This window comes from Pinus tabuliformis, chromosome X, assembly GCF_031772625.1.
Source record: "Pinus tabuliformis cultivar Carrire ecotype Pingquan chromosome X, CPIR1, whole genome shotgun sequence".
Taxonomy (NCBI): Eukaryota; Viridiplantae; Streptophyta; class Pinopsida; order Pinales; family Pinaceae; genus Pinus; species Pinus tabuliformis.
Genome location: NC_142308.1, coordinates 598,443,445 through 598,515,533, shown reverse-complemented (window position 1 = coordinate 598,515,533; position 72,089 = coordinate 598,443,445). Strand labels below are relative to the sequence as shown.

The 72,089-nt window shown below is 38.1% G+C and overlaps 1 protein-coding gene across 1 annotated transcript; it reads right to left on the bottom strand.

The window, feature by feature from the left end:
- Window positions 1–27,688: 27,688 nt before the first annotated feature.
- LOC149141438 (phytolongin Phyl1.2-like) lies at window positions 27,689–29,726 on the bottom strand. The gene has a single exon (XM_089448134.1). It carries the CDS (start codon window positions 29,187–29,189, stop codon window positions 28,296–28,298), a length of 894 nt encoding a protein of 297 aa, XP_089304260.1. The 5' UTR covers window positions 29,190–29,726; the 3' UTR covers window positions 27,689–28,295.
- Window positions 29,727–72,089: the final 42,363 nt, after the last annotated feature.

The following is a 72,089-nucleotide window of genomic DNA, read 5'->3' as shown; positions in this document are numbered from 1 at the left end:
GGGTAGGTGGTTCACGGTTCACCTTCCCCTATGGTGGTTATGTATGTAGGGTGAGTGGTTCACCTTCCCTGTGATTGATGAGATATGCATACGATGAGTGGTTCACCTTCTCCTATGGCATATGAGCAAGATGAGTGGTTCACCTTCTCCTATGGATACCCCAGTGAGAGATGCATACAAGCATCTCCTTGTTGTCACACGTGGACATGTCGGAGGGACATGGTTCATCCTTTCCCCACACATGTAGGATGCTCATTCCCTACGATCAATGGTTGACATGTCGGTGGGACATGGTTCATCCTTTCCCCACGTGTAGGATCTTTCCTACGATTGTTGATTGGCATGCATGTAGGATGCGGTTCAACCTTTCCCTACTCTCGGTGGTTTGCATGCATGTAGGATGTGGTTTATCCTTTCCCTACGATGGTTGTGACATGTGACTTAGGATGTGGTTCACCCTTTCCCTACGTGTGGTTGTGAACAGGATGTGATTCATTCTTTCCCTGCATCATCCTACCCATGTTGTCTAGGACACATGGGAAGTACCTCTCATCTAGCCAATGAGCTGGGAAAAGTGAATAGGGACCATAGCACTACTGATGGACACACCGTGTACTGTCGTACTCCCTATGTCTAGGATGCATGATGTTTAACCAATTTGATTGCTTGGGATCAAGTCTGATTGTGGTTCGACCCCTAGTTATGTAGACTGACTTTTGTCAGTGGAGAGTGGCAAGGCCTTGTGACTCTCTCGATCAATTCTTCTTCATTATCTATATCAATATTCAGCAGAGCTTAGACGAGATGCAGAGATGGCTCGCGATGACAGGATGGCATGATAATGAATGGATTGGCAGGTGGAATTCTCCCTAGTTGAGGAGTCTTAAAATTGGCAACGAGGCCCAAATTCCACTTAGGGCGGGTCTTTTGAAGAAAATAATTATGGCATTGATTTCCTCTCTTCAAGAGGACCAAAATCGACCTAAAGATCGCTATATTTGGATAAGGAGAAATAGGTTTTTGAATTTATGCCCACTCATATGTAAATTATCAAGGTTGGCCTCACCTCTATGTAGGCTCATAAAGCCCAATGGTCACATCACTTGAATCCCCCAACAATTTGTATATATAGAGGAGCCTACAACCTCATTACACACATAAAATGGCTCAAAAGTATGTCTGAGGTAGCCGACTTCAGAAGGAGGGCAAAGGAGTGTTTTTTTTTGGGCTCTCTTCTCTCACAGGGCCAAGATTCTTATGAGAGACAGTCGCAGGACTTAAAGGGTAATTATGGGCATCGTTGAAGTCTGTTCTGTCTCTTTCAGGGGGCCAAGTAGGAGCAGAAGGCAACTGTTGTGATTTAGGGCTGCTACAGGCCTGTATCAAGGGTTATATGAAGGTTGAGCTTCATACCCTAGCAAAAGGAGATTCGCAAGTCTACTTTAGGGCGGGTATTAGCTCAGACTAACAGTATTATATTGCAAACCTTGTTTGAAGTCTGGCTGCAACTGATATAGGTGTTTTGTGCAAGTGGAAGAGGGCTAAAGTGTTGGTGTTTTACCCTAACCAAGTCACCTGACCCTACATCAAAAAAGCAATCCCAAATCGAAGGAGATTGTCTAGGAAGGAAAGCCGCAGTTGTTGGGAGATCACAGGAATTGTTTGGAAGAATTTGACAGTGACTATTAGGAGCCCTAACCAGGTAGCAAGATATATCAGTTAAAGTTGCAAACTTTACAAGGTAGCTTTGGACAGTGATTCATCAATTCAATCTTGACTTATATTATTATACTTGCTCTTTCTCTCTCTTTGAACATTTGATATTAATAATAAGAAGAATTGATCAAAGGTTTTCCCCATCTTGGGGTTTTTCCCTGGCTTTAGCCATATTCTTGTGTCCTCTTGTCTGGCTTGTCTTCTATATTTATTGTCGATGGTCTTTCTTCAGTTACTTAATGGTTCATGTTATTACTAATGGATTGATAAATGGACTAATATGGAATATTGAAGTAACTGTCCTAAGAAAAGAACATGTTTAACTAAAATTAACATCCATCCAATCATCTAGCTTTTTGTCCTAGAGTGACCCTTGCAACCTGACCCATTGCATTCCTTCATCCCTTTACCAGTATTATTTCCACATTACATGGAATGCGTACTATCCTTGTCATAGTGCTTTCTCCTAAGAACCTTCCAAGATGATGGTTCTTCTAGGATCATGACGATCCATTTAAGCAAGATGACAACCTCTAACATAGTGTTAGATAATACTTGGATGAACATTATGCACAAAAAAATGGTCTATCTATCTATCTAGATGATCTCTGCAAAGCAATTTAATCATGTAAATTCTAAACATACGACTATCATATGCTTCTCTTTATGGTGATCTACATAATGCATACTATCCTAAAGGAAGCCAAAGTGCCTTCTTCAATAGTAAGGATCCTTCACTTCTTCTTTTTCTCCGATTCTCCTATTTCTAAAGTTATGTGAGCCTCACTTCTTTCCTTCCACTTATTGTTTTGTTGGCTTGGACAATCCCTCTTAAAGTGTCCAAACTCATTGCATTTGAAGCATTGAACCTTGGACATGTCTTTCTTCTTGGACTTTCCAAACTTCCCTTTCTTCGGTTTCTTGACTCGGGCTAGAAAGGCTTGAGATTGCTCATCTGATAGTTGATTCCTCCAATATGCATTGAGCCCACAACTGGTCAAAGGGAGTTGAATCTTTCTTGGAGTAGATGCTTGTTGCAAAGCTACTCCATTCTAGTGGCAATGCATTTAGTACATATATGGTCACTTCCGAATCAGAAATTGTTTCCCCAAGTCCTTGCAGATGGTCTCTAAGCTAAGAGACTTTCATGCGAAAGGATGCCATGTCCTCATCCTTTGATTTCTTCATTCTATATAACTTATTCCGCAAAGACATATTTTGTCCAGGTGTACTTAAAGATTACAAATTTACTAGCTTGTCATACATAGCCTTGGAAGTCTTCAAATTTGCAACAAATGGAACAAGAGAGTCTTTGATGGATTCAACTATGATCCTTTGAGCGCTTACTTCCCCTTTCTTATATTAGTTCTTGTGTCTTGTATTTGCTAGGTTCAATAAATTCCCCAGCAACATACTCCATTACTTCTTGTTTTGTGAGAATCAGATCAACGCTTTTCTTCCATGCCAGATAATTTAATGCTCCTACAAGCTTGTTGCTCTCCTTGCAGAAAGAACCCATATGACCAGTAGAATCAAACATGATGTAATAATATGTTACTTACTTGAGATCAAGATTCTTTTGGACGATATCTCCAATCCTTTTGATGCCTTCAAGATCCCTGAAAGATGTCTCCCAAACAGATCTTCTTTTAGAGAGAGAGATCAATGCTCTTCTTGGAGTCTTCCGCTTAGATCTTCCTTTGATGCAAGCTTGATGTAGACTTGATCTCCTTGTAGAAACCCCCCTTCCTTGAGTCTTTTCTCAAATGATTCTTCTTGACAAGCAACTTCTTCTTGAAGAGCTTCTTTTTTTTCCTTTCCTTTAACAAGTAACTTCTTCTAGCGTCCTTCCAGTTGCCTTCTATAACGTACCTGGCCCCTTCATTTCACATCTGAGGAATGGAGTAATAATAATAATTTTTTATTTTATTTTTATTTTATTTTTTTTGTTGACTAATTTGGTGTGGCTCTGGGACCCCAATGCACCTTGAGATTGCCACTCAGGGTCTCGATCATCAGGCTGGCATGTCACAACTCCAGGACCCTCACAATGTCTCAACTCTCAACTTCAGACGCCCCCCTTGGAATCTGATCTTCTAGCTGACGTGTCACCACTCTGGGACCCTCAGGATGTCTCAACTCTCAACTTGAGACACCCAACAGGAATCCAACGTTTCGGCGCACTATCTGTCGGTGTTCTTGTGGGTCCCACAACCCCGGCACCTGTATTCGACTACTTCCGAGTTAATGATCCCAAGTGATAGAGAAGTTTTCCTTCAACCAGTGCGTCGTCAACTGACAATCCCTGGTACCTATGGTTCCCCGAGACATTCAGCCATCTGCGTTTACAAGGTTTCCGACCTCCGAGGTCTAACCATTGTCTGGGTAACGTCATCCACACCGCATGTCGACCTGTGAGAGGTCCACATGTCACCCGTATGTGGCTCACTTAGGTACCCAAAACTCCCAAACTGCTTACCACATGCCCTTCAAGACGTCATGCTGACGTCCTCTTCACTCTGACGAGGAGTCGTCATCTATTCAATTTAAGGGGAGAGAGATCCCTCGACAACTAGATTCGCACTTGGTTTTACTTAGTAGACGGGAACCATCGAACCCATAACCCTTTAAGAAATCATTCGCACAACACTCCAGGTTTCCGACCTTCCCAAGTGGCCACCATTGGTTGCTTCCTCGCCTGACGAGTCCAAGTGACAGAAGAAGTTTCCATCATCATCTCTCGACAGAACTCCGGCACCCTTTTACTGTCGAGTCCCTGACTCCAAATTAAATTATCTTTCGGGCATCAGGCTCTACAGCTTTCCTCCTTCGTCATTCCGACCGACCACGTGAGGGGAATCTGGTTCCACCAATCGAAAGTCTCCCTCGACTAGGGTTTTGACCGTCTAAGGGATAAGGTTAGCCCAAACTTTTTCCTATAAGTTCATGGCCTCACTCTTTTGCACCGCAACAAGGCCTTCCTCCCCATTCCCGCCATGACTCGGTCAAAGGATCTCTACTCTGCATCGCGCAGTATCTTAGACAAAAAGCTCTGCAGCCTCCCTGGCTACAAGCTTTGTCGTCGCACAAGCTTCTTCGAGCTAATCTTGCTGACTATGGCTCTTTCTCAGGAATATGGTAGACTCCTAGATGTGCTTCATAGTTTCATGTCCATGCCCTTGATTGCTTAGGGTGATATACGACATTATCCCTCCTGAGCCTGAGCAATAGATTCTCCAATGGGTACCTGGCCTGCTAGTCTTCCCTTCCCACTAGGAGGGAATGCCACCCAAGGTAGCATAGGCGCCCCTGCGTGGCTTACCTACCATGGGCTTGGTGCGGATTTCTGAGAGGTTCCCACCTCTCCTACCACACGCTGACAGTACCAGACCATGTGTCGAGCCTACAAGCAGCTCCATGGTAATATACGGAGCTTTCAGGTGCCTTAGCAACCACCCTAACACACCAACAACTAGTATCCTGCTTGCTAAAAATGCTACGCTGAAGGACATTCAAGCAAAGTTGGCAGCGTGATTGGTCCCAGGGAAAAACTCCCTTTGACATTAATGCAGTGCTTGCCATGCAACACAATAACTTATAACTTGGTAACAAATGACACACAAGCAAAGACAAACCCGGCTATGTAGAGGGTCTTCCCTGTAATCTTCCTAATAATAAAAAGAGTCTCATAACCCACTATTTCTCAAGTTTAATCCAAGCTCTCATGGCTCAACCACGATATGTAACGAGTTTCATCTCTTCCTTATTAAGTTATTTATGTGTTGCTTCTCACACTATCAAACATGTATATAGGTCCAGATGCAACACAACATTGTGGCTTAGCCTTTGTGATCATGCAGTTTATTATGCCTCTTATGCATCAGATGTTCTGTGTCTATCATTAGCAATCATTACACACAGTTTTTCTTTCAACTTTCACACACATGCATCTATATATTCAGCACACACACACATATATATATCCCCACAGGAATGTACCACATATGCAAGCATAATCAACACACTGCAGTCCCTGAATCAAGAACTGTTATCTACAACACAGCGACATGATTCATTAGAAGATAAGCGACATAAACAGATACTTATCTTTGAACTTGCAAGGCAACTAAGTATAGGACAAGGACTCTCCACCCAACCATAGATAGTTGTAGCCACATTTACTTGCAGTTGCCACCCCCAAGCTAGACTCCAGAGTCTGAGGGGATTGCTTGCTTCTGGGACTAGCACACCAATTGTCACTGAATCAGGGACTCCAAAGGACTTCCTTCCTCAATCCCACTAACTGGCAGCTACTAGCTTGGTCGACACTAAGAGTCCAGGGGCACCCAACTCACCCGCAAGTGCACACACAGTGAATCACCCCCTTCTAGGGATTCCATAATCCATTGTGCCATCAGGGTGGTAACCACAAGTCTTCCTTCTAGTCTTCCTCTGCTTCTGCTTTATGATGGTCTCTTCCCAAGCTATTACAGGGATCTAGAGTCTGCTATCTCAACCCACAGCCTCCAGGGGAGCCAAGCTGTTACAAGGCTCCAGAGACCTTTGTCTCAACCCACAACCTCCAGGAACCCAAGTTGTTACAGGGCTCCAGGGATCCTATCTCAACTCACAGCCTCTAGGGACCCCAAGTTGTTAGAGGGCTCCAAAGACTAGCAACTCAACCCACGGCCTCCAGGGATCGAGAGCCAATCCCCTTCTCTTCTCTTCTCTTCAGCTCTGCCTGTTGGAAGCTCTTGCTAGATCTTCCCCTCGATACCACTCTTCCTCCATCTCCCTGTCTCCTCCTCCCGTTTGAATGTGTCTTCCCCCTTTTTTGCCTCTCCATCTGTACTCCTCCTTTTCTCCTTTTTCTTAACCTCTTCCTCAGACACCATTACTGTTGCGTCCTTGCTGGCCTGCAATGCGCAACCCCTCCATACAAATTCTTGTCCTTTTCCTTGTGGTTGCTTCTCAAGCAACATGGGCCTGCATACTTCCTCTTGCAACTCATTTAATTTCAAGAGCTCCAAGTTATGCAGTAGCCAGCGCTTATTGGTTGTCATGCATTTTAGGTTTCTTCTTTGCACAAGAAACCATAACGTTCCAAGCAAGCAACCTCCTCCACAGCTCTAGAATCTGTGTCCTTAACTCGGCCCCCCTTTTCTTGATTTCAAATGTTGCAAAATATTTACAATGCAGCTTGTATGAGGACTTTAGGTGGGGCTATCACACCTTCCTTGTTCACCTTAGCTCTGATACCATGTTGGAAAATGGAAAGTGGCAGTTATCAATCTTATTTTCCTTTGACCTTGATATTTGCTTGTGAATCTTAATTATCTTCTTTATGTTCTTCAGTTAGATCTTTTCATGTAACAACAACAATAGAGGACACAGATATTAGGCTCTCAACCAGGGCAAAACCCCTCCAAGGGGAAAACCCAGAAACTCTTCTCTTCTTAGAATCTGCTTCAAATGAGATACAAAGACCCAAACCCTAGACCAAGTCCTTCTCCTAGTACCAAGTCAGCCCTTCCTCAAGTCCTTCCTTGATTCTGCATCAACCAGCTTCAATATTGCAACTTCAATTTGTCAACATCAATACTGCAACTCGTCCTACAACTCCGTCCCTGCAATTTTGGCCTTGCAGCTTCCTCATAGACCCTAATCCAACCTCCTCCTAAGACCTTCCTAGAGCAAGACAACTCTTCCCAAAGTCAACGAGGTCTAGATAGAGTATTCTCTCTTGCAGCTACAAGTCACTACACTTCATCCTAGTGCAACTCGGACCTACAACTTCGGCCTCTTCCTGTATCCCATAAACCCTAGAATTTCACACGTGTGAGAAACATAGAACCCAAAAAAAGATATTTTCATTTCTTCTCTTAGACCTTCACTCTCCTTCTAGCTTCCTAGCTACGAATCGAACTCTTTCTTGATAGATCGAACTTGTGGAGTGAGTGAGTGCCAAATGAGGTCAAACTACTCCTTTATATAGCCTTCTCAAGGGGTCAAATTCCCTCCTTTAGGCCGACTTGTACTTTTGGAGTTTCCAGGACTTTCTAGACTCAAAAATAATTCATTTTACAATTACATTTTTCCTAAAAGGATCTTATAAACATGATGTTGACTCCTTTGACTCATGACAATAAATCCTAAGACCTAACAAACCCTAGAAGCACAAAGAACATACTTTTACCTAGACGACCATCAATAATGAGCATGAAACACATGCTTTAATAATACTAACTTTTTATTTTATTTTCTTGTTTCTTACATAGGATACATATTGAAATGAGTACAACAATTATGAAGATCGAAACTAGTTACATTTCTCAACACCTCCCAAGCTACAAAACTCAACATCCTCTGCCTTTCCCAATGCCATTCTAAGCCTTTTCAAAAAGATTCGAGTATTTGCTCCTCCCCATAGCCATTCTCTTTCAAAATTGTTGAGAGGTGTTTTAATTCGAGTTCCACATGCTCATATCCAAGATTCTAAGGACTAAGGACTTGGGCAAGGGGAGTGGTTAGAACTGTTAGAAAATCAGAAAGGCAGAAAGATTTTCTTATACTTGATAATTACTTGTGATTTCCTTAACTTCTTATTAGGTTCCTTTACATCTCTTCTTTCTTTTAGTTCATCAAGCAATAACACATAAAACAATGGACACCAGATATAGGCTCACAGCCAAGGCAAAAACCCTCTCTAGGGGAAAACCCAGTCAGTAATTCTTCCTTCAATAGTTTTCCGAAGATATTCCAAGACTCTAGACCTTCACACAAACTTTCCTCCACACCAAGTCATCTTTCCTTTTCCCTTGCAGATGATCCTACTTGACCTAGCAATAGCAGCTCTTTGACCTAGCAATAGCAGCTCTTCAACCTAGCAACTTTGACCTTGCTTTGGAGAATTCAATCTTCACTAAAAGACTTCGATCTTCACATAGGAACTTCGATTTTGGCCCAATACAACTTCTTGAGGCAACAACACCAACAACTTCGACCTATACTTTGATTTGACAGCGGCAACATACGACAACTGACTACGGCATCAACAAGAGAACTTCGATCTTCCAAACCAAGGCATGAGAGAGATGCACCAAAATTTAGATCTTACTCTTTTCCACCTCCTATACCAAACTCGCACTTCCTTTTCTTCCTTCTTCTTATTTCGCACTTTTTCCAGCTTCAAGAGATATAGAACTAGCTTGTTGAGTGAGTGCTTCAAATGGAGTTCAAACTACTTCATTTATAGTCCTTTGGTGAGGTCAAATGGCCATCTTTGAGGCCGACTTGGTGTGGAGGCAACAGAATTCATACTGGACTCAATACTTAACCTTTTTACATGATTCAAAAGCCCACGAACTCTTTAAAAGTACAATGACTCTATTAACTCAGAATAAATCCTAGAAGTTTTCAATGGGGACTTTGACCTAAGCATGAAACCATGCTTTAATAAGACAAAATAATAATAATTATTTTCTTTATTCTTTTGACAAGTACATTACAAGATGACTCAAATACATTTAATGAAGACCGAACCTAGTTACATTTTCCAACAAGAACCCCTAGTTGATGGGATGGGTGATAATGCAATTCTACATGCAAGTATTATCAATGTGGATCTTCCTTTAACAAGCCTAGTGAGATAGAGACCCATCAACTTTCTTGGAAATTAGAACATCCAAGAAAGGTATACAGTTAACTTTCTTCCACTTCCATGGTGAATTTGATGAGCTTCAATTGAGAGTGCAGTAGCTCATAGTACCTTTCCATATCCACTGTCCCATGTGGCCAATTTATATTTATGTCATCCAAATACCATACCCACCACTTCAACATGAGAGGGAACAAGTTGAATGTATCTTTCTCGAAATTTTCCATGTATACATTGGCTACAACCTAAGATAAATGGGATCATGTTGTGGTCCCATCCCTTTGTTCATAAATGACACCACAAATGACGAAATAAGTATAGTTTAGATAAGCCTTTACAAAGCTTGCAACTTCTTGATTTGTCACTTGTTTAATAAAAAGCAACAACACATCAAAGTTGACGACTATATCCTTCTCTTCGACTCTTAAATTGCTCATATTGTTTCAAAAATGTGTTGTCTTTCCCAACTCAATATTAAGAAGAGATGTTGGAGATACGTTGGCTAACCTTGATTGTGGCTCCAATGACCCTTAAAATTCATTTATTATGCACCCTTAGTCATTCGTCGTGGACCACATTAGCGTTCATGAGTGCACCTTTGGTGTACCACACCTCACATTAGGGTCCACATCATAAGTGACCCTAAGACCTGTTTATAATGAGGCCTAACCCTTGTTTGTAATTGTCTCACTTGAATGAATCACTATCAATACTAACTTAAGAGCTACTTATTGTAACTATACAACTCTTGTTTTATGTATTATCTTTCGTTATGATGTGTGATTATTAGTGAATTGGCTTTGAGTAATGCTAATCATGCATTAATTATCCCTACCATCTCTAACACAACTTCTATTGTATTCTTACAAGCAGTGGCTCCTATTATTCCTTTATTTAGAAAAAGTTATATAATATAAAATAAAATATGCAAGCAGATTTTGACATCTTAATATGGGTACTTACCTCATCCAAACATAACTTCTAAAAAACAAAGGTGACGCTTACAATTCCTTCAAAAATACCCTTATGACACACTTTCCAAAAAAAATAGTAGTAATCCATACACAATGCCATAAATCAACATAAATATTGGGAATGAACAATTTACAATATCTAATCAAAGTTGATGGATGATACATGGAAATAGGTATGAAACTTTTTATTGAGATAATCTCCAACATCAAGGAGCAAGTTGGAACTGAAAGAAAATGTGTTTTGAGAGACTTAAATTTGTCACGAGCATTTTTCATCGTCAAATCCACTTTTAGTAAGCCTAGACCCTATCAAAAGACTACAACACTAGCTATGCAAAAACTCAATGTTTGTGGGATACCTTACAAGACAACACATTGCTTATGCAAGCAATTCATCAAAACTCAACATCCAAAGAAGACCATCTTGCATTCAATAATTGAGTTGATGGTATCTTTTAGTTTTATGCATAAGAGGATATTGCTTCTCAAAGATGGTTTTATCATAAGACCATCACCAATCAACTCAAATGGGGCCCTAAAAGGTGTTATTCATTTTTGGGAAATGCTCATTTCCTATAAGTTTTTGTAGCCCCTGAATAGTCACTCTGTCAAAAAACAATTATGCACTCGCATAAGCAAAAGTCTCGAATGCATCATGTAAAAACTTATATTTTATGAAGTTTCAGCTTGCAATTTTCATCACATTGATGGATACTTGCTATTGGTACGCTTGGAGCCTTGGACCGACTTGCTATTGGTACTCTTGGAGCCTTGGACCAACTTGGAGGATACATCTTCATGGGGTCTCTTTCTCTTCATTGCATTTGATCACACAATAGAGATCTTTGGTTGGGGGAGTCTCACTTCTCCTTGGTTGGATGATGTTGTTTGTTGCTTGGTGATATTTTCACATGTCCTTGCCTTGTCGATCACCCCTTGATTGCATAGTCGATAGATATGGAGCATACTATCTTAATATGGTGGTTTTAGCATATATACTTTTCTTGGATAGGGAGGATGGTTCAAGCCACCCTAGGGGTTAGCTGAGAGTGGTTAGGAGGTGTGTGTTCCGTGATCATTGAAGTTTCCAAGTGACTTTTGCATAACAATGTGGTATTATGTGAAGGCACTAGGAAGGGTGTTCCACATGGTCCTTATATGTTGGATGTGTAATGAGGAACACAATTGATGGTTATATCGGTTAGCCTTTTTGTTATCTCCCTTTCTCTTATGATCTTGCTATGTTGGGAAGATTCAAGTTGCCTTTGTGGGATTTTATGATTTGATGGTGATCTAACCTTTTCCTAAGGTTAGATGGTGATTTGATTTAGTAATCCCATGGTGGTGGTGCACTTTAAGTTGGACTTTATGTTTTGTTGTTATCATGGAGGCATTTTGTTTAGAAGAAAATTTTTTATTTACAAGCTAAAACATTTTATTAAAGTGCACCCCTTACTGGCACACATGTTCATGGTGATTTGATTTGTCGGCGACTAATTGAGAGGACTATAGTTGAAGTTGATTTTAAGTGTTCAATGGTTAAACTAATCTAATTTATCCAAATAAAGGTTAATAGCTTAGACACCCTATTATATATGCTTCCTTTTCACACATACAGAGGTTATTAGAACTCAATTGAAGTTTTCTAGTGACAAGCCCCCCTTCTTGGGCACATTTTTCAAGGCATGCTATATATCATTTGTTTCTACAGAGGTCGGCACACTTTTCTAGGGCACACTCTTGGGTTGGTTGGACACTTTTACAACATGGTATATGGAGGAGTATTTTATTTATGAAGTCTAACCACCTTGGCACATTCTCATAGGGTGCACTTCATATGGAGAATATTTTATGATTCGTTATGTGGTTAAGGTAGTTACATTGCATAGTTTTCTAGTGAGCACTTCTCTTAGGTGCTCTCTCATCTTTATTGCATGGATATCAACTACACTTGGTATCTTTTGACCTTCATTGGAGAGCACCCTTGCCTCTTTGAGTTGCCATATATTTTATTTTATTTGGGGTGGTTATGGAGGTTGTTATTGGAACGTGTGTGGCAGATGAAGAGGATCAAACATATGACTTAGCATTATCATATACTTGGTCTCCTTTCCATTTTGGAGATTATTCTTGGAGGGTGAACTTGTGGAAACATTTCTCGTTATTCTTGAAGATATAAATTTTATTATTTCATGGAGTTTTGGCTTGGTCAAAACCCTAATTCATCCTCGTCCTCTTGGATTTTCTTTGTGGAGATGGACCACTTGCCATTTTGGAGTTTTGACTACATCTTTTCTTGTAGAGCACTCCATCCACTTGGCATTTTGGATATTCATCCATGGAGTTGATTACCTTGGAATTCACACAATCAAAGTGGTTGCATGCATGCACACCCTTAAAGGGCACATTACATGTGGACACTTGGCATTTGACTATGTTTGATGCTTATTTTTGGTGCATACTACTACTATATTTGGATGGGGGCAAATTGCCTTAAAGAGGCTAATTTCCACATGTTGTAACATGATCAACCATGGATTTTGAAGATATTTAATGACTCCATCATTATAATATTTGTTTCACTTGACATGAAGTTAGTTAAAAGTTAAAAATATTTTTGTATGAGAGAAGAGACTCACTATATAAAGAGGAGCTCTCATCCATTGTAATGGTTGGGAATTTGGGGATTGATGTTGAAATTTGGGTAGCTCAAAAGGTATTTCTGAGTGGAGTTAACCAACAAAAAGAGAGTCTGTGGGAAAAATACCCCAAGTTTGGGGTTTTGACCCAAAGGAGTGGGCTTCGAACCCAAGTAAGTGAATTTTATATTCTAATTTAATGTTAAGTGGTTGAGTGGGCAACACCTTAATGGACCAAGAAGTTCCCTGAGTGACCTATCCACAACTATATATACTAGCCAAAGGAGAGGCGAGATGTCACATCAAATGAGAGGGATTTCATTTGTGTGGAGGAGGCTAGAAGGACTTAGCCTAGACAGTTCAAGAAGCAACCAACCAAGAAGGAGCCAAGTTTGGTTAGTGGTTTTTTCCAACAAGAGGCCAAAGTTCTGTGAGGACCAAATTGATATGTGTGGAGGAAGGGTTGATTTTCCCCAACCACAACTAGAAAACAGGGCAGAAGTCTAACCAAGAGGGGTCGAGGCCTAGGACAAGCAAGGTCGAGGATTTATTATGCTAAATAGGACAAGACCACAAGTTGTTGAAAGTTGAGACTGGTTGGAGAGCTCAAGTAGGGCAAATGTATGAGATCTTATGATTGTCCAACAAGGACAAAGTGTAGTTTGTCCAAGACCTACCGTAGACAAAGGATAGGGAATGGTTAAGTTTGAACCAAGGTTCTATTGAAGCAGTCAGAGTTGTTAGGGCCTAGACAAAGTCTACAGGTGTCAAGGAAGGAATATCAAGACATACAACAAGGCAGTTGTGGCCTAGAAGAGGTCAGAACATCTGGTTGAGGGTAAAAACCAGTGAGTCGAGGGTTGGACCAAGGGTTGGTCAAAGTTGCAAGAGGAGTCTAAGGAACAAACAAAGGTCTATTAGGGTTGGATAGGGTTAAAAGGAAGTTTGGCAAAGGCAAGTATAGTTGGTCGACGACAAATCAAAAGGCCGAGGGTAACAGCTGGGCTAAAGGATCAGCCTGTTGGTGAAACCAGTGAGGCCAAGGGGTAAAAGAAAATTGTAGCAACAAAGGATTAAACGCTACAATAAGGCTTGTATGAGGATCGTGGGCTAAAGGAACAAGCCCAAGTGAGTAAGTATATTGTTGGTTGTATTTTGTAGGCGAAGGATAACTGGGAGTACTCGTAGTTGGGTAGATGAGAGCCTGATGGACTAGGCCTCAACCCTTGTTGTATTTGCTCAAAGGGTTAACCTATATATTAGCATTGTATCAGGGTTCGTAAAGGGTCATGATACCTAGTACAGGAGCCCTAAGGTTTTCTTATTGATGGACTAATAAGGGACGTGATTTGGGCCAAAATATTGTGTATTGTTGTTGGTCTGTTTGTTGTTATATTCCATTGTGCAAAGTTGTTTTTGGTTGGGCATCTCTAGTGTGTCTATGTTCCTAGCTAGGGCATAGACGAGACCTAGGGTGTGTGGAATTCCAACATGGGATCAGAGCTACTTTGAAGGGCAGCTAGATCAGAGTGTGTATAGGTGTCATCTCTAGGAGGGGGTCGTGAGACTATTGCAGGAAGCAACGGTGTTGCCAACTCACATTTGGCTAGACATGGAATAGAAGGTTCAGTTGAGAACTTGGAGATGTGGACTTGACTAGTTTGGTGATGAGCAAGATGGGAGTTCTGGTGGATAGGTGGAGAACTCGATGCGCAACAATATGTTTTGTGGCAAGTTGTTGATGATGGACTTATGTTGACTTGTCAAAGTATGTTGAGACAGTTCAGATGCCTTGGCAAGGAGTGCTTTGGCATGGACAAGGTAGCTCTTTGTAGATGGTAGGTTGATTGTGAGATGTATCTTCATTGGGTTGCAAGATTGCACATCCGGCAATGGAGCCATGTGCATATGAGTTGTTTGACCCAAGAGGATGAGGACACTTGCAAAGTGAGTTGCAGTGGTCTAGAGTGGACTAGGCCCAACATTCAACTGCAACTTGGGACTGAGCTTGAAAGAACACAAGTTCAATTGCAGCACTTTCCGAAAAGGAAAGCAAAGTGAGCCAAGAGGAGGTTGTGTAGGCTTAAAGGGAGTCTGGCTTCAGAGGGAAACTGCAAAGGAAAGTCAACCGCCTAGTGGAAGCCTAACGTTCAGGGTTCAAGCGAGAGAGTGGAGCCTTTCGACCATGCAGGGACAGTCACTGAGCATGAGAGGACAATTGCGGTGGTGCAAGGAAAGTCATAGCCCGTGTGAGGACAATCGTGGTGCACGCAAAGAAAGTCATGGTACATGTGAGGACAGTCATGCACCATGCAAGGAAAGTCATGATCATGCAAAAAGAAGACATGGCACATGCAAGGACAATCATGGCCATGGAAGGAAAAGTCTTGGAGATGGAGATTTCTACAAGGATGGTATCTTCAAAGATCCAACTCTTCTAGAAGGACGTAGTTGTGGATCAAATTCGGAGCGAGGGTCACTACAAGGTAGTGGTGGAAATACCTCCCTCACTAAGAGGAAGTGTTGAAATTTGGTAGCTCCAAAGGTATTTCCGAGTGGAGAAAACGCATAAAAAGAGAGCTTGTGGGCAAAATACCAAAGTTTGGGGTTTTGACCCAAAGGATTAGGCTTACAACCCAAGTGAATTTTATATTCTAATTTACTATTAAGTGGTTAAGAGGGAAGCACCTTAATGGACCAAGGCATTCCCTAAGTGACCTTATAGCCAAAGGAGAGGCTAGATGTCACATCAAATGAGAAGGATTTCATTTCTGTGGAGGAGGCTATAAGGACTTAGCCTAGACAACTCAAGAAGCAACCAACCAGGAAAGAGTGGAGTTTGGTTAGTGGTTGTCCATAAAGAGGTTGAAGTTCTATGAGGCTGAGTTTGATCTGTGGAGAGGGCAGGTCGGTTTTCCCTAGCCGCAGTTGGAAGAAGGAGAAAAAGTCTAACCAAGAGGGTTGAGGCCTGGGACAAGCAAGGTCGAGGGTCTATTATGCTAAACAGAACAAGACCGCAAGTTGTGAAGCTGAGGTTGGTTAGAGAGCTTAAGTAGGGTAGATGTATGAGCTCTTATGACTATCCAGCAAGGGCAAAGTGTAGCCACAGACAGGGAAAGAAGGTTGAGATCTTATCAAGGGTTGGTTAACGTATGTCCAAGACCTATAGCGGACAAACGATAAGCCTTGGACGAAGTCTGAACCAAGGTTTTGTTGAAGCAGTTGGAGTTGTTAGGGCCTCGTCGAAGTCTGTAAGTGCCAAAGGAAGGTAGGTTGAGACCTAAAGCAAGGCATATGTGGCCTAGAAGATGCCAAAACAATTGGTTGAGAGTAAAACCAGTGAGCCGAAGGGGTTGGACTTGTTACCACTCAAACTAGCAAGGGACCTGAAGGGGATCCCTAAAGGGCAAATGTTAGGCCAAGGGCAACAAATGGAGGCTTAGCCCACTGTCCCCCTTCTATTTACGGACTTTCACTGACAGTAGGAGACCCAATATGAATAGCGTCACCAATGAAGGATAAATCAGTGGATCTAAGTGATCCAAATGAATCCCTTTCCCAGAAGAGGTGGAAGGATTGAACTTGCTTCCTTTCTAAGCAAGGTATTGTGTTTTAGGGAAAGGAAGAGAGGATTTGAGGGTTAGGTTTATGGGATAAAACTTGTGAAGGAGTTTCCCAATCCCTAAAATCCTTGTTAGAATTGGTATCCCGGATGGTTCTTGAAGAATGGTCTTTCAACAGAGTGGGGACCACATGAGGCCAAGTGGACCCAGTCTAGGGTATGAGGAAGGAAAGTAGCAACCCTTGCCCTAGATAAGGTGGGGAGAGGATCAAAGAAAATATAATTACTCAAAAATGTTGTTTTGACCCTAGGAGTGCTAGCCTTGGGGATAGCAAGGCAAGTTTTGGTCTCGGAGCTACGGCTTGGCTTTTCTCCCAACTCCACCGTCAGAATGTCTTCAAATTTGGAGGGCTCAAGGAAAGGCCAGCGCAAGAGACCTGGGAAATCGAATTTGTTTAGTGGCTAACTTCTCAAGAAATTGATGCCCTAGGCACCCCAATGTGGCTAGACTTGGGAGAAGGTGAAAGAATAAGAGTTTTGGTGACCACCCTTGGTAGATCAGTGCCTTAATCCTTGGGAGAATGGAGTCTATGTTGATTATGTGTAAGATTTCTTGGTCAATCAAGGAGGCCTCAAAATTACTTCACAAACCCTCTAGGTCAAGTGAAAACAATCTTGCAGCTTTTATACTTCAAATGCACAAGAGAAATGGCATATCAAGGTCAAATTTTACCCCTAGGAGATTTCGCTCACACTACATGGCCCATACATGGGGAGAAAATTATAATAGAGACAATTGCACAATATTAAGCAATAATTGCATGCAGCAATTAGCCCTAAAACAACGAAAATCCCAATCCAGCATATATGACAAAAAGTAAAAAGAATAACATCGAAATTTCGTACTCACATGCAGTAGAATATATCCAACCATTCACAAATGAAAATAGAAAAGCTCCAAGAGAAGATAGACCAATAACCATACATCAAAATTCATCCATAAAAGCTACAATTCATCCTCCAGAAATTTTAAGAAAAGAAAGTGTGAAATTCTCTAAAGAGAGAGAGATCCAATCCAAAGAAATGATGAGAAATGATCTCACCTCACTTGTATTTATAAACATCTTAGGAGTTCGAATTAGCCTCCTTGGCCTACATAAGCCCCAAAAATAAAATAATGTTCTAATAATACAACTTTTGGTGACAAGCCCACCAAACTAGCTCATAAATGAAAAAGTAAGCCTTTCAAGAGGTCAAATAATAAAACGATGCATGTCGTAGGCCCCTCTAAGAGGCCTAATGAGGTCCATGGGTGCCATAATGAAGAGAGGGACCCTCAAAAGCAGTGGGCAAGGCGGTGTCCCCTTGTAATAACCTGTGGTGCTCCAAATGACATTTGGGGCACACAAGTGTCCTCATGGGTCTCCAAACAAATCGAAGATGCCTGTAGGCTGCCCTCAAGGGCTAGGATGATGGTGTAGGTGATGCCACATCATCGTGGAAGTCCTGGATCATCTGCCAAGTGTATGGTGTAGATCTGGGGTCGGTTGGGCATGATGGATCAAGTGCATCCTCCTCGTCCAATAAGTGAACCACGAGCAATCTCTGAATGGTTGTGGGGATCCATGGAGTGCAATCTGCTATTGTGGAGGTCCATGGCTCTCAACACTCACCCTACATGTGCCAATGTAGCCCTCTGGAGGATTAGGACCCTGTATAGGGAGACCAAACCCCAAATGGAAACCATCTGCAATCCTGCATAAGATCCAATGTGTCCCCTAGCCTTCCAGTACAACAAGTCATTAGAGAAATCGAGTAAATGAGCTTACCTAATCATGGACCACAGATGGAGACTTCATAATGGCCTACCCTTCCATAATGGGCTTAGGGATATGTCAATGTCTCCTAAACTCCAAATGGGTTAACCAACCACCCTATTAGGTGGTTTCTACTTCTAAAGGGGGCAATATTCAAGGTACATCCTTCAAAAGGTGGTGGCATGTGACAGATATGGTGAATGAAGTAGGGGATGAAAAGGGGTAGCCCTGGGTCACATGTCGGGGTGCAAGGGTAGCTAATAAGAGGGAAGCCCACACTTGGGTTTATAACGTATAAGAGGGAGAAATCGTGGTACATGAGGTGCCCCGGCCTTGATTTATCCACCCTTCTTTTATGCCTTTTGCCTTTTTGTGATTCTCTTTGATTAAATGCTCGAGGCTCGAGGGGTTAGAGCATGATGTGTAAGATATAGCAGTGGAAACCCCATTTTAGGATGGGGCGATTCATCGCCCAAAAGAAGTTGGGACAATCATGTGTTCTTATATGATGAAGAAGGCTCATAGAACCTGTAGGAACCAGGGTGATGGCCATGATAATGGGGTAGAGCTCATGTATTAGCTTTTGCCCACGTGCTGAAATGTTTTTGTTCCGACCATCTTTTGCATTTTGTGGTACTTTTCCTGTTGAATGTGGCCATATATGCTTTTAACTTTATTTTCAGCTGCATCAACCTTCGAGCTTCATTCCAGGCCATGACCTAAGGTGTGGGCAAGGGGAAGGGGAACGCTAACCCTATGTGGACCCAATTGAAGAATGTGGACCCAGGCAGGAAAAATGATGGATGGGGTAATAATGAATGGAAAGAGGGCAATATAAGTGATAAGGGAGCGGGACCACGCAACCAAAATCAAGGTTTCTGGTGAAATACCATCCATGAAACCAAATGGTCAATAAAAGAGATCCCATGGGACTAGAATCCAAGGTTAGTTCCAAAAAGGGGTCTAGGGGACAGAAGCACAGACCTAGCCCATCCTTTCCGCCGAATCCCCCCATTAATCCATGCCCAAAAGTGTCCATGACAAGCAAACTAAAATACTCAATTTCAAAATGACAAGGCATACCTTTAGATTCGAGAGGCTCGCCTTCAAACATACAATCATGGCAGATGGGTGAGGGACCACATGGCTGGCTCAAGTGGCAAAGAAATGGCACAATGAGCTAGTTGATCGCTGCAAAGGGTTGTTGGCTGTCGACTGAGGACCATCTCGGAGAAAAAATTTCTCCTAAGGATATTACCCACAAAATGGTGGGTAACAGGACCAAGGGTTGGTCAAAGTTGCAAGAAGAGATCGAGGAACAGACAAAGGTCAGTTAGGGTTGGACAAGGATAAAAGGAAGTCTGGCAGAGGCAAGTATAGCTAGTTGAGAACAGATCAAAAGGCCGAGGGTAACAATAGGTTTAAAGGATCTGCCTATTGGTGATAACAATGAGGCCAACAATTAGGAGAATACTTTAGTAGCAAAGGATTGAGTGTTACAACAATGTACAACAAGGTTTGTATGAGGACTATGAGCTAAAGGAACAAGCCCAAGTGAGTAAGTATCTTGTTGGTTGCATTTTGTAGGCGAAAGACAGTTGAGTGTACTCATAGTTGGGTAGATGAGAGTCTGATGGACTAGGCCTCAACCCTAGTTGTATTTGGTCAAAGGACTGACCTATATATTAGCATTGTATAAAGGTTGGTAAAGGGCCATGATCCTTGGTACAAGAGCCTTAAGGTTTTCTTATTGATGGACTAATAAGGAACGTGATTTGGGCCGAAATCTTGTGTAGTGTTGTTGACCTGTTTGTTGTTATATTCCGTTGTGCAAAGTTGTTTTTGGTTGGGCATCTCTAGTGTGTTTGTGTTCCTTGCTAGGGCATAAACCAAACCTAGGGTGCGTGAATTTCCAACAATTGAGGAGCTCTCACTTTGGGCTACGTTGTACACCATTTTGCAAGCTTAATGGAAGATTGGAGGTATCATTCTGTCACACATGATGCTTAATTTTTGCATGTTTTAATGTTGCTAGAAAATTATAGGGATCGCTTGCATACAATGTGTTGTGAAGGCCTTGCAATGGAGCATCTGTCATTTCGACAAAAGTAACATATGGAGATTCTTATTTGCTTTTTGTTGTTCTATTTTTGCATATATCAATTCCTCACCATCAAACAAGTTATTGTTGTAATTAATATATTAGTGTGGGGCAAGACCATTCATCAACATGTTCAATAGTAGTACCAATAGGGCTCTCCAAGACTCATTTCTATAGTCATTTCCAACACTAGTGAGGTGGATTGTGGCATGTTATTTGCAGCCCTACCTATCTTAATCATTCACAAAATAGCTCACTTTAAACTAATCTTCCTTCATTGCATTTGCCTAAGATTTGGTAAACACTAGTTTTGGGATTTTCTACCTTCATATTCCTTTCCCAGACCACTCGTTTATTCAACTTTTACTACAACCATTTGTTTTGCTTATGCTAACTCTTTCATAAAATCACCTTGAACTTTCAATCTTCAGCCTTAGTAATCCTACCTTTAGGGAAGCCCCCTTTGAGTCAAAGAAGAGCCAACCAAAAGTGTGTGAAAGAGCTATTGTGGCAACAATGGATAACCTTTTTGTGTACAAAACTAGCCCCTTGACATTTCAGAATTTGCATCATATAAGGGTGCTACATTTTGTTTTAACACATCCAAGACTTGTGCCCAACATCCCAAAGACCTCTCCACAACAACCAAAAAAAGAAAGCCCTTTTCATTGAGTGTCCTTGCTTGAAATCTGAAAATTTTACAATCCATTAACCTTGAAGCTTCCAACCCATGCTAGGACAAAAAGGACAGTCCCAACCCCTTATGTTGCCTAAAATAAGGAAAGTCATTTTGCAATAGATCTTCAAGCTTTCCCAAATAATCCTTAGAAACATTGACCCCTAGATCTTAAAAGATGTGGACCACCAATAATATCACATAAAGCAAATTTACCCTACACTTTGTATATGTGATTAGCCTACATCAACCTGTGGATAAGTAGAATCTTCCATGGGGCATCACCCTTGATACAACGAACTACCAACTTATCACCAAGAGCTTCCCTTGGGTGGAAATGTGAATCAGCCCCAAGCAACATTCTGGCTATGGCAGCAAATGCATAAATGCCTAGGAACCTTAGGAAGGCCCCTCTCCCCAAAATACTTGGCCCCAAAAAAGGACCTTAAGATCTTCTTCAATTTAACAAAATGAGTTTGGTTTTGACGCAGGGTTAGCCTTGCTTTACCCACAGTATGCATGGATTATGCACATATCCTGTCTGTCCCAGGAATTTTAACTCTCTGTCGAGTTAAATCTTCATTTACTAAGGTTTAAGGCCCATCCATCAGTTCCTATGCTTCATGGTTTATTAAACCCCAACATAGTCTAGTTCTCCATTCAATATGCATTTATCGTACATAAATCACCCCTTATCCTTCATATGTAACTTTAGTTAAAGCCTTGCTTTTAAACCCTTCCTATCGAGACTTATTAACTCGTATAAACCTTCGTTCCTTTAACTATCGGGACTCATACACCCCTCTAAGCCCTCATTAAACCTTAGGTTATAACCATAAGCCACATATATAACCAAAGCCCACATTTTCCTTCTATCGCAGTTTAACCTTTGTAATTCTCTTATAAGAGAATACACATAAAAACATGCACAAACATACCTTTTTCTGCCAATCTACGGCTTTTGCACAGTTATCGATAAACGCCTTTATCGCAATCAACCATCACAATTACCCACAGTCTTACCACATATATGCTCTGTCGCGCCTCCGACTCCGATATGTGACTATCGGAACAATTAAACCACCCTTTTATATTAAAAGACTCAAGCACAATACTTTACCGAATACAAAGGGAATACATTAAAATTCCACTGCGCACCATATAAGCCAGACTTCAAAATTTATATACCCACAACCATAATATTCGTCGAGTCCGTTAATACCAAGCCCTTCTGCCTTGTTGCTCTGATCTCCAAAACACCGACCTCCGATCAGCGATTATCGCTATCGGCCATCGCAACATCCTTCACCTCCTAACCTTGCGATATGCGATTACATCTCAACCGTCTGTTGTATCCTCCGATCCAATGGTTGACATTACTCCCGATCAACGAAATTAATCGTTGATCCTTCGTCGTCCATTTACTCGCGCCAGATCTAACGACTCACAAAGATTTCGGCGGGCAACGTGCACGAGGATTAACCGCCCGATAAGCAGTTTCCTCTCTCCTCCCCACTACCACGTGTCGTTTGATGAGTGGAATCGGCGCTCGCCCTTCAATACCGCTTACAGTTTTGATGCCGCCCGAAATCCGCTTTCACTGTTACAAAACCACCTTCCTCGCGAATTAAGTTGTGACTTAATCCTAGCCGTTGATCTTCAAGATCCAACGGTTACGGTGTATCATTTCTTCACTTATTGATTATCTCTTTACTTGGTTTTAACGCCACTTTTCAGTGTTTCCTATGGGTTTCGGCCTTCTTCTGGGATCTCGAAATTCCGCTCCTCCAAACATTATTTGGTCTTCGAATGGATTCAACAACCCATTCCTTTCCACTGCATTTCGTTTCCTCTGTGTATTCGCCTGCACACATTTGCTACACAGAACATCCTAACTCATTCATTCATCCACTAATTGATATCCGATAACACACTTATATATTGGAATTTAATCTCTGTGCATATATATATATATATATCAACAATAATTACATAATGAGTCACTCTATCTCTCCTCGCCTGATCTTCTAATTTAATGGCCTTTGTTCATTATCTGCCCGTAGGCTTACAAACACTCCAATCTGCTATCTATTTACCTATTCAACCTCTCCAACCTCCATCTATGCCTTTTTGGCTTGCATTTATACAAAGGGATTCTAAAACCAATTTCTAGTTTAGATCCATAGATTCCTCAACAAAATCCTAAAATCTCTTCCTCATCCCTAAGGATTCTCTCAAATCCACAAAATCATGAACTGACTCCTAATCTAAGATTTACAATCAATTCTCAATCCTCTCATCACTCAACTATCCTAAATCTCTCATGTTCTCCTACATTTGAGAACATTTACAATTATGTCTCACAATATTCAATTAATCCCTATTCTCATTAAAATCACTCAAAACATTAAATAATTACATTAATTCAATACTTAGGAAACCAACTTCCTTGAAACACAAGACCCCCTATGTCTACTAGAATACAATGATAATGTTGAGTTGAATGCTCCTGCATCAGGTTCGAAAACCAACAAGAAACATTAAATATGTGAGTGGAAAACCTTGGAAACAACAATTAACTTACCTTCAAATGGAAGATCTTTAAATTGCCACAATTGAAGCTTAAACTACAACCTTATTGACCATCTTTCTTGCATGGAAGAGGAAGAAACTCTAATTCCCAATGGAAATCCTAGATACCTCACAATTACCCTGGACCAAATATGTTTCTGAGTTTGACGAATCCAATCTAAAGGGTCTTTAGCACCAACAAAACAAAACTCAAATTTGTTGTCACTAGTGATTGCACTTAGGGCTATACAAAATATAATCAATACAAGACAATGTGGATTGCACCAAATTGAGGTTTAGGCACACTAAAAGCGAAATCCATTAGCAAACTGATTGTTGATCACTTCCCTATCCCCATAATAAATACATCCATGTGCATTAGTTGCTACAAGAAGATATCCAAATGCATCCACCACTACCAAAACATGTGCGTAATTGGCCAAGAAGCAACCTTGTTTAATGGAGTAATGAAAAATGATGTGATTTAAAAATGTACCATTCAGCACCAACAAACAAAAAGCCTCTAAAAAGTAACAGTGCAAACAACTCTTATAAAATGAAGCCCAATCCTAACTAATGCAACATGTCTAATATGCCCAAGAGGCGTAGAATAGACAAAGACAAGGTGTTCCATTCAAGCACTCCATGGTGAAAAGGTCATTGGTTCGAAAATTATGTCGGCAAAAATCTAGCCATATTAAGGGTTGGTGTGGCCTAGACCAGGTATGATCCTTAAGTGATTTGACGACTTAGATGCCCTTGGGTCGCGACTACTCAAGCGACAACCTCGTCAGCTATTAAACATGCCATAGGAAAAAGACGAGCACAAAAAAGGCTCAAAACCAAGGGCTTCGAGCATGGTTAGAATAAAGAGCCACTTTACTCTCTTGTAATCCTTCTCAAAATCAATTCTAATGAAGAGGGTATCAACGCCAAAATCACTAGCCCACTCTACCTATCCACATAATTATGATATTATCCAAAATAAAATGCCTATTGATTAAAGATAGTTTTCTCTACGTACAATCTTTAACCTAATAAATATAATATGATTTACCTTAAGAGCCAATGCTTTGGCCAAAATCTTGGATGAGACACAAGAGTCACTCTCAACAGGGTAATAGATCTCCATTGGTGATAAGCTTATGGTCACCAATCTTTCAAATAAAATAAATAAATTCTTTGTTGATGGTATCTCCCAATGATTGATTCCTAACAACTAATTTGTATGCCTGTAATAAAGCCAAACTAACAAAGTACCAAGTCACCTTATAGAAATTTCATGAGAAGTCATCTAACAAGTAATTTGTTATCAATGATATCCAACAAAAAGGTTGTCAATTCATCTAAAGTCAACAACTACTCACACAACATTGTTTGTGCTTCTAAAAAAAGATCTTATAAGACTACATCAATGCAAGCTTACATGGCCATCCTATATCCTCCCGTTAAGCCCTAGGATTGAAAGACCATTCAAAAATGAAATGCAAACTCTTTGTCGATGTCCTCCTCTTGCTGAGCCTTCCTTGAGCCAAACCATAGACATTTTAATGGCCAAGAATTTTTTCCACGGCTTCCTTTGAGACTAGAGCTTTGAAAATATCTTGTGTTAATTGTACTGCGTCTTAACAACAAAGCCTAGCTCACAACTAAACCCCCTTGGCACCACAAATCTCATCCACTTTTAAGAGATGCTTGAGATTGACTGCCCTAGCCGACAACCCTTCATTGAAAGGGCTATTTTGAGGGCATCAACTCCCCTAAGTCAATTCCTCTTCAACAACTTTATTTAATTTCCTCTTGATTGAGGGGAGTTGTCCACCATAACCCCTCCAAAAAAAAATGGTGTAGGATGTCGCATCTCCCCACCACTAACCAATCCAACTAGGCCCCCTCAACAGTGGAATGAAATTCCATAAATTTTTCTAATGAATTCAAATAACCTTAGTTCTTTAGATGAGAAATATCATTACATACCAAGATTAGCCTATGGATCAAGGAGTAGCCACCCCAACACCTAAACTGGTCAAGAAACCCCACAATCAAAAACTAAGGTATTCTTCTCTAACAGTGTGGCTTCTGAATTTATTCAATCCATATAACCTAACTTGATGTTTGATAGCATTTCATGCTTCTCTACCTCAGAAAACAAGTCTGACATGGACTAGCCCCTCCTTGTCCTCTAGACATCTACCATGATGGAATCTCCACATTTGAGGAACATTTGCCATATGGAGTTCCTAGAGAACAAAAAGAAAATAGAAACACCAAGAAAGGTGCATTAGGTACATGTACATGTACTTTTCCCAAAATAAATGTGATCCATGTTTGGCAATTTTGCTCAGTAACTACAGAACCACATAGATGACATGTAACAATATCAACACCACCTTTACTAAGATCCAAAAGCCGCCAAGATTGAGTTCTTAGCAACAACAACATTTGGGGATCAAGAGGGCAGAGTAATCATGACAAAAAGATCCAAATATTCTGAGTTCACATAGAACCACTCTGCATAGGCCATCATAGCCAATTTATCAAAATCAGATTGGTTCTGGTTGTACCGGCAGAGTTCTTGCAAAACCAGCCAGTCCAACCAGTTCCAAGGCCATATCAATCCGATTGAATGTTCTAAACCGATAAACACTGTTTCAATACCAAACCACCTGGTTCTATATGGAACTGACCATAAATGTTAAAACCAGTCAGTTCCTTCCAGAGCCATACAGCCCGCAACAGTGACCACTTAGACTTAAATTTAAAAGGAAAAATTCAATTTAATTAATACACATATATATAAAGAAGTAAAACACTAAACCATTTAGAACCTCTTTTGAAATATTCTGGTTCAGATATTGATTGCACTCAGTGCTATTTTGGTTATATGCACCCTTGCTATATACCTGAGAAACTTTGCATATTAGTGGATAATAGTTTGGATTCACATGGATGCACATGATTTTTTTTTCAAAATATGAATATTTTATGTATTTGTGGTCAACCAATTATGTGGTCTGGTTTTGTTTCCAGTTTTTGTCGGGTTCCGGTTTCTGGGATCAACCAGTTAGATGACCAGTCCGGTTCAGATAATATCAGTCATAGCAGGTTCGTAGATAAGTATTTTTTCCAAATACATTATGTCAGAACTTTTAAAGGAGGATAAATTCTACTTTAAAAACCAGGAAATTTAGTCAAACAGAAAGCTTAACAGACTAAAGTATGAAGCCAACACAAATCATCTAATTCATCTGCTGTGCAAGTGCACCATTACAGGTCAACATATTCCCATGAAAGAGCACTTGTTGTGTGCCTCTACTTGATTGTGAAAATACCTAGAATATATTTAGCTGCATGCATGTTCTATTTACAAAGGATGTGTGGATGAAAGCTAAGTTGGGATTTTGCATTCCTTGGAAAGATGACAATCAAGGAAATTCAACCTCAATGCACATACAGAAAGCTTTCATGACAACTCTTCACACCCAATTCCTGACCTGCAATATAAAAGTTGTATAACACACCACTTATTTAGGGTTTCCAAGCTTTCTCATGGGTTCATAAAATCATGGCAGGATTTAGTGTCCATGAGATTGAACCCAAAAACTATGGGGGGTGGTGCTTCACATTCTCAGGAACCCTGCCCTCAAATCGATAATGGATTTACACACAGGTTGATTTGCTGTTTAAATCATGCATTTAAAAAAGCTTAAAGGCACAAAAACATGTCAATGAACAATAAGCTAACTTTTATTATATATCAGCCATCTGAAACTGGAAGAAATCCCCCCCAAAAAAAAATATTTTGGCTACCTTGTACATCCATACTCGACCAAACAAAATTCAGCAAGCATAAGAATCTGAATGGAATATATCCTGAGCCTATAAATACACGTAAGAAATGCAGCAAACCCCAAAAGCAGCTGTATGCAATAGAAAATTCTAGTAACAATTCATCTGGGGACTATACCAGGAATCTTGAACAATGAAGAATAGGCTTACAATCTTGCAGTTATGGTAGAGGAAATGCTTACACGATTGAGAACATAGGAAATACAGACTTATGGCAGCAAAATACGATGTACTTATGTGGCATTATCCTATCGTACACACCAGTCATATAATAGCAATATATGCTTGTTTTGCAACTGAAATAGAATGCCACAGTAGCACACATTCACTCTTACACGAGGACCAACTCCAGCAATGTTTTTCCGTGTTTCAACACCAGTTTTCCTTCATTGATCAAACGAATGCACTCTTTAATGTTATATGGCAACTGAAGAATGTACAAGAATCAAACCAAATTCTCCTATATCTTCCCATACAATAGCCCATTTGTATCTATTACACTCTGAAACACTGGCTAATCAACAGCAATACTAATACAGTGGCCTCCTGAACCCAAAACATGAAGGTCACATTATTCGAAGCCTCTTCGTGCCACCACAAATCTATATTTACAGTATATATTTAAGTCTCATATTATTCGATTCACTAGATTGCAGTTGAAAAGCAGCCGATTGGAGCTTACAAGGAAAACAGCTACACATCTTGAAAAGGTTTATCCAAGAGACGTACTCCATCAGTCTGAAACGCATTTAAAACCACGACAGATGCAGAGCCACACAACAAACAGTATTGTGCAAACAACGAAATCCAAAAGGAGAACAACCCTGACATTGCGCCACCACATTCTCTGTGCAATCTGCTGACCTTTAGTTCGCATACTAGCAGTCCTCTGCAAAGAAAGGGCTGCAGCACCTCCAGTATTTCCATCTACCGTAACCTCGAGCTTCTGACCGTTATCCAATGCCTTGCCACTGCTCTCCATGATGATCTCTCTTACCTGAGTCACTTGATCTCTCACCTTCTTCTTTTCGTGTTTGTTTGTCTTCAAAATTAAAGGCGGTATAGAGCAGAGAGATTTTTTATCCTTTTTAGGTTTGGAATCAGGTTGGGGTTTCCCATACAGTGGTGCCGAAGCAGTGGGGGAGCAAACCTCGGTCTCGGTCTCATCCTCTTCCCGGCGGGCACTTGCTGCTTCTTCCTCCTCCATCCTGCGCTTTTCGGTTTGGGGGATCCCAACGAATGGGGCAGCCAAACGTCTAAATGTAGAGGCAAAATCATCACCCAGGCCACAACCCTGCAGGATTTCGTCCTTACTGTTTAACAAACCCTTGGCCCTGAGCAGTCTCTTGAACTCATCCCTCACCTGCTCTAAGAAAGAAAAAACTTTCACTTTCGGAAGGGCCTCGTCAACTGTTGCATAATATACAAACTCAGAATCCATGAGAAAACTGTATCTTCTGTTTTTAATAGTCTGCGTGAATCTGCTGTGGAATGCAGGGGGTCTACCTGAGCACTCAACGGCTATTGCCAGTTGCTCCGCGTCCCCTAAATCAATGTATTCGGCAACAATTACTGGGCCTCTCTTAACACAAGCATAATACACCAGTTTTCGCAGAGACTCCATCATTTATTCTGGTTATTATGACCAATCAACCTCTTTCTGAGACCCGAAAAATGATCTTAAGGATAAGGCTAAAAACATATAGGAAAGCATACAGACCTGGAGAATCGAACTCGACCTCCAAACCAATCTAGGGTTATGTTTCTGTGGAAAATTCAAATGGCCCACTTGCAGAATTGAACGCGAGACCGATCGGAAACCATCTTGGACGGGTCACGTATTTACGAATTTCTACGTTGTTTGGACAGTGTTGAGCGAAATCCATCTGCGGACCAGGAAACCAGATGATGTTTTCCGTGTCATTTCGCCAAGGTCAGAGAGGGAAACAAATTCTGACAGCGAACAACCCGACTGCTTCACTGACACCCTCCGCCCGTTTCGTGGAAAGATATGGCAATGACAGAACCCTTTTTTCCCTAGGGCTTCAATCGAATCTGCCTACACACCTGACTTTCAATTTTCGGACGGATTTGTCCGTCGGCGACTTGTCCAGAGCAGAGTAGGCGGCTTGCGTCTTTTGACGAAGGACGCGAAATTGCTGGGGTTGGGGCCTCTTTCCTGACCCTCCCTCCCATGGGACCCGCTGGACGACATTCGAAAACGCGTTGCGTCGCTGTCTTAGAAAAGAAAAGGCGGAATGAATCCAGGTGCGGAATGTCCACATGGTCTATGACGTGGCGATACACCCCACCCCGCCGGCGATGATGCAAAGTGAAAATGTAACCCGTAAGACTGGGTTTCAGATATCGCGCTTACTTTCGTAGCCAGAGAGAGAAGTTGCCATGTTGCATTTATGTCCAAGAATTGTATAGTCACGGAATATTGTTTTACAGTTAGTTTATTTTGGTGATATTTCAAGGTGGTAATGATGTTATACAAAGGTGGTAATTGATGCTTGTTCACTTATATGATGTTACATAGAGGTGGTGATTGATACTTATTCATGGTTGTTTTTAAGTTTACTTTGATATTTAGAAACTATTTTGATGTTTGTTGTTTTTAGGAGATGGTTCAAAATATTTTTTGAAAGATAAATAAAAATATTTAATTGATATATATAATGTTCATAGAGGTGGTGATTGATGTTTATTTATTTTTGTTTCTTAGTCCCTTTGATATTTATAAATTATTTTGATGTGTTAGATAACGGTTTTTTCTGAGATATTTTAATGTGTGTTGTTTTTAGCAGAAAATTAATAAAAACATGTAAGTGACATTTACAATGTTTACAGGGACTTTTACTCTAAAGATTTATCACCATTCTAAAATCTAAAAATGGATTCATGAAACTTTTTAAATATATTAATAGTTGTCTAATTTTAAAATTCCACTATTCTAAATTATGAGAATGGATTGAAACTTTTTAGATATATCAACGGTTGTTATCTCAGGTAAGAATTCTAATCTCACGTTGAAATGAACCACCATATTGACTAGAAATATTATATATTTTAAATTTTATTTTTCATAAATTAAGATCCACTAGTATTTTGTCTCTAGACATCTTATCATGAAATATGTGAGGTTTCCATTTACGCCACTCATACTTTAAAGACATTATACATTTCAAAATTGTTTTTCAAAAGGTGTGACACGAGCGAGAGGGGTTATTCTATGCTCCAATGAACAAATAGAGACTCGATACACTTAGGGATTAGGAATTGCATCCAATAACCAAGTTGAATACATTGCGCTTTCGTATGGATTGGAAATCGCATTGGCAAAGAAAATAACAACGTTTGGAGACCCGATGATTGTAATATGCCAAATATGGAAAGCAAGAGGATCACAAAGCATAGCTTCTCCCCCATCCTGCAAAGGATTATTTTGCAAATTATGCAATTCAAGCAAATTGAATTCTTCCATGTGTATCAACTTCTGAACACAATGGAAAATTCAATGGCCAATAAGGGAGTTACATTGGAGCAAGGGAAATTAGAATTAGATCATGGGAGATTTCTTAATTCACCCATTCCATGATCAACAAAATCAAGTGTTATGGTATTTATAAAAAGTATAATGACCTCCACAACCAAATATTTGAATCAGTTTTCATGGTGGATCCCATCGGCATGCCTCTCTTAACAACCACATGGTTATACTTTGATCACCATCGCATAATCGTAAGGAATGGGAGCCCTCATTAATTTTTCGACCATGAATCATTTATGGAATGAACCCTTGTCTAAATCGTATTAACATCCGACGTCTTGTTGTAGTGAAGTGGGAGAACAAGTGGCACAGGGTTTTAACGCAGAAGGTTGGGAACTATTAATACAAGCCAGAAGAGCCTTGATCTTGATTATGCATTCACTCCTTTGCAAATCAATGTTAGTATTTATATCCCTTTGTATCAAATGACTGACATCCCTCTGAGTTTATCATGATCCAAGCATGGATTTTAATGAGAAATCTAATGGCAGCTAGATTAGGTGATTTCTCTTTCTTTGGTAACTACTTGTGATATATTTTTACTTAACTTGATTAGTTTCTTCTTTTAATTGATTATATTTAGTATCCATTTCATCAAACAGCTACTAAACCATAAAGGACAGTGGAACAAGAGCACACAAGATATAGGCAATCAGCCAGGGCTAAAACCTCTCTAACTGAGAGGAAAGCCCACAAGAATTATTCTCTTCTTATAGACTTCAATTGATGAATTCAAACACCTATGACCCTTGACCAAGACCCTCTAAGACCAATTCAAATCTATCTTGCTTTCCAGCAACTTCTGCAATTTTGATCCCAACAAATTCTTCTATAACTTCGACCTATCCAGCAAATTCTTTTGCAACTTCAACATGCCCAGAAAATCCTTTTGCAACTTCGATCTTCCCAACAATTCCTTCTGCAACTTCGGTCTACCCAACAAATCCTTCTACAACTTTGATCTTCCCAGCAAATCCTTCTGCAACTTCGATCTGCCCAACAAATCCTTCTGCAACTTCGATCTACCCAACAAATCCTTCTGCAACTTCAATCTGCCCAGCAAATCCTTCTCTGATTTCAACCTACCAACAACTTTTTAGCATTTTGGACTTTCCCAAATACTTTCCAACACTTCGACTTGCCCAACAACTTCCGAGCACTTCGATTTGCCCAACAACTTTCAAGTACTTCAATTTTCCCAACAACTATAGAAACCCTAACATGAGAAAGAGAGGGGCCCAAAATTTCGATCTTGATTTTCTTCTTCTTCTTCATCATTTTCTAGCTTCTTTCTCGAGGAGATTGAACTTGCTTGAGTGAGTATCCAAATGAGGTTGAGTTCCTTCTTATTTATATGCTTGTGAGGGGTATGAATTGTTATCTTTAGGCCGACTTGATCTTTGCACCATGACGAGGTCTTGGAGGGTCTTTTGACTCTATTTTGACTCAAATAAATTCTTTTTACAATATGTAACATGCCCAAAATGGGTCTTTCATGCATGACAATGACTTTCTTAACTTGTAGACTCAATGACAAGCCCTATAAGTTCTCAATGGGAACTTGACCTAAAAATGAATTTCCCTTGAGCATGAAACCCATACCTCAATAATAACAACAATAAAATTATTATTCTTTTTTCATTAAATACATACTACATATGTCATTATAAAGACCGAACCTAGTTACATATTTCAACACTCCCTCTTAACTAGGGAGGTATTCATAATCCATACAAGGTACTTGGACATTCTCAATCTGAAGAATTTTCATAAGAAGAGTCAGATTGGTAAGCCATCTATTTGCATCATACCAACTAGCATTGTCATATAGCAAGGCCTTGACTAACAACTCTATCTCTCCACAAGATCAAAGCACAATGTTGGTGAGACCAATGACTGGCAGACACCATCATCATTGTCTCTCAAGGCACATACTCTACCTAGGTGTTCACAGAGTATCTCCTTCCTGGACAATTCTTATCTTGGATTCTCAGTCCTCAAAGAATATCGGCCCTCTTTGACTACTCTTATCTTGGATGCCATACCATCCTTGGACATTCTCAATCTGAATAATTCTCATAAGAAGAGTCAGATTGGTAAGCCATCTATTTGCATCATACCAACTAGCATTGTCACTTAGCAAGGCCTTGACTAACATCTCTATCTCTCCACAAGATCAAAGCACCATATTGGCGAGACCAATGACTGACATACACCATCATCATTGTCTCTCAAGGCACATACCCTACCTGGGTGTTCACAGAGTATCTCCTTCCAGGACCATTCTTATCTTGGATTCCCAGTCCTCAAAGAATATCGGTCCTCTTTGACTACTCTTATCTTGGATGCTATATCACATCCTTCAAGAGTATCGGTTGTTAGATGCTTACCCAATCCTTCATTCTTTCTTCACAATATGAAGACAATAATGATGTATCTATCTCTCCCTCTTAACCAGGGAAGATATACCCATTCCTATAAAAGGAATGTACCCAAGCTCCCTCTTGTCTAGGGACTTGTCCAAGCTCCCTCTTATCCAGGGACTTGTTTCCAACAATTTTCTACTCTTGGTGGGTATCATGGGACTATCAGTTCGTTGTGGGGATCCTTCTTTTGATGTCATGAAGTCCATCCTTTTATTATGGAGCCTTCATTATTCGTACAACATCATTCATTCATCACTTTTCTTCATGAATCAAATCAGTCATGCCATCCTTATCTTCATCAGAAAGTGATCTTTTAGTCCACATCTGGTTTTTCTTCATACTACTACCTCTTCCAAGTCATGTTCCTTTAGGATATGTAGAAATTATTGTGTGATTCAAAACTGCTAATGAAATTTACTAAATCATAAGGCTTGAAGCTACTCCACTGATCTGCAGAAGTTAATTCACCATCTAGAATACAAATCATAGACATGCAAAAGGAAACATCACGCATGCACAAATATTTATCTAGGGGAAAGCAACTGCTCAAAACCCCTTCCTATTTGTATTGCATTAATCAGAGAATAGAGATGAATATATATGCTTGCTCAAGCTTGAGCACACCCTGCAAGTGTATATTTTATCACTTTGCCTTACTAACTAACTATCGACAACACTTATCTAGTTTTCAATCCCTCCAAGCTCTTATTTCCTTACATTGTTCCTCCAGGAAACTGGCCCCTATTATTTAGGAATTTCCCAATATTGAATTGTGCAATTCCTCTAGGTCCTTCCTCTGACTGCATGCACCACCTATACACATGGGAATATGCTACAACTGATAGTGCATTGCCTTGGAATCTCCATCTCAATTGGGTAACTCGAATTCTCTACATGCAACAATTATTTTGGGTTGATTGATCACTGAGTGTGGTTAAAGTTCCACTTCCACAACTTGACCTCCACTAGTTGTTATGACAGTTAGAACTAGTTTAACTGATAATAACTCAAATTAACTGAAACAGATTGCAATAAATTAGAAATCAAACATATTGAACTGAACTCAAGCTTCCCCAACTTGAATTAACTGAGTTAACTGAGTGGCGAGTGCCATGTCACCTCAGTTAACTACCTCCAAGATTTCTGTTGAAATAGAAATTCAAATTTTCTCTAGTTTCAAATTTAAACTGAGACTTTCTTACTACATTTTCAACACTCCCGCTCAACAAGAAAGGGATTATCAACCTCCCCTATCCTACACCTGTGGAACTTGAACTTCCCTCTTGACAAGGCCTTTGTCAACATATCAACATCTTAATCCTCTGTTGAAATGTACTACAACAACATAATTTGCCTTTGCACACAATCTCATAAATGGTGATACCAAATATCAATATGCTTGGATCGATCGTGAAAAACAAGATTTTTTGAGAGTTTGATGCAACTCTGATTATCACAATAAATCACAATTGGATCCATCATCTGACCAAACAAGCCAACACATATCTTTCTCATCCAGATCGCCTCACATGTTGCTTGACTAGCAACCATGTACTTTGCTTCTACTAAGATGAGTGCCACAGATCTTTTCTTCTTGTTGTACTAAGAAATTGTTGCGAACCCAACACTGGAAATTCCACCTGATGTACTCTTCTGGTCTGATGGAATTCCTGCCCAATCTGTATCTGTGAAGCCACACAACTTCACTCCCTTTGTCTATATATACCATATTCCAAACTTAGTAGTGCCTCTGAGGTACCGTAGAACATGCTTCTTTTCCCTCCAAAATAGTTTGGTTGGCCTAACCATAGCTTGGCTCAGTTGGTTGATTGCAAAGCACATATTTAGTCATGTGTTCACAAGATACATGAGTGAACCCACCAACTATCAATAAACAGTCGCATCCACTTCCTCACCTGAATTGGCATCCTATTTCCTCCAATTGGTCGCTAGAGGAGTCTCCATGGGTTTGCATATGTCCATGTGGAACCTCTGAAGTATCTCGTTGGCATACTTTCCCTGAGAGACAAACAATTCCCCATCACCTTTCCATACTTCTAATCCAAGGAAGTAGTGCATGAGGCCCATGTACTTCATCTCAAACTCTCTTACAAGGTCCTCCTTGCAAGATCTGATCAATTTCTCATCACCAGTCAAAATCATGTCATCAACGCATAAAAAAATAATCAACAATCTACCTTCTACCAAAATATTATAGAGGTTTGCATTTGCTTCACTTTTGGTGAAGCCGAAACCGGTGAGATAACTATCAATCTTAGTTTACCAAGCACGGGGGGCTTGCTTTAGGCCATACAATTCTCGCTTGAGTCTGCACACATGAGACTCCCAATCAAAAGTCTTGAAGCCTTTTGGTTGCTCAATTTACACCTCCTCCTCAATAACTCCATTGAGGAATGTTGTTTTCACATCCATCTGGTGGATCTTCCACCCCATCTGTGTATCCAGAGCAAGGATTGGTCTCGTGGATGAGTATCTTGCTACAAGAGAAAAGGTATCTTCATAGTCAATCCCATCAACCTGAGAGTACCCCTTGGCCACAAATTTGGCCTTGTAATTTTCTATGCTTCCATATATTGCATGCTTCACCTTGAATATCCATCTCGAACCCACAACTGATTTATCTGTTGGTCTTGGGACCACTTCCCATACACTATTCTTTACAATGTATTCGTACTCCTCCACCATTGCATCAACCCATATTGGTTTCTTTAATGCTTCCTTGAAAGATGATGGCTCATTCTCTACTAGCTCAAACATTAGATCCATGTAGCCAGTGTACCGATCTAGTGACCTTCTTTGCCTGTGCTGATTTGAAGGAGCACCCACATCCTCCCTCGCATCTTGCATAAGTCTCTTAGCTTATCTGTTCCTTTTCCTGCCTTTTTTGGATGGTTTGCTTGAGTGGTTGTTTCCACTCTCTACTCCTCAACTTGTGGTTGCTCCACAACATCTCAAGGCTCCTCCTTTGGAGCTAAAATCTCCACCTCTGGTGGGATCTGAAGCTCCCTCTCAAGAGAGCACTGCATGGATTTGTCTTCATCAAATTTTACATCCCTTCGCACAATTGTCATTATGAGGGATGGTGGGTACACAAAACAGTTGTGGGGACTTTCTGTGTAACCCACAAATACCCCCAACTCAGTTATCGACTCTAGCTTCTTCCTTGATTCTTTGGAGACATGGTAGTAAAAATAGGCTCCAAAAATCCTTAAGTGTGATACATCTAGCTTCCTCCCCGAGAAAGCCTCCTTTGGTGTAATCATGCAAAGAATTCGTTGACAACTCATGTTCTGCAAATAAACTTTTGTGTTGCATGCTTCAACCCACAAGTGCAAAGGTAGGCTTTGGTCATGCAACATCTCCCTCGCTACTCCTACAATGTTATGGTTCTTCCTCTCAGTCACCCCATTCTATTTTGGGTTGTGGGGTGCTATCAACTCTCGTCGAATGCCTTATTTTTCATAGAAATTTTTAAACTCATTCGATACGTACTCACCTCCATTATCGCTCCTGAGAGCCTTCACCTTCTTGCCCGTTTCTTTCTCGACGAGTGCTTTGAATTCTACGAACTTGGAGAAAGTATCATCCTTCTTCGACATGACGAAGATCCATCACTTTTATGAGAATTCATCAATAAAAATGACAAAATATTTGTGCATGGATGTGGAGGTTGTCGAGAAAGGTGCACAAACATCAGAGTGGATCCTTTTAAGGACTGCATGTGCTTTGTTGTCCCGATCATGGAAAGTGGCTTTTGTATACTTCCCCAAGGTACACCCTTTGCATGTCTCCTGCTGCTCTAGTGATCCTTTGAGAAGGCTTGTCGCTATCTACTACATGATCTTTAAAGCGTCATGATGCAAATGGCCAAGTCTTTATGCCAAACTTCACTGATATCACGACTCTACACCTTCTCTGCCTTTGTGCTCAATGCAGCACAATCCTCCACATCTAGCTTGTAGAGGTTCTTCACCCGAACCCCAATATGCTTCACTTGTCCCATGGATATGTGTCTCAGGAAATCCTTTCCTTTGTTGAAGATCACATCATAACCACAGCCTTCCAAAACTGCAACAAAGACAAGATTTTTCTTTAGACCCAGAGCAAACATCACATCCTCGAGTCTAAGAGGGGAGCCCAACTCCCTCTGAAAAGTATCTGTACCAATCTCAGTCACGTTGTATCTTCCATCATCTCCCATCTCGATAATCATCTGGAGATCCTTCTCCTCCAAATCATTGAAAAAAAACTATATTCCCCGTCATATAGAACGAGGCACTGTTGTCCAGGTACCACACGCTCCTCATCACTATGTTGGTCATGCATGCAATGAGAGTAAAGTCAAGCTCGAACTGTGAATCCAAAGCTTCACTTGCTACTCCTCCTAAGGTATTCTTGCTTTTCTTCTTGTGTGGACACTTCATGGCATAGTGGTTGAATTCATGACAGTGAAAGCACTTGATTCTAGAGAAGTCTTTCTTCTTGCCCTCTTGACTAGATTCTGCTTTGGATTGGGATTTTTTCCCTTTCCCTTTATTTTTTATTCTAGCCAAGGCACAATTCTCTTCATCCTCACCCTTTGATGAACTCTCGTCTCTGGTATTCTGCCTTATTTCCTCTTGTACCAAATTGCACCATAGGTGTTCCCAATTTGGTAGTTTCTCCCTCCCATTAACTGAATCTTGGTATCTGTGCCAGCTCTTGGGAAGTCCTAGAAGGTATAAGATAACCAAATCATCATCTGCTACGATAACACCAACTTGACCAAGCTCATCATTACATTGTGTGAACCTTCTTAGGTTTTGTGGAATGGTCTTGCTCTTTCGTATCTTGATATTTAGAAGTTTGTCCTTGAGCATCAACTTTCTGTGATCACTACTATTCCGGAACAGATATGTTAATGTCTACCACATTGCATATAAAGTCTCTTTCCCTTGGAGATTTGAGACAATATGATCTTGTACTCCCTCCAATATTATAACACCCCCTCCTCTCAGGTCTACCCAAGCAACCGACCAGCTGGGGTAAACATGCGACGAGAGAGGTCACAATAAGGGATTCAACCTCCTTGGTGGCCTTAAGGAAATGGAATTGAAGAAACACCTTAAACAAGCCCATTCATATCAACAACAACACCCTCAGAAGACATGTCATCCACTCAGACATCCTGTCCCTGATTCCCACTGATGATATAAGGCTTTTAACACCTGGCCGCTCTCATATAAATAAGACAGCGTCCAGAAGCCAAATTCGCTCTCACAGGCTTATGTGCCAACGTCCCTAGACTATTTTCAGCAGACTTGTGCCAGCGTCCCTGAGATTTGAGCCACTTTTCTATCCCAGAACCCCGGCCTCTGCCCAGAACTTGTTACAACCTTTAGAATCCATCAAAGACACAATGATAAGATAAACAAATCAAAATTCAACCTCAGGATTAGGCCTGAGCATCCCCAACTGGGACTGACATTCTGTCAAACACTTGGCATCAATGCAACCTACAGGTCTAGGATACAAGATAGAGCATGACCGAAAGCACTTATGAAACATAACCAGAAGGATCACCACCTTCTCCATTGTGCTATTATATCATCAATTAGGTCTTGCATCCAGCCATTTAACAATTACAAGTAAATACATGAAATAACCATGACATGAACCAGTCATATAACCAATCTTATAACCAGGATAAAACCATACAAATATCAGAGATATGATAGCCATTAAATCCTCATATAAACAAGTGCAAAAGTAAGAGAACTTAGATTTTATTAATCATAGGGAAATCCGACCAAGTTCGGGACTTCCACGTACCACCTGACCACAGACATGGTTGAACCAAATCTCTCTTTCAGCCAGTCACCCTCGTGCCATATTCCAAGCATGAATGTGGGATCTCATAGAACAACCAATCCAGGAACAATAAAGGGAATCCAGAGATTAAACCACCTCCACCCTCATCAAACCGTGATTACACCAAACCCGGTGCTCCGATCACAACCGAACCGAACTTGGAATGCCACCTAAAATCCATCAATATCCTTGAGGAATTTTTCGTCTCCTTGTCTCTCAAGCTTTACTGCAATCCAAACTTGGATCCCAAGGCCCTAAACCAAGACCAGTCTCTCAGGCTTTACCGCAATCCAAACCCACATCATTAAGCCCTAAAATGAGACTTCTCCCTTAGGCTTTACCTTGTATCCTGCCAAAACAGGTTAAGTGATTCCTATGCCTTTGGGAATGAAACTTGAGACCACCTCTGCCCCGGATTCCGAAATCTATCCGACGAACCAAAGCTCAAAACCAAGATAAACATCCTAACATACCATGGCATCTGGAAAAAGGCAAGGCTAGGATGAAAACCACTGTCATAAACCGGCAAAACCATGCCACCGACAGAAAGATAACCATACACCAACATGCAAAGCCATGCATGTCCAAAAAAGCTAGGAAATCACACATGCAAAAGGTTACTTGCAAGTATTCATGCTGAAGTTGCTTGATCCTACTTTCCTTTCCTTGATCCTTGCTTTCCTTCCTTTCTCTTTTCTTGCTTTTCCTTCCTTGATCCAAAAGTAGAGTGCTCCAAGAAATCTCTAAGTGACCAAGAGTGAGAGAGAGCGAGAGAATAATGAGAGAGATCCAAACTTGAATTGACAAAAGGTTACCAACTGATCCTCAAAATCCTTTTTATGAATTAGGCCTCTATTTTCTTTATTTTCCATTATTTTCCTTCAATTTTCTCCTCACATGCAACTTGTGACCTTTCACCTTACTTTTCTCCTAATTTCCTTTATTTTCATAAATAATTGTGCAAAAATGCCTTTGCCTTAGCCTTTGCTAATTTTCCTTATCTAAAACACACATTCAGTGATGCCCACTAGGATATCTTTGCCCAACATTCAACTTGGAATAAGTGTTCCTCAATCGTGGTCTTATTTTGCCTTTATTAACTTTTATTACATGAACTTTTCACCAGGGTTGTTACAAAACCCTCCCCCTTGGGGAACACTGTGCTCGGTGTTAGACCACACCAAAACCTCAACAAAATCACTGAAAAGAAAACATACTGCCCGTGGAGATTTATAACTTAGCTCGTTGCAGTATTTACAATGAAAGACCTACTCAAAGAAAAACATCACGAAAACATGGCAATATAACAACTATAATAACATGACACTGATACCTCTTATTGGAGCTTTATAACTTAGCTCATGGCGATATTTACATCCATATACATACACGTACATATACCAAAACAACAACAAAACATATGCCAATCATGTACCAACATCAAACCAAAATTGCTTTGCCTCAACCGACAAACAATGAAGGATACATGGCTCGCATATGATCCGCCATTTCCCATGTAGCTTCTTTAGGCCCAAAGTGCTTCCACTACACTTTAACTTTCTCTATGGCTTTGTTCCTGAGCATGAGATGCTTCCACTGCAATATGCATTGAGGCTCTGGTTATAACTCTCCTTCTTGTTCCACCTGTAATATAGACCAATCAATAACATGATCAACATCCTTTATATACTTCTTAAGCAATGAAATATGGAAAACATGATGGACTTTCACTGTTGGAGGCAATGCAAGTCGATATGCCATTGATCCAATCCTCTCAAGGATCTCGAAAGGTCTACAATACCATGATGCCAACTTGGCACATGATCCAATCCTCAAAGATCTTTTTTTGGGCTTGATACGCAAATATACATGTTCCCCAACCTAAAACTCCTTGAATACCCTGTGTTGGTCTGCATAACTCTTTTGTCTATCCTGTGCTACCTTTACATTCTTATTTATAACCTGCATTTCCTACTCCATATCTACCAACATATTTGGTCCAATAAGTACCTTGTTCACTGGATCACTCTAGTTGATGGGAGTGTTACAACTCTGCCCATACAATGCCTTGAAAGGACTCATCCTCAATCACTCCTGATAACCATTATTGTATTTGAACTCAGCCAATGGAAGATACTCCTCCCATTTCCTTTGCTGGTGCATCATGTACATTCTCAACATATCCTCCAAGATATTGTTGACCCTCTTTGTCTGTCCATCTGTCTACAAATGATAAGTTGCACTGAAGGCCAAATATGTACCCAAGCATGCAAATAACTCCTTCCAAAACTTGGAAATGAAATTTTCATCCCTATCTGACACAATATTATTTGGATCGCCATGTAGTCTCACTATCTCTGTGATGAACACTTGTGCTACCTCATTGGCTGAATATGTAGCCTTCACTAGAATGAAGTGAGCTACCTTGCTCAACTTGTCGACCATGACCATAATAGAATCATGTTGCCTCACTATCCTCGGAAGACCTATAATTAAATCCATGGAAATGACCTCCCATTTCCATTCCATAATCTCTATAGGTTGTAGTAAACCACCTGGATGCTTACATTCTGCCTTTACCTGCTGACAATCTAAACATCTAGCCACGAACTCTACCACTTCCTTTTTCAAATTCAGCCAATAGTAGAAATTCTCCAATGTCGTTAATGTCTTTTGATATCCTAGATGACCCAAGTATGGCTTGGCATGAAACTCCATCAAGATAAGCTTCTTGAGATCACTGCAGTTTGGCACATAAATCCCATCTCTAAACCTCACCAAACCATCTACCGTGAGACGATAGTTTGCATCCCGATCACCTATGCTTGTACCTACATATGTACATGTATATGCACCTGTACTTGTACCTCCACATGTACCTATACATGTACTTATGCTCTATTGTAGCTTGTGCATGATCTCCATGTATTTGTCATCCTATTGTCCTGCCTACAAGATCCTATCTTGTAACTCTATCCCATAAGAACTCATCACTGCTATATGATTTACCTGTACCTTCCCGCTAAGAGCATCTGCAACTTGGTTCTCCTTCCCTTTGATGTATCTGATCTCGAAGTCGAACTCACTAAGGGTAGCCAACCATCTAGCTTGCCTGGCATTTAGATTCGGCTGGTTAAACAAATACCTCAACCCACTGTGGTCGCTCATCAATGTAAACCTCTTGCCAAGAAGGTAGTGTCTCCACATCTTCAATGTATGTATAATTTTCACTAGCTCAAGATCATGCGTTGGATAGTTCTTCCGTGCTCATTCAGTTTTCGTGACTCATAGCACACTACCTGTCCTTCTTGCATGAGAACTCCACCAAGTCCTCTCTTACAAGCATATGTACACACTTAACTCCTTGCCTAGATCCACAATCCTTAGCACTGGTGCATGTGTCAACAATTGCTTAAGCTGCTCAAAACTACCCTCACATTCTTCTGTCCATTTGAACTTCTTACCTTTCCGCTACAATGATGTGATAGGATATGCAATGCGTGAGAAGTTCCTGATGAACCTCTTGTAGTAACCTGCCAATCCCATAAATGATCTCACCTCATCCACGTTCTTAGGAGCTACCCACTCCATGATAACCCTGATCTTTTTTGTATCCACTGCTATGCCATCCTTGGAGACAACATGCCCCAAGTAATGTACCTTAGTCTGAAAGAAGTTGCACTTGTTAATTTTAGCATATAATTGATGCTCTCTTATCAATCTCAACACTACTGTTAAATGCTCGACATGTTATTCCTTATTCTTAGAATATACCAGTATGTCATCAACGAATACAATAACAAACTTGTCTAGATAAGGAAGCAACACATTATTCATCAAACACATAAATCTAGATGGAGCATTAGTCAAACCGAATGGAACAACAACAAACTCATAATGCCCATACCTAGTCCTGAACGCAGTCTTAAAGATATCCTCTTCCTTGATCTGTACCTGATGGTATCCCGTTCTCAAGTCAATCTTAGAGAACACTGCTGCTCCCTTCAACTGATCAAACAAATCATCAATCCTCGGAAAGGGTGCCTATTCTTGATTGTTAATTTGTTCAACTACCTGTAGTCAATGCACAATCTAAGAGTACCATCTTTCTTCTTCACGAACAACACTGGTGCACCCCAAGGTGATACACTTGCCCTAATGTACCCCTTGTACAACATTTCCTTCAGCTGCAACTTTAACTCAACCAACTCAGGTGTGCACATCTTATAAGGTGCTTTTGATGTTGGAGCTTCCACTAGCACTAACTCAATAGAAAATTCTACCTCCCTGTGAGGTGGAAACTTTGTAATGTCCTTAGGAAATACATCCTGAAACTGCTACAAAATTGGGTACTTGCTTAACACATAGGCATCCTCAACCTCCTTAACCTTGTCACTAGAAATGTGTACTGCAAACATCACACAACCTTTTCTGCAACTAAGCTTAGCCTGCATAGCGGTAACCATCCTCACTGATGTAGGCTTCTTCTTCCCCTTCAAATTACTCTTTTCTCCACTATCATCCACACACTAATGGCCTTGTTAAAGCAATCTACTTTGGTTTTGTGGAGGTATAACCAATCCATACCCAAAATCATACTATACGATCCCAATGGAAATACATTCAAATGTATTGTTGTAGGCATACCATTTAGCTCAAATGCGCAAGCTCTTACCCATTGGTGAACTCTCTTCTTCATACCTGTAGCCAACTGTACCAACCAAGATTATGCATGAACTTCTTTTCTCAAACCACACTTATCCACCAGGTCAAGATAATATAGTTATAGTTAGATCCAGGATCAATCAAAATGGAAACAACTTGATCACAAATCTTACCGTCCATCTTAAGGATCTATGCCCAATGATCCACCTGCATGTTGTCCACAATTGCATAGATACGAGGAATGCTATGACCAACATCACCAACTATATGTGCCTCCTGAGCACTATAGATCTGGGGTCTACCACCACTCTGATATTGCAGAAAATCCCTCTTACGATGATCTTAACCACATGTCAAACACTGCAATGGTTCCCTACCACCGCCTCTAGCTTGATGCTCTCCATGTCCCTTCTCAGTTGTATTGAACTTCTTATAAGGAACTACGTTTTCTTTCTCACTTGCATCTTGAGGTCTTCCTCTCTTTGGTGGTCATTTTCCTTTAGCTTTCTCATTTCTTTTCAAGTCATGCTTAGGCTCAACTTTGCGCTTTGACTGCTCATAACAATGTTTCAACTTTCAGATGGCCTCCTCCAATGATCTAGGCTCATCGAACTCAATCTGGTCTCTGTATGCAACTAGAAATCCACTGATGAATCTCTGAACCTTGGCCTTCTCCTCCTTGAGGTAAGGCACATATCTCAACAACTCAAAAAATATGCTAGTATACTCATCATCTGTCATAGAACCCATTCACAACTCATAAAACTCCTTAGCTTTGTCGTCATAGTACCTCTCTGACAAGTACTTCTTCTTAAAGAGCCTCTCAAACACATTCCAATTCAAATATTCCTCATGTATACCTTTAACATTCTTCACATCTTCCCACCAAATATCTACTTTACCTTTGATATTGAAAGTGGCTATCTTTGATTTCATGTTTTCTAAATAATCATGTAATCGAAAGAATCTCTTCATACCAAGCAACCATGCCTCTGCATACTGCGATTTCTTCATCTCTCCATCAAAGGTAGGTGGCTTTGCTTTCTTAAACTCATATGGAAAGTATCCCCTATCACTCCTCCTGTAAGGATGATAACGATGATGATCATGATGCGTGTCAGAACCAGAATTGGAATAGTACTTGTGTCTATCACCTCTCCTATCCTAAGTGTACAACATCCTGCCATCTTTGATCGTGTCAGATCTATCTGACCTATGTCTTTAGGAGCCCTACTTCCATATGCCCCATTAGTTATTTCCTCATGTCCATGGTTGATTCAAAGTGGTCCTTGTCCCTGCAAATTTGACAAACTCTGAAGAAGTATTGCATTCACCTCTGCTTGTTTCTCTTGTGCCTGCATGATTTTGTCATTATCTGCTTTGCAACTTCGTATTTCTTCCTTCAAGCTTCTCAACGTTTTTGCCAAGTCAGAAGAGTGTCCCGCACCATGATGCCCATCTGATGCATAGGGAGATTCTATGTAGTCTACCACCTTGCTAGCCATCTGATCTCTTTCCTGTAGGCATACTATGTCAGCTAAACCAAATCACAATAAACCAATGCACCTCAGCATAATTCGGGGAGGATACCTTGTCTGCAAGATCATCAAATCAGTGTAATACATGTATAACATAATCATAACAACATATAGACATATATCGATTAAGTGTATCAATGCATAAAAATCATTTTAGTTAGGGTCTAGTCATCAATGCAAGGTCATATCAAAAATGCATGCTATGACCTCATGCATGACAACAACCATTAATCTAATGTACGCATTGCCACATGCAACTATCAACATGCATAAGCAATTCCTAATCAACTACAGATGCATAAACACATGTAGTCGAGCATAAGCAATCAATTCTTGTAATCAACCTACAAGAATGATGCATGTAATCAAACAACCAAGAATGCAACTTAGCATACAAGAATGTAATCAAGCTGCATATAATCCTGTAACCGGTCATATACTTTTGATGACGCATTCCACAATATCAACATCAATTTCCTCATGATAACCTTACGACAACCATGATCAACATGATGCAATGCAACAAGCACATGGAATGCAAGTGTAAGAGACACACATGCAACTGACATGTATGCATGACCAAGAACCTTCACATAAGGGGAGTGCAACCACACTCTGATACCAATCTGTAGCACCCCCTCCTCCTAGGTCTACCCAAGCAACCGACCAGCCAGAATAAACACGCGATGAGAGAGGTCACTATAAGGGATTCAACCTCCTTGGTGACCTTAAGGAAATGGAATCAATGGAACACCTTATACAAACCCATCCACATCAGCAACAACACCCTCATAAGACATGTCAACCACTCAGAAATCCTATCCCTGAGTACCACTAATTATTTAAGCCTTTTAACCCCTAGTCACTCTAATGATATAGGAAAGAAGACGTCCAAAAGCTAAAGTCACTCTCACAGGCTTATGTGCCAACGTCCCTAGACTCTTTTCAGCAGACCTGTGCCAGCATCCCCGAGATTTGAGCCACTTTTCTAGCCCAAAATCTTGGCCTCTGCCAAAAACTTGTTACAACCTCCATAATCCATCAAAGACATGATGACAAGATAAACAAATCAAAATTCAACCTCAATATTAGGCATGAGCATCCCGAACCGAGACTGACATTTTGTCAAACACTTGGCTCAATGCAACCTACAGGGTTAGGATACAAGACAGAGCATAAATGACTAAAAGCATTTATGAAACATAACCAAAAGAATCACCACCTCCTCCATTGAGCTATTATATCATCAATTAGGTCTTGCATCCATCCATTTAACAATTACAAGTAAATACATGAAATAACCATGACATGAACCAGTCATATAACCATGCTTATAACCAGCATAAAACCATACAAATATCAGAGATGCGACAACCATTAAATCCACATATAAACCAGTGCAAAAGTAAGAGAACTTAGCTTTTATTGATCATAGGAAAATATGACCAAGTTCGGGACTTCCACGTACCACTCGACCATAGACATGGCTGAACCAAATCTCTCTTTCAGCCAGTCACACCCGTGCCATATTCCAAGCACGAATGTGGGATCTCATAGAGCAACCAATCCAAGAACAATAAATGGAATCCAGAGGTTAAACCACCTCCACCCTCATCAAATCGTGATCACACCAAACTTGGTGCTCCGATCACATCCGAACCAAACTTGGAATGCCATCCAGAATCCATCACTATCCTTGAGGAATTTTCTGTCTCCTTGTCTCTCAGGCTTTACCGTAATCCAAACCCGGATCCCTAGGCTCTAAACTGAGACCAGTCTCTTAGGCTTTACCGCAATCCAAACCCAGATAACTAGGCCCTAAACCAAGACTTCTCCCTTATGCTTTACTGTATATCCCGCCAAAATCGATCAAGAGATTCCTAGGCCTTTGGGAATGAACTTGAGACCACCTCCACCCCAGATTTCAAAATCCATCTGGCAAACCAAAGCTCAAAACTAATATAAACATCCCAACATACCATGGCATCTGGAAAAAGGCAAGGCTAGGCTGAAAACCATTGTCATAACTCGGAAAAACCATGCCACCGACAGCAAGAGAACCATACATCAACATGCAGAGCCATGAATGTCCAAACCATTAGGAAACCACACATGCAAAGGGTTACCTGCAAGTATTCCTGCTGAAGCTGCTCGATCTTGCTTTCCTTTCCTTGATCCTTACTTTCCTTCCTTTCCCTTTGCTTGCTTTTCCTACCTTGATCCAAAACTAGAGTGCTCCAAGAAAACTCTAAGTTACCAAGAATGAGAGAGAGAGAGAGAGAGAATAATGAGAGAGCTCCAAACTTGAACTCGCAAAAGGTTACCAACTGATCCTCATAAGCCTTTTTATGAATGAGGCCTCTATTTTCTTCATTTTCCATCATTTTCCTTCAATTTCCTTGTCACATGCAACCTGTGACCTTTCACCTTACTTTTCTCTTAATTTCCTTTATTTTCATAAATAAATGTGCCAAAAATGCCTTTTTTCCTTTTAATGCCTTAGCCTTTGCCAATTTTCCTTAGCCAAAACACACATCTAGTGATGCCAACTAAGATATCTTTGTCTAACATTCAACTTGGAATAAGTGTCCCTTAACCGTGGTCTTAATTTTCCTTTATTAACTTTTATTGCATGAAATTTTCACTGGGGCTATTACAAATATGATTCTCCTCATCTTAGCTGCACACTTCTTCCATTCTAATAGATCTTAAGCAACAAATGTTGTTGGTTTCAGAATATCATTAACAATGAGTTCCTTCAACCCATTATCTTCAAGCACTGCCTCCATGCAGTTCTTCCAAGCAACATAATTTGAGCTTCCCTCAAGGGCATACTCAAGTCTTAGTCCATAGAAAGCCTTCCTTATATCTTTGGAGAATTGATCCTACAAATCCGATCCTCCTGCAATAACAACTTCGAAATATATGCTCTACAGTAAATCCAGCTCTGATACCATGTAGAAATTAATGTGTGGATTCAAGATTGCTCATGAAATTTACTAAATCACAAGATTTGTGGAAGGTAATTCACCATCTAGAACACAAATCATAGACATGCACAAGGAAACATCACACATGCACATATATTTATCTAGGGGAAAGAAACTGCTCAAAACCCCTTCCTATCTACATTGCATTAATAAGAGAATAGAGATTAAATACATATGCTTGCTCAAGCTTGAGCACACCCTGCAAGTGTATAGTCTATCCCCTGACTGACTTAATTTGACCAACACTTAGCCAATTTTCAAGTCCTCCAAGCTCCTATTTCCTTGCGTTGTTCCTCCGGAAATTGGCCTCTATTATTTAGCAATTTCCCACTATTGAATTGCGCAATTCCTCTAGGTCCTTCCTTTGACTATATGCACCACCTGTACACATGAGAATATGCTACAACTGATAGTACACTACCTTGGAATCTCCATCTCAACTGGGTAACTCGAATTCTCTGCATGCAACCATTATTTTGGGTTGATTGATCACTGAGTGTGGTTGAAGTTCCACTTCCACAACTTGACCTCCACTAGTTCTTCTGACAGTTAGAACTAGTTTAACTGAAAATAACTCAAATTAATTGAAACAGATTGCTACAAATTAGCAATCAAACATATTAAACTAAACTCAAGCTTCCCCAACTTGAATTAACTAAGTTAACTGACTGACAAGTGCCATGCCAACTTAGTTAACTACCTCCAAGATTTTCGTTGAAATAGAAATTCAAATTTTCTCTAGTTTGACCAAGACAAAGTCAAACTAATATTTTCTTGTTGCACTTTCAATAGAATCTTCCATCCAACCACATGAGTGCTAGTTGTTGGTGACTTTTACAACCCTATTTTGGTAGCCTTGTATCAACCCATAAAGATGTTTTTCAAAAATCAAATATGAACATCAAATCATAGTTACCTTTTGTGATGGTCTTTCATCATGACATCTTGTTTTCCTGCACTAATCTAGGTGGATATTGGTGGCCACCCGCCAATTCCACTTGGACCCCCACCATTGTATCTTTTAGTTTTTCAGTTTCCTTAATTGTAGCACTATTTACTATTTTTAGCAGTTTCGAGTCCTAAACTTTCGGATCCGTTTTGAGGCCCTAAACGACATTTTCTTGGCAATCTACCGCCAGCTACTTATGGTAAGTCATTTTTTTCTTCATAGTCCTTGGAGAGATATTTCCAACGAGGTATCATGCATGTCAAACATAGGCAATATGACCAAGTCACGACCCTAGGAAGTTGGTTTCCCAACTAACCCCAACGGGGCCCATAAACTCTTGGTGTTACATCTCCTTGGGTTGGGGTTTTGGTTGTTTAGGGTTTGCTCTTATTGTTCAATAACAAAAAGGCCTTTGAGCCTCATTGTAACTCAGTTCAGAGTCATTTAGCCACAACATCTCTTCTCAGAGATAAGCTACCATCGCCGATCTAGTCTCATTTCCATATTGTTTGTAAGCATATTTCATTATTTGATATTAATCAAAGGAAGTGTTATTTCTGCTACATCTCTGTATTTATGGTTATATCTGTAATTTGTTGCATTCCTGTTTAAATTTGGATCATGCACATTCATAAACACATCTCCAAGACTTCATATGTCAAGGGTCTCCTTTATTTACAGACTTCATCAAGGTTTTTATACCTTTTCCATGGATATGTCACATCAGGTTTTTCTATTCATCGGATGTTGATTCCTTACATGACCATTGTTGCATCTTTCATGATCTTGTCCTTCTTTCTTCACATATTGATTCCCATGAACTTTCATCCATAGTTCCTTTATCTTTGTCAACCACCTCATATTCCATATGAGGACATATTATGTTGATTTCATCTTGTTAATATGTGAACCATGCCTTCATGCATCTTTCCAAGGAAGAGATCCCCTTTTTCTTCAATCATGCTCATGAGGTAGAGAATTTACCCATGTTGTCTACAACTATATGATGACATGACTTATTTATCAAATATATACACACCTATTTTTCTTCTTCTAGTCATCTAGACTTCCTTTGGCAATTTCCTTTCCTTGATTGAAAGTAATTCAAGCATCTTGACATGCTACACTCCTTTGTCGCCATACCATCATCCTTATAGACAATGTATCCCACCTAGGTGGAACGATTAGCGAGACACTTGCTTCTTCCAAGTAAAGGTGAACCTTCTAATGAAAATTCCATCAGAGGATCTAGATTATCCTCATCCGACAAATGCTCCTTTCATGATGATGATGTATGATGAATTCCTTTTATCATGTTAGATGAATTTCTTCGACCATATGTGCTATATATGCTTTCAACGAGGTTACTAAGAGCTACCTCCTGCGACATCCATGTAGACTTCTACTTCAACTATTCTTTCGAGTTTCCCTAATGATGTGATGAGCTCTTGCTTCAATGGTATGCTTCTAGTATGATGCAATCTTCTACTAAGATGCATAATGTCACTATGCTTCTCATCTTGATTGCCATGGTGGAGGTGTTTTCACCTCCTACTTCTCCTAGCTACACATTAGAGAAACCCTAATAGTGAATATTTATCCCTTTGGATTTCTTCTCATTAGGTTCTTCCACTTCTTCGGTGATATGAGCTTCATTTCCTTCTTTCCTCTTGTCGTCCTTCTTGAATTTCTTACAATCTCTCTTGTATTGTCCATATTATTGACAACCATAGCATTGGATCTTCAACATATCCTTCTTTTTGTTTTTTTTTTAGGACAAAATTTTCCAAAATTTCCTTTTCTTTTCGTCATGGCAGCAAATGCTTTAAACTTGTTCATTTAATCCTACATCACTTTTTGCCTTCAACTTGGTTTCTTCAATCTTACATAATGACCAAATTTCACTGAAGGGGGTAGCTTCCTTCTTTCCATAGATGCTTGATGTAAAGTTGCCCCATTTCTCTCGTAGTGCATTGAGCACTATGGTGGTCATTTCTTTATCGAACATTATTTCTCTCAACTCTTATAGTTGGTCTCTTATTTTTGATACCCTCAAAGTATGAGGCCATTCCATCTTCCTTTGAGATCTTCATTTTGTATAGCTTGTTTCTTAAAGATATCACTTCTCCAGCAGTACTTACGAAGAATAATTCTACTAGATTCTTGTATATTTATTTTGATTACTCTAACTTTGTTATGTATGGAATGAGGGGATCTTTGATGGATTCTATGAGAATCCTTTGAGCCCTTATTTCCCCTTTAATATATTTTGCTAGAGCTTGAGATTTTTCCTTTAGAGGCTTTGTGATTGAACCCTTAACACGTTCAACGACTTCATTTTCTATGAGGATCAAATCTGTCCTCTTTTTCCATACAAGAAAGGTTGATGGCCCAACCAATTTATTGCTTTCCTTTCAAAATGAAGTCATTCTAATAGATTCATATATATATCTACATACTTACTTGTGAAGATACTCCTTGATGACAATAGCTTCAACTTGATGCCTCTTTGATTTTGATGATGATATTGATAATAGAAGATGTCTTCTTGATGAAGATGTACTCCTTCAAAAGTGATCCTTGGCTGAAAGAGAGGGAGATCACCTTGATTCCTTGATGATGACGACAATGCTTCTTCTTGCTTCCTCGAAAGATAGTGTGGTGGCCTTCCCAAGGTACTTCAAATGTAGGGTGTTTCTTTCTTTGAGTGGATGATGGGTCATTGAGGTCTTCTTTCCTTTAAAGATTGTAGACTTCCTAAGAATGCTTTAATTGAAGGAACCTTTGTTGGATGATCTAGGGTTTTGAGGTATCTTTCTTGTTGTTGCTTCTAGATTATGTGATCCTTGAGTAGTACTTCTTAATGCTTCTTATTTTGTTCAACCCTTATGAATCCCTTCTTGATGATTTGATGTCCTTGATGTTCTTCTAGTGCTTCGACCCTTGAGTATCATTCTCTAAGTTGCATTTCCTTGTCTTGTCACCTCAGCGCTGATACCATGTTGAGAAATCTAAGGGAAACTAGATTATATTATTTCTCTTTCTTTGATAATGGCTTGTGAAATATTTTTACATAACTTGATTAGCTTATTCTTTTACTTGATTATATTTAGTGTTCTTTTCATCCAACAACTACCAAACCATAAAGGGCAGTGGAACAAGAGGACACAAGATATAAGTGATCAGTTAGGGCCAAAACCTCTCCAATTGAGTGGAAAACCCACATGAATTTTATCTTCTTATAGACCTTCAATTTACGAATTCCAAGACCTATGACCCTTGACCAAGACCCTCCAATACCAAGTCAAATCTATATTGGTTTCCAACAACTTCTACATTCAATCCCAACAAATTCTTCTGCAACTTCCATTTTTCCAACAAATCCTTTTGTAAATTTGATCTGCCCAGCAAATCCTTATGCAACTTCGATCTGCCCAGCAAATCCTTATGCAACTTTGATATGCCCAACGGATCCTTTTAGAACTTCGATATGCCAAACAAATCCTTTTGCAACTTCGATCTTCCCAACAAATCCTTTTGGAACTTCACCTACCCAGTAACTTTTTAGCATTTCGACTTGCCCACAATTTTCCAACACTTTGACTTTCCCAACAACTTTCCATCACTTTGACTTTCCCAACAACTTTCCAGCACTTCAATTTTCCCAACAACTTTCTAGTACTTTGATTTGCCCAACAACCGTAGAAACCCTAACACGAGAGAGAGAGAGAGGCCCAAAATTTTGATCTTGCTTTTCTTCTTCTTCATAATCCTTTTCGAGCTTCTTTCTTGAGGAGATTGAACTTGCTTGAGTGAGTGTCCAAACGAGGTTGAGTTCCTTCTTATTTATAGGCTTATGAGGGGTATGAATTGCTATGTTTAGACTGACTTGTCCCTTCATGTAGGTCGACTTGATCTTTTCACCACAACGAGGTCTTGGAGGGTCTTTTGACTTTATTTTGACTCAAATAAATCCTTTTTACAATATGTAATATGCCCAAATGGGTCTTTCATACATGACAATGACTTTCTTGACTTGTGACTCAATGACAAGCCCTAGAAGCTCTCAACGGGAGCTTGACCTAAAAATAAATTTCCCTTGAGTATGAAACCCATGCCTCAAGAATAACAACAATAATTTTTTTTTTCTCTTTTCATTAAATACATAAAATTATGATTACACATGACATTATGAAGACCAAACCTGGTTACATATTTCAACAAATTTAGCAATTCCACGTCTCAATGACTTAGGGAGGCGTCTAAGGTGGAGGCATGGATATATAAGTCTTTGTGTAGTGCTCTAGTCTCGCACCGCGCTGTTGCTAAGCATTCGCAACCATGAATAAAGGTGGTCTTCCCTCTTTGAAGCTTGATATGCATAACACAACAATATTGCAATGACAAGTTTTGAAGCCCAGTTACATGCGGATGAGCAGGTTAAAACTAATAGGTTGCTTGTCAGGCTGATAGAAATGGTTGAAGGGCTGCAAGCTATCCTTCAATAGAAGAAAAATGTGGAGGAGCATGAAAGAAAATCATATCAACTTCTCATGAATACTAAGTATCTTAACAGGGAAAGTATTCATTTGAGAGACCGGAACAACTGAATAGGATAGGGCCTCAACTACATGGTGAGATCGACACACCAAGAGTCAACTTTAAAAGATAACCATGCAATATTTAAATTTTTTTTAATGTTATGTCAATATAGAATATTTTTAGGATTTTTTTATCATCATCTATTTATAATAGTAAAAAATCATTGTCACAAAAATAAATTCTTCATATTTTAAACTTTCGAAAATATTACTTATTTAGAACATGAGATATATATAAAGATCCTAGCCCAAATCCCCTTTTTTATTAATATAACCGTTTCTTTGAAAAACAAAATTGCCCTTTTTTTATTAATATAACCGTTTCTTTAAAAAACAAAATTGTTTTTAAAAATTAAGATTTAGTAATTTTGTATATACACACTCTTATTGTGAAATCCAAACAAATTTTCATTGTTTCTTTAGGAACTCACATTGCCCGTTTTATTATTTTATAACATATATATAAGATTTCATCATTTCTTTAGGAACTCATATTGCTCGCTTTATTATTTTATAATTTATAAAAGGAACTCATATTGCTCGCTTTACTATTTTATAATTTATAAAAATAAAAAATACTTTGATCATCTTTTTAAAGGCATTTAACATATAGACTACCATATATGAAGTTGATTACTCTCTTCTTCTTTTTTAAGATTATTTTATAATAGAGACAAAAATAAAAAGTATTTTGATATAAAGAATTTAATATATAATTTATTATTTTTATATTATTGATATAAAATTATTCTCGGTTTATTTTAATTTTTGATTTACAAAGATTAAATATATTTTTATTTTAAAAGAGATTTGCATATCAAGAGATTTGATTTCTTTAAGGGTTTGGTAAGATGACTCTAAGGTGATTTAATTTCCTTTTAATAAGCTATATTCCACATGAATACCATTGGTTTTCAATACCATGGACCATTTATACTTTTATTATTATTTTATTTTTATAAAGTTATTTTGATTTCTTTAATATATATATAACCAAATTAAAATGTTTATATTACATTAATATATATTTTTTTCATTTCTTTTTTTATACAATTTAACTTAATCAAAATATTAAATATTACATTATAACATTTCTACCATATTAAATTAGAAATTAGAAAACAACTCTTACTACAAAAATTCTAATTTAACATTAATAATAATTCTATAAAATCTATAAAATGATATAAATTCAAAAATACCATTCACCACACATCCATTGTACACCTTTTTGTGAACCTCAATAATAATTTCACTTTATCATAATTTTTTAAACCATTGTTTTCTTTATAAATAGGTTTGATATCTCTAATTTTAATGAATTAAAATTTTCAATTATATATAATTAAATAAAAATATATTTGAATTATATATATATATTCATTCTTATGTATATATTTGAAGGGATTCTTTAGAGAAACTAAATTTTTAACACTATTATAGGATATTTTACGTATATTTAAACTTTTTATATAATTTTATAGATAGGTTTAAGGTTAAATATTTATATTTATATATAATATAAAAGTATATTTAAACTGGGATATGATTTCATATATATATTTAAATTGTTTATATGGTTTTTAAATATAGAATTAAGATCAAATATTATTAAAAATTATATAATTTTATTGAAAACAATTTTAATGATAAGTAGAAAGCAAATAGATTTTTTTACAAATATTATTTGGGTGAAATCATTTTATTCTAGAATGATAGATAAAATTATTTGATTGACTAAAAGTTTATCTTTCTCAAATATAAAGAAAGGAGTAATATTTAAGTGTGATTTTTTGGAAAGTTTTACGGTTTATTTTTCGATCTAATTTGCCTAGAATTCGAGAAGAATTCATTGAAATCACAAGTTTGACATCACAATCGAAGTGTCGTAAGGGTTTTTTAGGGTGTTGAATCCATATACGTAGTAAAAAAACCAGTTTAAACAACACAAATCAAGATTTGGCCACAATTTTTCTTTTCTGATTCCAGCAAGAAATCCGTCGGAATCTCCAAAAAGTTGCACTTAAATACTACTCCATAAAGAAATGAAGTAACAATTCAAGACCCAAAAATGTTAGGCATGAGACCAAATCAATTCAAAGTTGTTAGTACCCATGGTATTGTAATGAAATATTTTTTTATATAGGGGTGTGAGTAAAAAGGAATTGCGGGTGAGAAAAAAATATGAAGTGAGTGAAATGTAATACGATTTTCATTGTTATAGTAAAAATCTATTAAACCCCTTCCCTGTGATTTTTCCCAAATGGGGATTTCCACTTAAATTTGTGTTCTGAGCCTCACTAAATTTGTAGGCTAATTCTTGTTTCGGTGAGTGAAAATTTTATTTTATTTATTTATATTTATTTTATTTATTTTTACTTTTTATTTTTTTAAATTTTAATTTAATTTAATTTTTTATTTTATTTTATTTAATTTTTTATTTTTTAATTTTTATTATTATTATTATTATTATTATTTATTTATTTATTTATTTTTATTTATTTTTAATTTTATTTATTTATTTATTTTTTTCTTCTCTTTTATTAACAACTGGTATCAGAGGGAGGTTATTCCTTTTAATTTTTGGTGAATGTCGGGGTTTTGTTGGGGAGAATTATGAGCAAGGAGATAGTAACATTAAGTGATATGGAGAAATTAAATGGGGCTAATTTTGACCCATGGAAGGTGTAGATGGAGGACATACTAATTTTAAAGGATCAATATTTATCGATTGAGGGTAGCAAAGTAGCCCTCATCAATGACAGACGGAGACTAGAATAAGCCGGACAGAAAGGCCATTGCCACAATTCGTCAGTATTTGGAAAATAATGTATATTTTAATGTCGCTGGAGAGAAGACAACAAAAAGGCTATATAAAAGCTACATGATCTATATGAGAAAAAACACATCATCGAACAAAGTCTTCTTGATGAAGAAGTTGTACTGTCTCAAGATGAAGGAAGGTGCTTCAATGGCGGAGCATTTGAATGAGTTTAATATAATTACAAGTCATCTTGTATCTATCAAAATTATTTTGGATGACGAGAATAAGGCCATCTTATTATTGTGCTCTATGTTCGATAACTGGGAGAATTTGATAACAGTTATCAACACTTGCAGGGATCCTAAAGTTTGATGACGCCACTGAAAGTTTAATGAACGAGGAGTTGAATCATGAATTAGTTGTGGAAAAACAGGGAGGAGAAGCTCTAGTCTTAGTTGATTATGGAAGGAAAATTGAATGTGGTAGACAGGGACATTCAAAATCAAGAGGTAGATCGAAATCAAGAACGAGAAGACCTACTTGTTTTCACTATGGAAGAGCAGGACACAAGAAAAAGGATTGTTGGTTTTGGAAGAAGGAACAAAAGGAGCAGAAGGAATGACAATAAATCAACACAAACAAAAAATCAAGTAGCATAAATGAAGGTGCAACTACCATTGTAGCTTATGAAAGTGATGTTTTATTTATTGCTTTGGTAGAAGAAGCATGTTTATATACTTCCAGCAGTAGCATTGATTGGGTGATTCTAGGGCATCTCACTATGTGACTCCATGCAAAAATAATTTTGTTACATATGAAGAAGTTGATCATGGTAGAGTACATTTATGAAATAATCATTTTTCTAATTTTGCTAGAGTAGGAGATGTTTGAATCAAGACAAAGGATGGACATGGTATCTTGTTGAAATAAGTTAGGCATGTCCCAGAGATACATATGATTTTGATCTCTATGGGACGATTGGATGATGAAGGATGCTCCACAACCTTGGGGAAAGGTGATTAGAAAATCACTAAAGGGTCATTGGTGTTGGTTAAAGGATTCAGGACATGAACCTAAATATATTATTATTTTTAACCTTATTCATTTTTATTTTTATTATTTCTATAGGTTTATTTTTATATTTTATTTTGACCTAGTTAAAATGTTTAGTTTACATTATATTAATATTTTTATTTTTATTTTTATGTAATTTGACGTAGTCAAAATGTTAAGCATTACATTACAACATCTTTACCATACTAGGTTGGAGAGCACCTCTCTGGTGCAATAACAACTCAAAACCTAGTAACATTTAAATAAAATTTATACTCACTCTTACACATTATAAACCAACCTAGATCCATCTTAACTCTAGATCTACCAAGTGCCTAGAGGGATCACATCTCTTGTCGCTCTGTCTACATCTCAAGAGATTTGATCCCTCTTGGTATATCTGGAGTTAAGATTGATCTAGGATGGTTTAATTTCCCCTTTAAATAGGCTATATTCCACATGAATACCATGGGTTAATACCATAAAGTTATTTTTACTTTATTTTATTATTATTTTTATTGTATTTTGACCGAATAAAAATGTTTTCAGGTTATTTTATTTTTATTTTCAGCAAATTAAAATGTTTACTTACATTATGTTAAACATCTCTACCGTATTTTTATTTTTATTTTATTTTGACATAGTCAAAATGTTTACATTACATTATGTTACACATTTCTAGCTTACCGGATAGCGCAATTCAGTAATATATTTTTTCTTAAATAAAAATAATAAATTAATTAGTCCAAGAAAGTAATTGTGTTATTCAGTGTTATGTAAATCATGAAATTCAAAGTTCAAATCCCTCACCAAGCCAACCAAACAATAATAATAAATTAATTAATATTTACCAATAATAATTACTTTATTATAATAAACAATTAAATTATAATAAAATAAAATAATTCTACATCATTTCATTTATTTTAATAATATTTTTGTTATTCATTTTCACTTTCAATAAACATGCCACATGTCCATAATATAAATGTTATTATTCCCATTTATATATATGGAAATTATACTCATTCATAACTTTACTAAGTTTGACAAATTCATAAAATTTATCATTGGAAATGTTAGATTCTCCTTTACGAATTCAACGAATTTGTAATAAAACAAGTGTTATATAATCGCTGGTACTTGTGGCTTAATTTGAATGTGGTTAAATTAAAGTAAAAATTTGGAATTCAAGTTAGTGTTAAGATTTAGAATTAAGTCAATTTAGGTTTTCCGATTGGTAAATTAAGGCATTTTGTTAATTGTAATTCTGCATTGTACGGGTGGAGAATCCAATCCTACCCAACGAAAATAATAATGTCTTATTGTAGTGATGTTGTTTTGTTTTATGAGAAGGTTGTCTAGAAGGTTTTCTATTTTCTATGTAAAGTATAGATAAATATATTTTAAAGGGTAATTGTTCTTGCCAAATATATGGGTGAAAAATATGTTGAATATATTCATTAAAAAATATTTAAATATTAAAAATGGATTTGCTTTATTTACTTAATTATTTGTTGTTTGAATTAATAATCATTTAAATTTATTATTAATAAATTTTTACTAATATTATATAATTTTTTTACTATAATTTAATTTATTTGTTAAAATCAAAATTTTTAAGTGTTTAACTATTTCTAATATATAAAATAAAGGAGTAGTCTTTAAGTGTGACTTTTTAGAGTTTCCCACATATTTCTAGTGAGGACGAAGAAATTTGTGGCCAAATCTTGATTTGTGTTGCTTAAACTGTTTTTTTTTATTGCATATATAGATGCAACACCCTCAAAGGGCACTTAGATTGTGAAGAGTTCACCTATCAAACTTGTGATCTCAATCAATCCTTGTCAGATTCTACACAAATTACATTAGAAAATAAATGAATTTTTTTTCAAAAAAGTCGCACTTAAAGACTACTCGTTAAATAGAAATTTATAGTTTAAATCAATCTTCACTTATTTATTAATGAGTTTATCTTATTGTATTTGTCTATGAATAAAGTTCTTTAATTCGACTAATAAAATTTTAAATTTGTTAACTAACCACATTTATTAATTTTGAACTTGTTAATTAATAATAGTTATTATAAAAGTAATTTAAATATTATAAAATAATTAAGTTATATTTTAAGTAACTAATGATTAATAAGATTTCATTTTGTTATTATATGAAATTGAAAATTTAATTGCCGCAGAGACTTGCATAAATTTTGGTGGGTAGTAACCACTAATAAGTCGACACATTTACATTTTCTCTTACTTATTAAGTTTGCACATTTACATTTTTATTCCTACTTATTAATGTGTTGAAGAAAACATAAATAATGGTGGACAATAACTTACATTTTATTCCTATCCAATTTTTTTATGTAAATATTTCCTTAAATTATGGTGGGTAGTAATTGATGGTAAATATGTTATTGAATGAGCTTTCAAAGATTTTAATTTTTGTTGGTTTCCTATGAAGCTTAACAATGAAAAATCTAAAGTTGTATGTTCAATTGATTAATTTAAGAATGAAATGAAAATGTGTGGAATATGGCTTATGCCTAGCCGTCATAGGTTTTTTTACAAGTCGAGGGCAATTGTTTTGAGGCCATATTGCAAGAGTCATTGTAGATTTGGAGCAAGGCCCCCTTTGCATAGATCACTGAGCAATGTGTGGCTTTGATGCTTTATCCCAGAGACCCCACAAACTTGCAATTGTTTAAGTCATTTCCATCATCGATCATGTCTACTCTTTATTGGTGCGTTTGCATAGCGCCTCTATCACTGTGCCATGAAGGACAAGGTTGCATTCAGAGCCCTGGTGCAAGCTTAGAAACCTCAAGGGACTTCTTCTCTCCCCGCCCCGCCCCCCCCCCCCCCCCCCCCCCCCAAAAAAAAAATTGTGAAGAAATTAGTTGAGATCCCTGCAATGGAACTCTCTCTTTCGTATCCATGCAAGAGAGCCTTAGCTCACTCAGAAAAAACGTTGGTCAATAAGTTTATGGGTTTGTGGCCAAATCCAAAAGTTGTTGAAAGGTGGATCGTAGAATAAGGGGCCCCCAAGCTTCAAGGTCAAATAACTTTCTTTGCAGCAGGAAGGGGCTTCTATGTCTTTTTGTTTCTCAATAAAGTGGAAAGAGATTTGATTTTTAGATCAAGACCATATTTCATGGGGTCTAGAGGCCTCTTTATCACTCCATGGACTTTGAATTTCTATCTAGATTATGAGATTATTGTTGTGTCGGTGTGGGTATGACTGCTACACCTCCCTCTTCATATTTAATACCATGATGCACTAAAAAAAATTGGAAACAAGTTGGGCCACTATCTCGATAAAGCATAACCAAAATGAGGTCAATTTTCTTGTGCTCTTAATGAAGTTTTACATGAGTCCCTAAAGATACATCTAGGAGAATGGATTCATATATAAGAATTGAACTATGAGCATATTCCTTTCAAGTGCAACAATTATCATACTCATGGGCACTTTGCCAAAAACTGCCCCCAACGAAAAAAGGATGAGCAGACCCAAGCCCTTGTTCCTAAAGAGGCTAGTTTCCAATCGACACAAAAGTGAAGAAGGAATCAACAAAATAAGGTTGCAACCCCAAAGAAAGTTGTTGAAGCACCAAAACCTTCCTTTAGCAAAAACTCTTTTGAGGCCCTTCAAGATCCAAAACAAGATGAAAATACCCCTATGGATGAATCCCTTAATAAGTATTAGGGAAATACAAAAGTGCTGGTGGAAAATGAATAGTGAGTCCCTTCATTGGGTGACCTTCCAAGTCCAAAGTCATATTTTGAGGAATAAGCATTGGAATTGACACCCTCTTCTCTTGCAGAGATGAAGAGGTCTACCCCAAAGTTTTACGAGAAAGCTATGGTGATTAGAGCAGCTCATGCAAAATCATACATGGGAGGCACCACTGAAAAATCCTTCTCCTCAAATGTAGTGGAACCACCTCTCATAGGAGGTAGGAAATCCAATAAAGAAAAGCAAGAACGCAAAACAAATTCTAACTTGGATTCAAGATCCCAACTCTGTGTGGACTCTCTGCTCCAAAAGCCTCCCAAATAGCGTAATGTATTGTCTTTGCATACTCTTATGCTTGTAATATGTAAAAATTTACTCTTGTAAATATGTGGAAGTACTCAGTGGTTGCACCAGTGGAAAATACTAAGATCTGTCTCCCATAAATTTAGTCATTTCCTCGGTGGAGGATCCCATAGAAAAATAGCAATGTAATGAATTCCTCGTGTATTTGCTCCGAATGGTTGTAGATTTAATATAATTACTACTCGTTTGTGTCAAACGAAATGAAAAATCTAAAAATATCTAAAAATCATGGCATAAATATTGCAACTACATCAAAAAATTATGGCAAAAAAACCTGAGACAATTATCCACATGGCATTGTGTTATGCAAAAATTGCAATAAAAAATTATTATAGAATAATACATGAACCAATCATATTACATATAAATAATTTTAAATATTAATAAAAATAATAAAATTCAATGCATAATGTTAAACTATGGAGAAATTGGAAGTTTTTTTATTATTCAAAAACAAAATAATACTCATTCAAAAGAAAAATCGAATGTGTAATACTGTGTGTAAGTATAATAATGTTTACTTATATTATTCAAAAATAGATTCAGACATTTGAAATTCATTTCTATACACCAATGATTTAAACCTAAGCATTTTATAATTTCTTATATTAGGAAAGAAGTGAAGTAAGATGAGGTAAAATGAGTTTATGTTATTTGCGATGGAATAAGAAAGAAAATTACATTAAATTAATGAGAATTTGGTGGTTAAAATGTTCATTCAATTTAATTCAAAATATTATACATATTGATTAATTTCGAACTTATTCATCTACACATATTACAAATTATCCATTTCCTCTTAAAACTTGATTTAACTTTTTAAAAGTAGGGTTACAAGGACAATTTTAGGAGTTTTGCAAATGAACATGGTTATTTCAATTTGCATTATTATGAAACATAACACGAGAAAATTGGCATAAAGTAGTGTGTTGAATGCATTGTCTAGAACAATGGTCCTTCCAAAGCTCCATGTAGCAATAATAAATATGGCATATAGCTTATATAATAAAAAGTGACACAAAACATTTGGGAATGGGACCTTTCAAATGGTGATTAATATGCTCGTGATCAAAGAAAAATCATTATAAAATTATATTATGGTCATCTCTTATGAAATTAAGAAGTATTTTGCCACGTGTGAATGATAGTGATTATTAAATTTTCAAAATGAGGAATTAAAATCTTACCTAATTTATTAGGCCAACAATGCCAAAGTTTATTCAGTGCAAGTGAGGGTTTGAATGCTTGAAGGCAATCACTAAATTGAGAGTTAAAGAAAACTCATTTTCACACACCATAAATCAAAACAAAAAATAACCTTTTCATTGCAAATCAGACATCTTGCAATGTGCAATTGGATAAAAGTTACTCATAGGAATGGTAAGGGATGTGATGTGGTTATCGAGAAGAAAGCTACGAACATAATGTTTATTTTCCATAAAGATTTCTCCATCACATGTCAAACAAATAAGAAGACCATCATCTAATTGAAAACCACATATCATTTACCATCAATTGAATAAATGTCCTCGGAGGATGGGATGTCCATGTGAAGGAGAATGTGCTATGAGCATAGAGTTACTACTCCCCACCGCATGCCCCAAAATAACATCTCCAATTGATTGACAAACAAGGTCTTTGTGTAAAATGGATCATTTGTCTCAAATTATGGAAAATGGGGTATATGGGATTAGGGAAGTGCAAGATGAGGAGGACAAGTGGCATGACAACATGTAGAAAGTACCATAAAGCACCATACTAATGACCAAAAGGAATGAAAAATGAGAACGAAAAATGAGGTTAAAAAATTTGAGAAAAGGTTGATTCTAAGAAGAAAAGATAATGATGAATGAAGACATGGTATGTCAACATCAAGAATATGCATGGCCAAACAAGCTCATAAACCATGGATCATAGGAGATTAAGGAAGAAACGAAGTAAATATGGGTAAAAGTTTAGAATCAAACCCACTAGTATAATGGTTTTTCATTTATGTTGTTGATTAGAAAGAGCATTATTTTAACATAAGATAATGTAATAGTAAGAAGATTGTATGGTTTATCTTTTTGTGTAGTATGTCATAGTGTAGAGGAGGGGATAGTCGATATTTTCTTAAATTGCAAACTAGTGAAGTTTTACTGTTTTCTTTTTCTGTGTCTTAAAAAACATATTTTGAAAGCTACACTATATAATATAAAGTTAATTTGGTTTAGATGTTAATAAGATTAAAGAGTATTTATTATGTCAAATTCACTCAAGACTTGCACCTAGCATCATTCATTTTTTAACATTCTGTCATTCAGGGGTTCAAACTATAATGAAAATGAAATATTAGAGTGTGTTTTTTCACACTCCAAGACCTTACCAATTGACCAAGTTCCCATTGACTTTAGTGCAACACACATCACACTATAATCAAAACTCATGGCATTGTACCTCACTAAATCTATGACTTCAAACCAAAATGTTCATCATCATTCAATTTTCAAGTGAAACATGAAAATAAAAACAAGTGAAAATATATATTACATATGCATCACTCTGATTGGGATTTGTTATATCCTCGACAAAATATCCCTTGTAAATACAAATTCAAGCATATATTATATTAGGAGCATTTTTCCATATTATGCTTAGTTATTTTCAAGATAACACCCTTTAATTTTTTTGCCATATTCAGGGACTTATTTCCACCAAACCAACTACCAACATCTATTTGTATCTACTCAGATTGAGCTGGAATTAAGGGAACTACAACCTCAATACATGTCCCTCCAAGGATTCATTGGGAATATGCAAGAGCAACATCTACTGAGAATCAAAACTAAACTATTACAACAAACCACTTATGTACCATTATACCATAGCTCAACCCACCAAAACCACTTATTTACCACTAGATCATAGATCAACCCACCAAAAACACTTATTTACCATTGGAACATATCTCAACCCACCAAATTATGCCTTTTCAATAATACATTTGAATTATGACATGCCCATAAATATTTCTCAAGGAACATGGAACAAATTCACTTCAATTTTCATTCTTTCTAAGTTAGTGAAGCAATGTTGGGAAATGATAAGAAGTAAAAATTATGCGATTGAGAGAATAATAACAAAAACAAGGAGTGTTGTGAAAACTCAGCCTAAATTTGGGAGTTAAAATTAGAGATTCTAAATGGGTTTTGTAAAATAATTCAAAGGTTTATCATTTGGATTATATAGAAGAAAAAGAATAAAAGGATCCTTTGAGATTTGTCATTTAAGCAATGGTGCTAGAAGACATCCACAAACATTATGGAAATCACAACAAGGGGATGGATGGGAGGGATCTCAAAATGTCACTAAAAAATGAGGTTAAGCTAAAGTCATGGAGAATTGACCTTGAGAGATTGAGAGTTATGCCAACTCCAAATTAAAAAAAAGGGAACAAAGAAATATGGGAACCACTTTATCCATGTCAGTTTAAAATTAATTGATGGAACATCCAAAGGGAATCTTAGCAAGGTTGGAATATGAGGCATCATTATAATTTTCACAAGGAATCATGCCTACATCTTTGTAAGAAATACATGGGAAACAACAAATAAATTTGTTGAGGTCTAAGTAGCAAAATAAGGTCTAGAACATGTGCTAGTTGTGGATATTAAAGAAATGGTAGTTTAGGGTGATTCAAAGATCACAATTGACAATCATAAAGTCTTCATATGAAAGGATCTATGAAATATCACCAATGAAGAAGAGACTAAAAAATTGGAATCCAAGCTTTCTACCAAAGAAATTTAAAGAATGACCAACTTCTTCTCCTTTATAGATTGATATCATGCTAAGAAAAAGGTTAATGAAGTGTTCGACCTGTTAATTAACATTGGATTTGACACCAAATGGGGCACCCCTGCAATCCAAATGATATAACCTAATTGAGAGAGAGACATGACAAACCATTTGAAAACATATTAAATAGGATAAAGAAAACCAAAAATCCAATAAGATTTTGGGAAATAAAACCCAAAGACTAGAAAATGTGAGGCTAAATAATTTGTAGTGAACAAAGGTTGTGACTTATGAGAGGGATGTATGATGGAATCTCCATGAAGAAGAGACAAATCAAATAGGTAGCATTAATGTTGCATTGAATCACAATACTAGCAGTGATGAAGATGCATGGACTTGAGAAGATGTTGATAAGGATAATGACAATAGATTCAACCATGATCTACGCCAAGATGGATCATAAGAGGAAGCATGATAATGGTAAAGGGATGGTGAAACTAAAAGGACATGAATTCGTTATTAGGAAAAGATAGTGTAATCACAACAAAAACTATTTAGATGGAAAAGGCTTCAATAGTAACGAATAAGGCAAAATGCTTCATTGTGGTATACAAGAGGGGAAGTTGATACTTGCAAATCAACATTGGGAGGTTGAGTCATGAATTCCTTCAAATGAAGTCGATTTATATTATCATCAAGATTTAGAATGGATAATTAGTTTACAATCATGAAAGTAAGTTGGAAAAAAGCTCAAACCAACATGTTCTAGTTGAATCAAGGCTAAGTCTATTAATGGTACTTACGAAAGTAGACAAGAGCAAAAGGTTAAGGAGGATTAGTCATTACTTAAGGGCAAGAGAGCCACACCTAACCATATCAAAGAGAAAGAGAAAGACCCTTATATATAAAGAAAAAATGTTTTAGTTGCAAGGGTTAATAAATGACACAATCTAATCGTTCTACAATTTGACTTTTTTTTTTTTATTGAAATCCAACGATACAATTTTTGGTGAGATTGTGATTTTTAGTTGTTTAAAATGTGTTTTTTAATGTATAAATAGATTTATAGCCCTAAAAAATTCCCCAAACATTGATCATATAAACTACACAACTCAAACTTACGATTCCAAAAAATCTTTGCTAAATTTTAAACAAAACAAATAATACATATATCAATAAATAATAAATAAAAACAAAAAACATACGAAATTAAACTAAACTTATTAAAAAAAATTAAATTAAAAAAAATGATGTGATGGTCTAAAATGATAAGCAAGGCTCATAATCTCAAACTATATCCAAATATCTTGTTTGTAATCATAAGCAAGATCATAATCTCGACCTATATCCAGTTATCTTTATTTTTTATTATAAATTGTCTTCCATATTTGATCCATTGTATATAACCATTTTTTTTAAAAACATGAATAGCTCAATGGGAGTGCCTAGCACGTACGCCTCGTTGAAAAAGTATGTTAGAATTGTTATCTAGGACTGTGGATAAGCACCACTATTTTGAATCGTGGACTCCCTCTATCGCTCACCTCAATGTCAAATAAGTCAACCTTAGGAACCATTCTCATTAAACTTTATATTTCCCATTCTGCCATAATATGAATTATTTTATTTAAAAAAAACTTAGGAACCATTCTCAGTAAACTTTATATTTCCCATTCTGCCATAATATGAATTATTTTATTTAAAAAAAACTAAAACCTTGTGGTGAAATCCTCCGAGCAACTACAAGCCCACCAAATCCACTAAACAAAATATTGACCAACTCAACTAGAATGTTTCCTAATGTTTTAAAATTATTTTTCCAAACCATTAAACGAAATAGAAATAAAATATTGACCAACTATACTGGAATGCTTCATAAATGTTTTAAAATTGTTTTTTTAAATATGCATATCTTTACACCTTAGTCCCCTTACAATATTTTAGAATGCTCCCCTTTAAAGCGATCCTCCTCGATACTTGGCTATTATTTCATTATTTCGAGGGGAAGAGTCTCGTTATAAATGTTCGATAAAGCATAATTTTATATATTGGAAATGTTGGGTAAAGATAATTAATATATATATATATATATATAAATTAGAGTTTGGTTTGATGTTTGAGATTTTTTTTATGAGACTGAGATTATTTAAAATAATAATCTAATTAATTTATAGGTTTGACTGGGTTTAATAGTTAAAAATATGTGTTTTTGGGTAAAAGGTCATAGTTTCGAATTTAGTGGAGGGTAGAGTATGTACACTTTTATAGACTTTAGTAGTCAAATCATTGCATAAAGTTGGGTCTCTTGTCCAACAAATAAAGGGGCATTATGCACCAATTTGATATATGACTTTGTCATGACTATATATATATATATATTTGCCCCAAGGAAAAATCGTAATTTCCATTAATATGTTGAAAATTACATATTGTAGATGCTTAAAGAAGCATATGCTGTAAGTTGTGGTGTTCCACCATCAGATGTTCTTGTATAAAAAACCCCATAGGGTGATCTAGTGATAATTACATGTCAAAAATAGATATATACATAAAATGATACTGGATACAAAAAGCACTATCAGTAGCTCAAAAAAGACCCATGAAATCAAGCACTGTCAAGCCCTTGTATCCTCTGATCAATGTATGGATGGTGGTAGTACTAATAGAAGTCTGATCCCCCCTGCTCTTGTATCAACCATAGGCCCCTAGGCTAGATTGTGGCCTCCTTGGATAACTGATCATAAATATGGTTGCGCTCCCTGTAGATGTGATGACAACATATGGAGTCAAAGTGGGATTTCAAAAGCAGTGCATCATCTAGTATATTCCTGAGTGTGTGCACATGACAAATAGATGTATCGTTGAACTAATTTATAATGATCTTAGAGTCACCAAAAAATTGTATATGCCTACACTCCTTTTCTAAAGAAAAATGCAAAAGATGTCCGAGTGTGATCAATTATGCAAAGTTGTTAGTTCCATTGCCTAATCCCATTTGAATTTAAAAAAAAATGGTTATCTGATAGATGTAAGAGGGGCAATGAAGGAAGAGATGGTCAATAGTCTTGGAATCTTGTCGGAAAAAGTTTTCTCTCATAGGAGCTTTGTAGCGGAGGACAATCCACATGAAAAATCTAGTTCACGGCAGGGCCTTCAATTTCCACAAAACACTCCACCACCAGTCCATAACTAGTGGCTTATGTGTTGCATAAATAATAGCATAACCATACTTGGGTGCATAATTACCATGCTTGGCATGTACCCAAATGAGTTCATCTTCGCCATCGGTTAACCTAACATGTGATTCAACAAGATCATTAGTGTAGTTGAGCCAATCTGGGTGCTAGTTGTCAGAGATGCCAAGTTGAAAATCATATTTCCATGCCTGAGAAAATATGTTGGAATTCCATGGATCTGCGATTTGATCAAGATATGTAAAACAAACATTAGTTAAGTAATGAATGAGAATAGGAGGGAGCTTGTAAGCATTACTGCATCCGGACAATGGATCCATACCAACATGAACTGAGGAGCCAAAGCTTATTCTCCAAGCCAATCCATCACGTATGTAAGATATGGAATTTAAGACAACACGCCAAATGGATGAGATGCTTGATCGGTTCCAAGTGGCGAGTCTGACCCAATCAAGTGTGTGAAGGGGCCAAATATATTTATGATAAACCACCACAGTCCATAAACTTTTTGTAGTGAGGATTTGTCAGCCCATGTTGACAACAAGTGCTTTAGAGAAGGATTCAAAGTTTTTCAATCCCCAACCTCCCCATTTCTTGGGAAGTGCAGTCAGGTCCCAACAAACCCATGCACATATATGACCATGTTTCCCTTTCCATAGAAATCTGTAGCACAACTATTGAATTCTCGACAAGATCCCCTTAGGAATCCAGGCCATGGACATCCAGTAGACTAGAGTGGCTTCCAAAACTGATTTGATTAGTACGAGTCATCCAGCTCTGGAAAGATATTTATGATGCCAAATGTTTAATCTCCTTTCAATCTTGGCAACAAGCCAGGTCCAATCAACAATCTTGTAATGAAGAGGTTTGAGTCGAAACCCAAGATACTTAAGTCCATCATCAAAAGGTAGAAGTGTAAAGGGAAATCTCTGATGTGCATAATGAATCTCATGTGGCGAGCATCCTGCAGATGAGATGGTAGATTTCTGGGCATTACACTCCATACCAGTGGCTCGGCTGAATAATTGCAATAATGATAGAAATGTTGATGAATCACCAATACCCCCATTGAGGAAGATTAATACATCGTCGACAAATAGAAGATGTGTAAGGATGCAGTTGTTGGTGATCTTAATACCTTGGAGACGACCAAGTCTACGATCTTCATAAATGAGCCAACTCAGACCTTCCATGACAAGCAGAAAGAGTAGGGGAGACAAGGGGTTGCCCTATCTAAGGCCACGTTGAGCACGCCAAAAAAGGGGAGGCAAATCCATTTATAAGAACACTGTAGGAGACCTTGGTGATGTAACACATGATCCAATTGATGAAGTCCAGGGGGAACCCCAGATGGGTTAGGAGCATTCTCAAGTATAACCAACTGGTCAATCTTGAGGATCATTCCTTTTAAATTCTTAATCTTAATGGAGTGTAGAACCTCTTGTGCAATGCTAATAACATCATGTATTTGACAGTTATTAAGAAATGCAACCTGTCCAGGTGATACATGAGCAAATAGGATAGGTTTTAGGCAATTGGCAATGATCTAGTTATGATATTGTAAATGAAATTGCAGAGTGAGATGGGTTGAAAGTCATTGAAAGTATCAGGGGAATCAAATTTAGGGATGACAGCAATGAAAGTCGAGTTGAAAGCATCATACATTCAACCACTGGTTCTATAGTCTTCAATGTATTGAAGCAGATCTTTCCCAAGTAATTCAAAGAAATCCAAGTAGAATTCGACCGAACATCCATCGGGGCTAGGGCTCTTGTCCTTTTTAAACCATTTTAATGTGCCCTCTAGCTCCCCCATAGATATCAGCTTGTTGAGATCCTCAACATCATCCTGATCAACAAACCTAGGAAAGAGACCAGTCACCCTGATAATCTCAAAAAGTGATGCTTCCTGAGGGGCGTTGAAAAGCTGACTGAAGTGAGAAGTACTGAGCGCAAGTTGATTGAAGGAGTGGACTCTATGACCTTCTTCATTGATCATCTACCAGATGGTATTGATCGTTCGACGCCCATTTTCAAATTGATGATAGAACTTCGTATTATCATCCCCCTCTTGCAGCCAGATGGCATGATGCCTAAGTTGCCATGTTTCTTCTATGTCATTTAGAATCCTATTCCTTTTGACCTTGAGTCTAATGAGGTGGGTTTTTTCATCAAAAGAAGAGTATCCCCGACCATTAGAATCTTTAGCATCTTCCATATTGGCAAGCTCAATATATATATATATATAGAGAGAATCCTATTCCTTTCGACCTCGAGTCTAATGAGGTGGGTTTTTTCATCAAAAGAAGAGTATCCCCGACCATTAGAATCTTTAGCATCTTCCATATTGGCAAGCTCAAGATATATATATATATATATAGATAGATATATATAGAGATATATATATATGAGAGAGAGAGAGAGAGAGAGAGAGAGAGATATTGGCAAGCTCCAGATAGAGAGAGAGAGAGAGAGAGAGAGAGAGAGAGAGCGAGAGAGCTCCAGATAGAGAGAGAGAGAGATAGAGAGAGAGAGAGAGAGAGAGAGAGAGAGAGCGCGAGCGAGAGGGAGGGAGAGAGAGGGAGAGAGAGAGCGAGAGAGAGAGAGAGAGAGAGAGAGAGAGAGCGAGAGAGCTCCAGATAGAGAGAGAGAGAGAGAGAGAGAGAGAGAGAGAGAGAGAGAGAGAGAGAGAGAGAGAGAGAGAGAGAGAGAGGGAGAGAGAGAGAGAGAGAGAGAGAGAGAGAGAGAGAGAGAGAGAGAGAGAGAGAGAGAGAGAGAGAGAGAGAGAGATTGGCAAGCTCAGATAGAGAGAGAGAGAGAGAGAGAGAGAGAGAGAGAGAGAGAGAGAGAGAGAGAGAGAGAGAGAGAGAGAGAGAGAGCGCGAGCGAGAGGGAGAGAGAGGGGGAGAGAGAGAGAGAGAGAGAGAGAGAGAGAGAGAGAGAGAGAGAGAGAGAGAGAGAGAGAGAGAGAGAGAGGGAGAGAGAGGGAGAGGGAGGGAGAGGGAGAGAGAGAGAGAGAGAGAGAGAGGAGAAACATGATCTCC

Excerpts from the sequence above, each read along its gene's own strand:
- LOC149141438 (XM_089448134.1), bottom strand. The coding sequence starts at position 29,189 with ATGATGGAGTCTCTGCGAAAACTGGTGTATTATGCTTGTGTTAAGAGA.